The 72,089-nt window shown below is 40.1% G+C and overlaps 3 protein-coding genes and 3 long non-coding RNA genes across 7 annotated transcripts; 3 read left to right on the top strand and 3 right to left on the bottom strand.

Annotated features, from left to right (window-relative positions):
- Positions 1-10,067: 10,067 nt before the first annotated feature.
- On the bottom strand, positions 10,068-13,429 carry LOC131974264 (uncharacterized). The gene is made up of 3 exons (XR_009394651.1): positions 13,151-13,429; positions 12,841-12,921; positions 10,068-10,307 (listed from the first exon to the last, which is right to left on the bottom strand). It is a non-coding gene; the product is annotated as an uncharacterized LOC131974264 (long non-coding RNA).
- Positions 11,576-12,377, top strand: LOC131974271 (uncharacterized). Its single transcript, XR_009394652.1, has 3 exons — positions 11,576-11,811; positions 11,917-11,974; positions 12,084-12,377. It is a non-coding gene; the product is annotated as an uncharacterized LOC131974271 (long non-coding RNA).
- A 4,087-nt stretch (positions 13,430-17,516) lies between the features above and the next one.
- On the bottom strand, positions 17,517-18,945 carry LOC131971597 (uncharacterized). The gene is made up of 2 exons (XR_009394393.1): positions 18,833-18,945; positions 17,517-17,899 (listed from the first exon to the last, which is right to left on the bottom strand). It is a non-coding gene; the product is annotated as an uncharacterized LOC131971597 (long non-coding RNA).
- A 7,437-nt stretch (positions 18,946-26,382) lies between these two features.
- LOC131974332 (carcinoembryonic antigen-related cell adhesion molecule 21-like) lies at positions 26,383-27,997 on the top strand. The gene is made up of 2 exons (XM_059336596.1): positions 26,383-27,236; positions 27,645-27,997. The coding sequence occupies exons 1-2, from the start codon at positions 27,014-27,016 to the stop codon at positions 27,995-27,997; spliced, it is 576 nt and encodes a 191-aa protein (XP_059192579.1). The 5' UTR covers positions 26,383-27,013.
- Positions 27,998-31,679: 3,682 nt separating this feature from the next.
- On the bottom strand, positions 31,680-44,022 carry pla2g6 (phospholipase A2, group VI (cytosolic, calcium-independent)). 2 transcript variants are annotated; one of them, XM_059333084.1, is made up of 19 exons: positions 43,971-44,022; positions 43,120-43,340; positions 41,992-42,201; positions 40,911-41,091; positions 40,585-40,772; positions 39,606-39,702; positions 39,104-39,286; positions 38,497-38,605; positions 37,339-37,455; positions 36,947-37,037; positions 36,690-36,853; positions 36,332-36,482; positions 35,560-35,696; positions 35,150-35,227; positions 34,556-34,710; positions 34,385-34,436; positions 33,532-33,647; positions 33,340-33,413; positions 31,680-32,541 (listed from the first exon to the last, which is right to left on the bottom strand). In XM_059333084.1, exons 2-19 carry the CDS (start codon positions 43,332-43,334, stop codon positions 32,397-32,399), a joined length of 2,463 nt encoding a protein of 820 aa, XP_059189067.1. In that variant the 5' UTR covers positions 43,335-43,340; positions 43,971-44,022; the 3' UTR covers positions 31,680-32,396. The 2 variants fall into 2 exon arrangements, with proteins under 2 accessions (XP_059189067.1, XP_059189074.1); XM_059333091.1 differs by lacking the exons at positions 35,150-35,227; positions 43,971-44,022.
- Positions 44,023-45,924: 1,902 nt separating this feature from the next.
- LOC131974310 (uncharacterized) lies at positions 45,925-70,776 on the top strand. The gene is made up of 10 exons (XM_059336572.1): positions 45,925-46,109; positions 47,174-47,217; positions 47,399-47,464; positions 48,113-48,179; positions 49,078-50,344; positions 60,388-61,172; positions 63,887-64,301; positions 65,191-65,432; positions 66,548-66,727; positions 67,953-70,776. The coding sequence occupies exons 1-10, from the start codon at positions 46,041-46,043 to the stop codon at positions 68,196-68,198; spliced, it is 3,381 nt and encodes a 1,126-aa protein (XP_059192555.1). The 5' UTR covers positions 45,925-46,040; the 3' UTR covers positions 68,199-70,776.
- The last annotated feature ends 1,313 nt before the right edge of the window (positions 70,777-72,089 follow it).

The following is a 72,089-nucleotide window of genomic DNA, read 5'->3' as shown; positions in this document are numbered from 1 at the left end:
TTTTTGTTTTTCCTCTTCCTTCACTGTCCTCTGACAGCTAGTGGAACAGAACGAGCAACATGTTGTTATGTACAAACAAATCATGTGACTTCAGCACCAGAGATTATACTTCTGCGTCTCATCTACTATTGACAGTCAGCATTAGATTATTTTAACCCCTTTGCTTTAAAAAAATATATATCATCATTTTAAGTCGACCCTGATGTAGCCATGCGATGTAGCCATGCTCATATACTAGTTTTTCAGGAGTTTTAAGAGTGATATGGATAAAACTAAATGCAAACTATAATGTCGGCTGATATTGAAATATTGATATTGCTGTCGATGTAAAAGCTCAGCTTAACAACACTAGACAACAGCGTAAATTTCACCTGTGGTGCTGAATGGTTTATTATTAATCCCACCTGCAGCGCTCATTGGATTGTTCTTTAACCAAGTAACTGCTGTATGTAGTCTATAATTGTTGTCTTTTTATAATTAGTAACTAATGTAACACTTTCAGGTTTGAATGTGACGTTTACTCCGTCTGCAGTGGTGACAGAGGACCAGAGAGTGACCCTGACCTGCAGCACCAGCTGTCCTCTGACTGAAAACCCAACCTACATCTGGTACTTGAACCGACAACCTCTGACCCTGACAGAGAAGCAAAACAAACACCTGATACTAGTTAAAGTCAGCAGTGAGCATGCAGGAAACTATTCCTGTAAAGTCCAAACCGGCACTTACAACTTTACATCTAGAGAAGAAGGTCTGACTGTCCAAAGCATTAAAGGGAAACAAACACCAGCACCACCAGCAACACCACAAGAAGTAGCAATAGCAGCACCAGCAGCAGGAGTCTGTGCTGTTCTCCTGGTTATTATACTCATCATTGTCTGCTTTTGGATTAGGTGAGCATCACAGTTCCATATCAATTATATTCAGTTGCTAATTTGAAATTGCCTTTTCATGAATTTATATTTACTCCTTTCACTTAACAGAAAAAAAAGGAATTCCCGTCAGTCTCCTAAAATTGAAGCACCTGTCAACACAGAGCAGGTAATGTTCAAACGTTTTAACAAAGTTCTTGCAAAACATTGTTTTAATAACTCCTGCAAAGGAGCCAACACCTTCATCATATATTATTTAAAATAAATATTTTGGACGGAATCATTGTTCTTTCCAAGGCTGTATGGTACCTAAGAGTTACTCCTGCCAGTTATGCTGTAATTAAATACTGCTCAGCCCCCATAAGTCATCAGTCCAGTTTCCAGTGTAGAGGCAAGTCATAACACTATTCATCTCATACGTCATGTGTCCTCAACAGCTTAGCGCTGGTCCTGTGCATGAGGACATTTCAGCTCGTCCAGCAGAGCAGGAAGATCTTCACTACAGCAGAGTCCACTTCTCTAAGACCAAGGCAGATCCTCTCTACTCCAACGTCCAACCACATCAGCCCACAGACCAAGACAATGTGGCTTATGCTGTTGTCAACATTAGACCACACCCGACCCCCAAGTGAGCATCTCTTACTGTCACAACTGATTCAGGATCTCCTTAGTGGCCTTCCTCAGCTTGATCAGTTGCATTATTACAACTAAATATTCACTTTTCAAGGCTTCTCCGCCTCCACTTCACTTCACTCCAAGCCTAAAATTACTGAGCCTCCCAAGCTAAAGTTTTACACTTCAAAACACAGCAGCAGGCAAGCGTTTCTGACGAAGCAGAAACACTAGTATTAAGAACTATTGTAATATGAATGTGTTCAGCATACAAGACAAAGAACAATTAATTAAGAGAGTATGACATAAAAACTGTAAAAGGTCGCTCATGGCAATACAAATACATATCTGCCAGTTTTACACATAAATATAAATATAAAAAATAAAGTTCTTTACACTGTAAAAGATGCTGGAGTTTTGTCCCCTTTCAGTTTTTTTCTCTTCTCGGTGGACCTTGGAAGAAGGTAAAATTGTATAGGAAATACATATATATAGTACATTACCCTGCTCATACTTTTTTCATGTTGTGTTATGTTAAGTTTTATTTGCACATGTAACTGTAAAAAAGCTTTGTTAAACTGATTTTGCTTTCAGAAACATATTCTACTCTGCATTACTTGAAGCATATTAAAAAAATATATTACATTGCAGCCTGGTGACCATACTTCATTCTAGTTTTTTTCCAATTCAAACTAACCCCAGACCGCCTCACATTGCACCACAGCCACTTTCAAATTGTGTTGAAAACATAGAGCACTTTAACACTGCTGTGTGTTGTACTCAAAGGCCAAAACCTTTTGCAAAAACTGCAAACAACAAAATAATTGTGATAAATTACAAAGTGAGAGAAAAAGGTGACATCCTTAGGATAAAGTGAAAGTGTTCAATGATAAATTTGACATAATATAACAAGTGGAGTACAAAGAGTTTCTTCACTCAAGGTCTCTTTGTTGGTGAATATAATGAACAGGAAGGAAGAGGTGTATAGGTGGTAAAGCTGCAGGCAGCGTGTCTGACGGTGCTAGACACTCACACACTGACCAACAGTTCATGTTGTCTCCGTCAGCGGACTGCTGTTCATTTTGACCATTCATTTATATTATTTAATGTTTTTAAACACGGCAGTTGCATTAAGGTAATTTAATTATAAAATCAACTTTTTCATAAGAAGCTGAGGACTACAATATCCATGATGTTGGCAGAAGCTGGATGTGTGTTTATGGGTTTCATCCTGTATATCTCAGGTATGAATCATTTTCCTCATAAAAGAAATAAGTTTTATTCATTGTTTTTTGTCATGGGTATACTGCCCTACAAAGCAAAAAGGCAGTAACTGCATTTTTGGTCAAAAATTAGTTATTATCATTTTCATGACTTTCAATACATCCTTTGTTATGTGACAAAACATCTTATCTCAAATGTGTGTCGTTTTGGAGAAAAATGGTAGTCGTTTGTACAGTAACTAAACGGCTGGATTACAGGATAACTTTAAAGTAATTTTTCTCAGTTCTGCACTCTGCATAGTTACTGCCTTTTGCTTTGTAGGGCAGTATAGTCAAAGTGAAGATGAATTTCAGAAGAATGCAGGTTGTTAAATAAAAAAAACAGAAGGTTCAACTTTGCCTTCCAGTATTTTACCTTACCCTGCTGTTGATAAGCGTTTTAGATTTATTAGAGTTTGACAGTATGATCCTCTACAATATCTATTACCATTGACCGATTAGTATAGAAAAGAATGGTGTTACAAGAAGTATAAATCTTCAATGTTTGCTAATGAAATCTGCTGTAAAAGGGATTCGGGGGAGACAACACAGCATCTGTGCCTTAAAAGGTTCATCAGTGGATCTGAACTGCTCAGCTCAACATCACACTTCAAGCATGAAATGGTACACGGCACACTGGAATGATGACAAGTATGTCCTGAATGAGCTCTCTGCAGATGGAAATCATGTAACATACAACAAATCGGAAGAGAGTTACTTCACTCTAACAATCAATAATCTAACAGAGAGTGATGCAAATGATTACTGCTGCAAAGAATCTACTGACAACCCAGAAACCTGCAAGCAAAGTGTAATTCAGCTCCGTGTTACAGGTACAGTGTTGTCACTAATCCATTACTTTAACAATAATCCAGGCATGAATTCTTATTTATATACATCATGATGTCAGACCTGCAGGTGAAGGTGCTTCCCACCACAGAGGGACAGACAGTAACACTGATGTGTAGCACCAGCTGTCCTCTGACTGAAAACCCTGCAGTCTACATCTGGTACAAGAACGGAGAGTCTCTCTATCAGGACTGGTCTCCCTGGTACCAAGAGCTGGTCAGCAGTGAGGAAGCAGTCAGATACTCCTGTGCTATCAAAGGCTACGAGGACCTCAGAGCCCCTGAAGTCTCAGTGGGTGAGTGAAAACGATCAGCTTCTATTATATGATAAAATATCTCTGGATAAATGTATAATACCTCCATTAATCATTTTATTATTCATGTACTGAAGCCATTCGTTTTATAGCTTGTAAACTGCAATGACTGATATTTACCCACTGACATCTCTTTTTGTCCAGATTCTGTCACATTGACCTGCTATAGTGTGACCTATGCTAAAGGAGGTATGTGTACATTTAAGCAGACATCATCAGATGAGCCCTGCTCCATCACACATCCCAGAGGTTAGTTTCTCAAACATCCACAAAAAAACACCCCTTTTAAAGAGTTTACATTTCAAAATGAATGCATCATTTATTTATTTTTTAAATGACGAAAACTGTATTTGTCATCTCCCGACAGAAGTACAGGTACACAAGAGTCCTGCAGCCAGATCGGGCCATGTCAGACTGAGCTGTAACACCAGATGCCCTCTAACTGGCTTTGTATGGTATAAGAGCAGACTTTTACTGGGACAGTATGAGAAATCACACTTAGTAGTTTCCACCACCTCTACTGAAAGCTTCTCCTGTGCTGTAAAAGGCTTCGAGGATCTGCAATCTGACGAAGTTTGTGAGTATCAACCAACTAATGTAGAAAAAATATCAAATGTATTACAGAGTAATACTATAAAATAGTGCAGACCAGCTGTGAGAATTTAGATTTTTTTTTTTAGATGTGCTGATTCAGTGTTGTTTTCATTTTAAGACTGCAGTTTTAGTTGTTGGGAATTAAGGATGCCTCTTTTATGAATAAATGATACCTTGCACAGGTCTTCAAATATGTAAATAAAAGGGCATTATCATAAATGCTATCCCTTCCATAAGGATATCAAATATGTAAGGATGAACACTTGTCTGGATCCCACAGTACAAAGGTGTGGTTAGATGGCTATCAGAATTATTAATAATTATCATAAATAATGATTAATTATAATGAATGATATGACTTGATTTGCTCTAAGTCAGCTCATTGGGGGCACCACTCTACTAAACTATCAATTTGGAACACTGATTAATAATTATGAATATAATTATAATCAAAAACATGCATATAAACCAAATCATTAATTACAGGTCAAATCCTTTGTACTTAAGGTCCTTGCTGATTTCTTATCTAAGCCCAGTAAATTACTCATAGTCCAGTTGGGAAAGGGGGGGAATCCTTTCCAATGGCGGGCCTTGAAGGAAGTTTGATTTCAGTAGTTTCAATAATTTGCCGTCTTATAAATTAAGTTGCTGGTTCGTCCTTGTTGTTTAATTAGAAACTCTGGCAGTTGCAATGAACTTTGCTTTCATGAATGCAACCTTGGTGCGCAGGGAAGATCAGAGTTGCAGTTGTTTCAGGATTACTCCTGGAAAGGAGATTTTCCGAGGAGAAGGCCCCATCACAGCAGGGCTCCAGTCTAATGCAGGAGATGAGGGGGGGCTGGTGAATCCAGGCCTCTGGATTCCCTCCTGAAGAAGAGGTGTTGCTGCTCTGGGGAGCGGCGGAGAAAGAGACCACTGGTTAAACAGATCAGAGACCTCTGATCTGTTTAACCAGTGGACCACCTGCGGTGTCAAAGGTCCCTTGACCAATGAGGTGGCCTGTAAGTGTCGTCAATGCAAGGCACCCTGGGAAAGATGTTTCTTATCAGAGAACTCAAAATGGAGATGAAATGCCATTTTGTGAGTTAACTCAGAATGCTGTCGCATTTTAGTCCAAATGAACCCAAGATTTACCTGTGGTTCGATCACAACAGTTATTAGTTAGTAAAAGTTTTGCAATCTCCGCCCTACTGCGATTCATTTCAACAGACTATTTTGCTAATTGTGAAAGATGCTGATCAAATTTCTTGTTAAGTTTGACACTGAAAGGTCCTAATTTGCAACATTTTTGTCCAAAAACAATTGACATCTTATACTGCAGACACTTATTCTTTAACCTGTCTGTTAGGTACTGGGGGTAGCAACTGCTGGAGTGTGAACTATGTCAGCAGGAGGATCTGTGCACTGGAAGGCTCTTCAGTGGACATTTCAACTGAATACTCTTATTTCAACTATCAACCAAAGGCAAAATTATGGCAAAAAAATAAGAAAAATAGTAAAGGGGAAGATGCTAGAGAGCTGATTAAGCCTGAAGGCCGCATGGAGTATCATGAAAACATGAGGAATCACCACATCCTGAAAATCAATAACCTGAGGAAGGATGATTCGGCTGAATACAAATTCAAACTCCAGAAAGATGAAGAAAGATGGAAACCTGGAGTGACTTTGGTTGTCACTGGTAAATATTTTGATTGATTATATTATAAGAGTTTTTGTCTATGTGGGGTTTTTTAAGATGCTGAAAACTATTTACTGACTTTAATGACCACTCTCACCATGTTTCAGGGCTAAAGGTGAAGTTTACTCCTTCTGCAGTGGTGACAGAGGACCAGAGAGTCACACTGACCTGCAGCACCAGCTGTCCTCTGACCAACAACACAAACTACATTTGGTTCTTCAACAGTCGACCTCTGACCCTGACAGAGAACCAAAACAAACACCTGGTTCTAGACCCAGTCAGCAGTCAGCATGCAGGAAACTACTCCTGTGCTGTCAAAACCCAGACAGACATCAGATCCCCTGAAGAGACTCTCACGGTCCATGGTAAAACAGGAAAATGGACATTATTAGCAGCCACAGGAGCCTGTCCTCTCCTGGTTTTAATACCCCTCACCGTCTTCTTGTGGATTAGGTGAGTAAAACTGTTTCTGTTTCAGAGCATTTATGTTCAAACCCTGACCTGAAATAATTTATTTATTCAAATATTCATCCATTTTATAAATCAGAAAAAAGAGGTCTTCCAGTCAATCTCCAGGAAATGAAACCTCCACCAACATGAAGCAGGTAAAAAAAACATAAAACAAAGCAAATATTATGTTCTTGCATACTTTAAAAAAGCCCAAAAAAATGAATAGACTTCCTCTAAAATAATTTGTGATGTAACCTGTTTTTTCAAGACACCAAGCATCAGCAAACTATGCTTAAAAAGGCTTCCAAAAACTTTCATGAATTGAGTTGTCATATATTTTATAATGCTCTGATAAGAGAGTAAGCCATAGTTTTTAATGCAATAAAATGTCATTGTATGTCTCTTGTCTCCTCAGCTCAACCCTGGTCCCATGTATGAAAACATCTCAGCTCACTCAACAGAGCAAGAGGACCATTTGTATTGGGGACTAAACTTCTCTCAGGACCACACAGACAGTCTCTACTCCAGCTTCAACCCAGTGCATTGTAAATAAACAACACTTCCCATAATGCTTTGCAAAGGACTCTCCCCTGATGTGTGTGTGTGCACGTAACTGCCTTTTGTGTTGACGTAGCTCTCAGTGTCTCTAATTATCTAATTATCTAATCTTTTGCACAGATCACTTTGCCAGAAAAGCTGGTTGCACCACTTTATTGCAGTGTATATTTAGCATGTTGGCTTTCTGGATGATTTGGAGCTGTGACTAGAATGTTTATTTAAAAATAGTTTAAAAAAATACTGTGCTCTGTGTGATGCAATAAACCACGAGTTCACACCTTTGTGTTTGCAGCCTTCTCTTCATTCTTTCCACCACAACACAACCACATGCAGTTTCTCAGTTCTCTTCTTACACTCGCAGCTTTAAAAAAAGTCTATAATTATTTATTGATTTAATAATTTCAAATGTTTTCCCCTATTTTATTAATTTAACAAGCTGGTTATATTAACTTTGGAAATTAGCAAGCATTAAATTATCATGATAAAAACATACTATTAGAGAAAGGGATCAACAGAGGACTCATTTAACTATGAAAGACGAGTGAACACAAAAAATTAACTTTCCTCTTCCAACAAATTTTGACAACAGAAATGTTTCATTTGGGAGAAAAGCACATATATGCACTGTGACCGTAGCTGAATTAATATTATTATTATTTCTATTATTTTTGTTTACTATTTTATTCTTGTTTACTTACTTATTTTACTTTTACTATTGTTTTTTATGTATGTATGGTTATTTGTGTTGTTGTGTGTATGTTAAATGCTAAAAACAATAAAAAATATAATTGAAAAGCAAAGAAGAAATATTTCAATTAAAATATTTTACGATTTCTGGTTTATATCTATTGTGTGCAAATGAAACACCAGATTATGTTAAAACTTTTTGAGGAGTATATTTAAGAACAAGTATTATTCCTAACTTTGAAAACTAAATTTTAGATTAAGGATTTTTCAAACTACAGGACTTTGTATTAACCCTGTATAACGATTTATTGTGGCATTTCCCGATACTAATTTAATTTAATTTAATTGCAAATATTGGATCAAAGTAAATCCTCAACATACTCAGGTGGGTACACACAGACTTGGCTTACATCATACGTTTAATTGAATCCCACATAGGATTCTCGTATTTAAATCTAATTTCTTTGTGCAAAAATAACAAAAAATGTCAATGACATATAATGATATCAAATAACTACTGCACGACATAAATTCTTCACTAGAGGTCTCTTTTACTCAGAATAATAATGAGGAAGGAAGTGACTTTTTGGTGTCAGAGCTGCATGCAGCTTGTCTGCCACTGACCCTGTTGCTAACAGTTCATTCTGTGTCTGTAAGAAGACTGCTGTTGATTGTAACAAGGTAATTACATTATATACATTTATACAACCAACTTTCTGATAAGAAGCTGAAGACAACAACAGCCATGCTTTTGACAGAAGCTGTATGTGTGTTTATGGGAATCATTCTGCACATCTCAGGTATGAATTATTCTTTTTTCTCCTAAAAATAATTAACTTAAAATTGTAAATTTAAAGAAATGGGGGTGGGGTTCTTGTGGATATATGTTACAGTGAAGACAAACTGAAGAAAATTTCACAAGATTGCTACTGCATTTTACAAGGATTTTCACTTGTTCTGCTTTTAATGTGCTTTTTAAATTCATCACAGCATAACAGTGTGATCCTTTACAATATTTTTAGTATCATTGACAGATTAAAGAATGTTACAAGAAGTATAAACCTGTACGGATATTTAGTAATTCAATTTTCTGTTAAAGGGATTCTGGGGCAAGGATACAGCATCTGTGCCTTAAAAGGTTCATCAGTGGATCTGCCTTGCTCAGCTCAACATCCCACTCCAAGCATGAAATGGTACACGGCACACTGGACTGGCTCAGAGTTCAAACTAAAGGAGCTCTCTGCAGATGAAAGTCATGTGACATACAGAATGTCAGAAGAGAATAACTTTACTCTAAAAATCAATGATATAACAGAGAGTGATGCAAAGTTGTACTGCTGCAAAGAATCTTCTGACAACCCAGAAACCTGCAAGCAAAGTGTAATTCAGCTTCGTGTTACAGGTAAAATGGTTGTCACTAATCTATTACTTTAACAATAATCCAGGCATGAATTCCTGTTTATATACATCATGATGTCAGACCTGCAGGTGAAGGTGCTTCCCACCACAGAGGGACAGACAGTAACACTGATGTGTAGCACCAGCTGTCCTCTGACTGAAAACCCTGCAGTCTACATCTGGTACAAGAACGGAGAGTCTCTCTATCAGGACTGGTCTCCCTGGTACCAAGAGCTGGTCAGCAATGAGGAAGCAGTCAGATACTCCTGTGCTATCAAAGGCTACCAGGACCTCAGAGCTCCTGAAGTCTCAGTGGGTGAGTGACAACAATCTGCTTCTTGAAACATCTGGATAAATATGGGTTATGTGTTCTTATTATCAGACATCAGAGGATGAGCCCTGCTCCATCACATATCCCAGAGGTTAGTTTCTCAAAGATCCACAAACTCACACACACAAACCTCTCACATCCACAACATTATTACTTTTGAAGTCTCATTTTCAAAATTAAGATCTATTTCATAATAGATTATTTATTTTGTGTTTACACCACCATCTGTTTGCTTTCTGCTGTTTTAACTATTGTTTTTAAAAAAGTATTATATTTCATTGAAGGAATCATGACCACACCTTTACACCTCATCTCTTTCTGGATTAACCATGCTTTGAATTTATATATAATAACTTATGTAATGAATAAAATGTATCTAAAAACTGATGAAAAATGTATTTGTCATCTTTCTTTCTTTTTGTATATTTATTTTTATTGTTTTCATAACAGAAAAATATATACAAATTATATACAAGTATCGTCATCATCGTCATCTTTCAACAGAAGTACATGTTCAAAGGAGTCCTCACACCAGATCACACCATGTCACACTGAGCTGTGACACCAGTTGTCCTCTAACTGCCTTCATTTGGTATAAGAGCAGAGTTTTATTTGGACAGGACAAAAAGTTAGTAGTTCTCAAGTCTTCTCCTGAAAGCTTCTCCTGTGCTGTAAAAGGCTTTGAGGATCTGCGCTCTGCAGAAGTCTGTGAGTATGAACACAGGATGTGGACAGAATAACAGAAACGGACTGCACTATAATGCAGTTGATATGTGGTAGTTTCTAAGAATAGTAAACACCAGCTGAGAGAATTTCTGTTTCATTTGTCTGAGACAGACATTTTCCTTTTAAGGCTGCAGTTGTAGTGTTGTGATTTAAATGTCTTTTCAACAGTACTTAAAGCCCAACTCTAGTGTATTTTAGCATTTCTATGATATTTCATATTTTACTGAGTCAATTTAAAGAGGAGACGTTGAAAAGGAGAAAAGTGCGTGAGAGAGGGAGATACTTGGTATGTTGTGCTCATTCTTGTCTCATTTGTGATCTTATAATCTATAAATTAATCAAATTAAGTGACATATTGCTGTTTTCCAAACTACTGTAAGTTACAATCTGGTTATCACAGCAATGGATAACGTCTGACTATTAACCACAACCCCATTCTCTGTTTGAGAAAAATGTTAACTTTTAAATTGGAAGAAATACAGGCTGGAGGGGGCTTTAAAGTGAAACTGCCTCTTGTCTTTTATCTATATTCCAGGTGCTGAAGATGGAAACTGCTGGACTGTGAACTATGTCAGCAGGAGGATCTGTGCTTTGCAAGGCTCTTCAGTAAACATTTCAAGTAAATATGCTTATTTCAAATATCCACCAACATCTAAATTATGGTATAAAATAAAGAGAAGTGGAGAGAAAGAAGTTGAAGAGCCAATGAAGCCTGAAGGCCGTGTGAAGTATGACAACAAGAAGAATCAACACACCCTGAAAATCAATCAACTGAAGAAGGATGACTCAGCAGAATACATATTCAAACTCGAACAAGATGACAGAGGATGGAAACCTGGAGTGACTTTGGTTGTCACTGGTAATTCTTATTTAATCAAATCAATTATGAAATTCAATATACAAACTTCAATATTCCAACTAAGAAGAGCTGTATTCAGTTTTTTTCTGTCTTTTTGAGGCTGGCCTGATAGCTGGGTGAAATATAAAGATCACACATGAAAAACACTTAAATTAATATTTTCCCTATTGTTTTAGAAGACAATAACAAACAACCTATTTAGTTGTTTAGATATGTGGACATTTGAGATATTACAATATACTTTTACATTTACAGACTGTTCTAACCATGTTTCAGGGCTGAAGGTGAAGTTTACTCCTTCTGCAGTGGTGACAGAGGACCAGAGAGTCACACTGACCTGCAGCACCAGCTGTCCTCTGACCGACAACACGAACTACATTTGGTTCTTCAACAGTCGACCTCTGACCCTGACAGTGAACCAAAACAAACACCTGGTTCTAGACCCAGTCAGCAGTCAGCATGCAGGAAACTACTCCTGTGCTGTCAAAACCCAAAACAGCAACCGCTCTAATGAAAAGACTCTCACCGTCCACAATAAATCAGGAAAATGGATAACAGCAGCAGCTGCAGGACTCTGTAGTTTTCTCCTGGTTATAGTAGCCCTCGCTGTCTTCTTGTGGTTTAGGTGAGCAACACTGGGCTTTGACTCAGAGCAATGACATTCACACAGTCATTCACACACTAACCTGGCATCATATATTGATTTACATTCACTTATTTCATTAACCAGAAGAAAGAGGACTTCTAGTCAATCTGCTAGAGATGAAACCGCAGACAACTTGGAGCAGGTAAAGAGAATATTTTGTAAAACAAGTAACTTCATCAGTCTACTTAAGCCACCATTATGTTTTTTTCTCAACATTTCCAATTGTACCATTATTTCCTGTCTTTTATCAGCTAAACCCTGGCCCTGTGTATGAGGACATCTCTGCCCAACCAACAGAGCAGAATGATCTTCACTACAGCAGCATCCACTTCTCAAAGAACCACACGGATCCTCTTTACAGCACAGTCCAGCCACATCCGCCTCAAGAACAAGAGCAATCCCATTATGCTGTTGTCAACTTCAGACTTAGCACGACCCCTGAGTAAGTATCCCTTGGTATTACGTCTTCAGGCTCTATTTGAGGGATATATTGTTAGAATTACATTGCTTATTATAGGATTATCCACATATCCTAGTAATATCCCACAAGTGGCAAAATACCAGTTGGGTGACTGTTACTATATTTGATAAAAAACCTGTGGGCCATTACGTGTTTTTAACTGTGGGGTTTAAAGTTTACATTGATTTTCATGGTTGGATGATGATCGATGGTCAAAATTCAAGATTACTTACGTCCATTGTCACTTAACAGTTAACAAATCACTGATATGACTTCTATGAAACTCTAAGGAGTGACAAACTGGGTCACTTATTTGCTTTCCTTATATGTTTTTAAAATACTTTGACACATGTTTAACCTCAAGTACATTAATTATATTTTTCTGTACTTTCAGGCATGGTGGCCAGACAGTGGATCCTTAGAATTTGGACAATGAAAAGCAGACAAAAGCATAAAGAGACTGAACAATCCCACCTCTGTTATAAAACATGGATATTGTTCTATTTATGATCTCTGCATTACATTTACATTCAAGGAGATGATCTTACCATGAATGTGCAGGCAGACATCCACAGACATCCAGCATCTTACAGATACCACAGGAGCACACGAGAGCTCTGATGGACTGCCTGTTTTAGGAAATAAAACCAGGACCTCTTACTTACTGTGATTAACCATCCAGTTGAAGTCATGACTTCTTAAGCAGACTGTGTCAAAATACAAGGAGCAAGCACTATACTTTCCAATATGCACCAATAACCCTTCAACAAATACGACTTCTGTGAAACTTAATACAATTAAAATTAATCTGACATAAAGTTACAACAACATAACGTCCTACAGGAGCATTCACCATACCTGCATACCGTTATACCTTCAGAACTGGGACATATATTTGAGGGAGCTTTCATATATTTTAGGCCATACGCCTGGATTCCACTGGATGCGTAAGGACTCCGACAGGGGTCTGTCCGCAACGGCTGCGTATCTACGCAGTCCATCAACACCCACCGGATCCGTCTGTGTCGGAGCTGTTGCGGACAGCAGAGTCCCGAGGACGCACGAGATCTCGCGAAGTCACGCCTAATCAATTGATATAACTGGAAGATAATCAACATCTCCTCGTTAATGACTGGAGACAAATCCAGCGACTCCGTCTTAACGAGCGCTAACGAGGTCGGCCGGCTTGTTAACGAGCCGGCCGACCTCGTTAGCGAACCCCAGGTATTTTATTTTGAAAATATACCGGTGTTTTATTTTGAGTCTGTGCAAGACTTCCTGTCCCGAACGATCTGCTCTGTGCTGAATTTATGCGCAGTGCTCCGTCGTCCGACAAAAATAAAAGCTCTGCGCAAGTGTTGCGAGGGCTGTCGGATGGCCCTGCGTTGTCGGACTCATTACGCAGCGGATCTGCAGTCGGTGGAATCTCACACATTGATTATAATGGGTGCGTAACGGCTCCGACGACGGATCTGCAGCCGTTACGCATCCAGTGGAATATTTTACCTACTGACCATGTTTTAGACCATATTTAACCTATAGTCAGTGCAGTGCAAGCTAAAGTATATCATGGAAATTAGCCATAGACTGTATCTGAACACAAACACCTTTTCGACAAAGACACAACAAAAATACACACAAAAAAATGATTATGTGCTGTTCTCGGTGTTCAGGTATTCACAAATGAAAGATCTACTGCTGCTAGGTAGGCTAACATTAACTGAAAAGCTAAATTCTTGTTTGTTGCTAAGCAACCAAAGTACTTTATGGTTGGTTTGTGAAGCAATGCCGATGTGACCGGGTGAGCCATTTCCCTCCTGGTCACTGCATGACGCTGTGCCAGCTGTGTGCAGGTTAATTGGGGCGGGGCGCGGTGTGTGTGTGATTAAAACAGGTGTGTTGGTCACCACTCTCCCTTTTCTGATTCTACACTGCGGCGCGTCTGGTGTGTCTCCTCGGCGCAACATTAAGGTAGGCATCCCGTCCTAACTGCCGTCTTGTTACTTTTATTTGGCCCTGGGGCTTCATCCTCCGCTCCGTTGCAGAGGCATGGAGCGACGGTGAGCCGGAGGGGGCGAGCAGTTCGGTCGGAGCGCGTGCTTGGGTGCAGTAGAGCTCAGAGGTAGGCTGCTCTTAACTGTCTGCTGTTGCAGTTTGTCTCTCAGTGCGCTAGTTGTGACACTCTCTCTCTTTGTCGCTGTACAGCGGGGCGCTGTAGCCAGCGTCTCCCACTCTCAGTGGCGGTTCTAGACCAGTTTTACTGTGGGGGCCAAGCAGGGGCCAGTGTTTAATCAGAGGGGCACATTAAAAAACGCCAAAGATGATATTTAAGCATTCAAATCCTTTATTTTAGGCTATTTAAAAATCTAATTTAAGTATATTTGGAAGATACAAAGACATTGATTGAAACAATGAGACTTAACAACAATAATAACTATTTTTGTACGACAATGACATTTCTCATTTTTGTGCACAATTACTTTTTTTTATTTTAAAAGTGCAGTACAGTGGGAATGATATATTTTTTTTAATATATATACACAAGCTTTTATTGCACAATTCAAATATTATACAATATACACAATCTGGGTTAATTTTGTGTACAATGAGATATTGTTTGAACAAAAAATAGGTAAGAATTGTTCCGTCATTCATCGTTATAAATTGATCATTTTATTATTAATTTGACACAGGGGACACAGCAGGGGCCAAGGGCTTCTTCACAGGGGCAGTGGCCCCTGTAGGCCCCTGTGTAGAACCGCCACTGCCCACTCTCCTAGTTCTGCACTTATCCGTTTGGCGTCCTGGTGTGTATCCGGTCATCGGCCACCACGACGAGGTCTGCTGCTGTCCTGGCTCTGCTAAGTGTGGACTGAGAAGCTCCACTGTCTCGGGTCACGTGTCCACAGTTTCGGTCCTTTATGGACGAGATTCAGACAAATTAAAGCCAAGTTGGGTCGCCTGTCACCTGTCTTTTTAATTAGTTTTTATAAGTCAATATTTCGTTTGTTTAATTAAGCTTGTTTCTGTTTAGGGTTTGATTAATAATAGTTTGGGTTATTCTTATTATATTAGGTTGATAATCATATTCTTTTGTTTAATGTTTGATTTGTTTTAAATAAAATTGATGTACTGTGAAACCACGACCTCTGGCCCGCGTGTGTGATTCCGGACCTGTGTTGGCCTTTCTAGGGCAATTTCCTGGGTTAGAATCCCAGGTGGCGCATACACAGACACACTCACACCCGCTCCCGCCACACCAGCAACTGCGTTAGCAACGTCTTTCTAAAAATATAATTAACGTTACATTAAATAATTTATGTTACTATTATGTTAACATTAACTTAACGTTAGCATTATTGGGTAACATGTTTTACGTTACAGCAAGCTAACAAACGGCTAATTAAGAAATACTCACCCAACATAAAATTGTCACTGCTTTGATGTCAAAAACGTCAGTTAGTAAACTGCTCTCCATAACTAGTAGTCCTCTTTAAGACCATGTCAAGTTAAAGTCTTCACACATTTTGGCTTATCTTTCTTTACCGTTTGTTTCGGGTTTTTGCCTTCAACATGCCTCCACAGTTTCGTGACGTTGGTTGGGTTTTTTTTAAAATAGATTTAACTTCATTTTGATAAATGTGTAGAAAAGCCTTTTGATGAAAGTTTATTCATATATTTCCACATACTGCAATATATATATATATTTTTAAATTGCATTTCTTTGCTGACAACTGAAAACATAAGACAATGTCCCCTTTATTCAACAAGCACAACAATCAAACAAAACAAAATTGAAACAAAATTTAGTTATCTAACGTCTCCTTGTGTTGACTTATAGACATCTACCGCTTATGGAACTGTTTTCAATGTGTTTGGAGTTTGGTGGTGGGGTAAACTTTTTTTACAATGGATTTTATATTTAAATAAAATTGAGTTACTTGTCTTATTCTTGTGTTTTCATTTGTTTAGTGGCCACACTGATTAATTGATGAAATAATAAATAATAAAAAGCTAGATTAAACAACAGCGTGACTGCTATAACAGAGAAAATGTCACGGATACAAAAGTCCATACTAGTATATTACCATAGAACACACTTCTGTAATTAATCCCAAAACAAAACAACACAATTTGTAACCTCTAGTTTATGTTGTGCAAGAAGTTATCCGTTTATCTAACTTATCCTTGAGTTAAATTATATAGAGAGCTACAGCATAATAGAAATGTTTGGTGCATTGTTCTTTTATAAAGTTGACTCGGTTGTCTTATGGTTGTGCCCTGAATTGTTTAATGGCCACAATAAATATTTGGTTAAATATAGGGAAATAGTCAGGCCCAGCTTTACAGATTACAAACCAGATTTAAGCAACAAGGGTGTGACTCCCACACGAGAGACAAAATGTCACAGATACAAATCATATCCATATTAATATATTTTATTACCATACAAGTATACACTTCAGTTATTAATTGAAATACAAAAAACATAAGAAATAATTTGTAACCTCTAGTTTACGGTTGTGCAAGTAGCAGTAAGTCTTCTGTTTCTTTGTCTTTCAAGTAAATTAAAAATTCAAGTTGTGACAGTTCACATTAAATTTGCACTCAAAAGACACATTTACAGTAGACTGACAGGTTGTGACAATGTGTGCAAGCAAGTTATGAGCAGGTGTGAAGTTAATTGTTTAAATTGTTTAAATGTTTAAAGTCAAGATGAATGACTTGTGTGGTAAAGGCTTGAAAATGTGTTGTGGAGAGATGAAAGGAAACAGTATAAATGTGAGGCCCAGACACATAAGGCAGAACTGGTTCACGATCACCATTATCCAAGCTGGGCTACAGTATACTGCAGGTTTTGTAGTCATACTGCAGGGTCCCTTTAAATACATGAAACAATCTGCATAATGAGTGGCGGTACTAAAAAGAGGAAGAAGAGAAGGAGGAATGAGAAGAAGTGTTACAATTTTTTAAAGACATTTAGCTGACAGTGTCCCAGTTTCATTTGGTTGATACCACTTCCTCCCCTTTTATTCACATATCAAGAACAGGTAACACTACACTCTTCTTCACTTGTTTATGTACAAACATTAAACTTATTGTGGTTACATGATAAGTGATAAGGTCAGCAATAAGGTCACATGATGCTAAGTTGCCTTGCAATAGTCTACATTAAGTCAGTTGTTCTTCAACGGTTTTCTTTTCTGTCTTCACACATTCACACTTTTGCTACTGTGTACTGACATTTCGGAGAATATATACGAGTCATTGTGACCACGTTGAGGAGTTTGAAAGAAAGAGCAAACAAACACAGACATTACAGTCTTGTTTCAGACACAAGTTTTCACCAATCTTTGTGCCTACAATCACTTTTTGACTTTCCTTTCCTCATTATATTCTCCATCTCCTTTTGCTCTCATGGTTCCATGTTTGCAGCCTCTCCTTTGGATGTTCTTGTGCTTTCATTTGTCCAGTAGCACCTTTGCCAGGGACTGGAGGGTTTCCCTCTTCTCGTACAGGTACATCTGGGTTTCCCACAGCATGTCCACCAGGACCGCATCACTCACCTCATCCAGCATCACCTCCTGAGTCAGCTGGGGACTCAATCTGCACAAAAGACAAAAAACACAGTCATTGTCTTACAGCCTTTAAAGTAAAAAATAATAAAGCAATTTAGATGACTACAGATGTAAATAAAATAAATAATAGACAACATTGATCTGTGTTTGAATATAGTGCTATGTGGGGCTCTGTGGGCTATTTTCTTTTTCGTTTAATATAAACTTATTAGGATAGAAATTCCCTCATTAGTCCCACAATGTGGACTTTCAACTCTGCATTTAAGCCTTCCTTTCTTACACACAAGTGAACACACCATGCTTCGGAGCAGTGGGCAGCACATTTCTGTGCGTCAGGGCAGAAATGACTAAGTGATTGCTGTTAAAATGTGTTAGTGGTATGTGTGCTTTCCTGTTGACTGAAATCTGTCAAATGGAGAAGTAATATTTACACAACTAAGCCTGCTAGTAAATTATTATCAGGAAAAAATGGCAATAATACGATCAGGTCTCAATAGCTAACTTTGTTCTTCATATGCAGTTTAGCGTAGCGTATTTTGCTTCGCTGACAGATGCTCAAGCTCAAATTCCAACATGATTTTTTTACTAAGAGTCACTGAGACTTTGACCTCTCAAACTGACAAATGCCAGCCACCCAATTTTACCCTTTGTCAGCTATACATATCTGTCAATAAACACTACACATTGTAGCATGTGTCTAAATAAAGTTAACCTAATGGTTGTGTGAGAGGACATGAGAGACAGAGAGAAGTGGGCGAAAGAGGAAAGAGAGTAATGATGATCTTTAGACAGAAAAAAGGAAGAAGGCAGACAGAATTAGAGTTGTGACAGAGCAGAGATAGCGGTAAATGAGAACTAAAATGCAGCATGGTCAGCTGACCTGTGGTAGATGGTGTTAGAAAAATTGCATGAGTAAACCTTGAAAATTGAATAATCTGACACCAAAAGGAAAAAACCTCACCAATTATTTCTGCGCAGTCTTTGATGGGGAATGATGAGCTGGAGACGTCCAAGTTCTCAGTTTAACTCAGTTTTTTATTACGTCAAAAAATGTACATTTTACAGAGATTCTCCAGGTTCACTCTCCATGTCCCTGATACACACAGACGGGTGTCACTTCGTGAAGCCTGAACCCCGTCTCTCTCCCTACGAACCCATTAAAAACCTTACAATTGTTTACAAAACATGCTGGTCAATTTCTTCCAGGAAGTTCCGCCTTCTTCATCCGCTGATTCGCCAGTTTTAATCAATACAAGGCCACGTCATGTCACCTGGACAACAATCTTGCTGCTGGAACCAGACCTTGCCCTGACCTACTAACAAACTTGTTAGCACAAACATTTTACCTTGTTATGACTTACAGAGATCACTTCACACGGGACTCCCATTCCGCTTCCCATGATCACCGCTCTCTCCAGACACACATACCCACACACTCACAAATGCACACACACGCACAGTAAAAATTGTGCACCAATACATCTGGATGTCATTCTTTGTGATTATAGAATCTTAATCAGTTTAAGCCAATGAAATATATGTAATCAAAATAAATAAACTCAAACTCAAACCTCTCCAAGTTTTAGTGAATTATGCATACATAGTGACCTTTGGTAGTGACCTGCGTTACGCACAGAGACAGACAACAGAGACAGACAAAATATTCAAATTATTTTAACAATGGTGTCGATCATTTCACACCAGGCTGCAGCTCTGTCCACTGCACAGCCATCAGAGTCTGTACACTGTCCAGTCAGAGAGAGAGGGACATTTCTTTTTAATTAGAAATAAATAGACACTTGTTGTGATCACAGAGTGATTAAAGCAGGTGCCGTAGATCTACATGTCTTTGGCTGTACTCACGCAGTCCACCAGCATCTTGCCCAGCTCCTTGGCTCCTACGAAGCTCTTGGCCAGCTCCAGAGGGTTGGAGGGCCAGAAAACATACACAGAGCTCACCACCACCTGAGTAGGTTTACCTGGAGATACACAGCAGCACACAGAGGAGATGTAAAACACTTTTCCTGCATGGGCATTCACACTGCAGCCTCCTATCTTAAAAATAGTACTCAGGGCTGTATAGTGGACCTTGGATGAACAGAATTCATCACATATTATGGATGTTACAATTCATTATGCATAAAATACATTGGCAAAGCCCAAACACTATTATCCACTCTAACAGTGACTAAAAGCCTCATTAAAATTTGATTCCTGCTGAAAAGCAAAAGTGCAGTAAGACGCAACATGAGGAGTGATCTGAAGATACCAACAGATACTAATAATGCTAATAAATAATAATTAACAATAATATACCAGAGAGAGCATGTTCTCCCCGTGTCAGCGTGGATTCTCACCGGCTACTCCCGCTTCCTCCCACAGTCCAAAAACATGCACTTAGGTTGAATTGGTGACTCTAAATTGACCGTAGGTGTGAATGAGAGTGTGATTGTCTGTCTCTATGTGTCTGCCCTGAGATAGTCTGGTGACCTGTCCAGGGTGAACCCCGCCTCAACCCGAGTGCAGATAAGAGGTTAAGGATGATGAACGAATGAATACAACAGAGATCAGTCAGAAAGTGACTCTGAGGGGGCACGGTGGCGCAGTTGGTAGCGCTCTCGCCTCACAGCTAGAAGGTCCTGGGTTCCCCAGCTCCATGTCTCCGGTGTCCGTAGCGCTGGTCGGTGCATGTTCTCCCCGTGTCCCCCGAATCTCACATAAACATGCATTGATCCTGGTCGCTATAGAGCCTCCCTCTGGTCGGTCGGGGTGCCTGATGGGGGGAGAGGAACCGGTGGGAATCTCCCCCTGTCAGGTGTCAAGAAGGGCCTGCTAACTCCGCATGTATCGGAGGAAGCATGTGACCAGTTCAGGGCTCTCTGCACTGCTGTTTTTACTGTCTTCTTAAGAGCAACAACAGAGCAAGAAGACCATTTGCATTGGGGACTAAACTTCTCTCAGGACCACACAGATGCTCTCTACTCCACCATCAACCCAGTGCATTGTAAATAACCAACACTTCCCATAATGCTTTGCAAGGGACTCTCCCCTGACAGTCAGTGACTGGATAACCTCAATATCATAGCAAGGTAAGGCTAGAGAAAGGTGCAAACATCAGAGTGAGCACATATTTCTTCTCTTCATTTCAATTGAAATGAGTGTGCATGTATCTGTGTGTGTGCACGTAACTGCCTTTTGTGTTGACGTAGCCCTCAGTGTCTCTTATTGACATCTAATCTCTAGCACAGATCACTTTGCCAGAAAAGCTGGTTGCACCACTTTATTGCAGTGTATAATTAGCATGTTGGCTTTCTGGATGATTTGGAGCTGTGACTAAAATGTTTATTTAGAAAAAGTTTTTAAAAAATACTGTGCTCTGTGTCATGCAGTAAATCACAAGTTCACACCTTTGTGTTTGCAGCCGTCTCTTCATTCTTTCCACCACAACACATCCACATGCAGTTTCTCAGTTCTTTTCTCACAGACTCACAGCTTTAAAAAAAATTCTACAATTATTTGTTAATTTAATAATTTCAAATGTTTTCCCCTATTATCCTATCTCTGAAGAAGGGTCTTTTGTTGGTTATTAGGTGCCATTTCCTTCCCTTTTTCTTTTTTTCTTCTCTTGTCTGAGCTACCTGTCAATTGTCAGTGGCTTGATGGTTTGTGGGTTGGACAATGAACTTAAGTCTACTTTCTATATGTGCAGGGTTCACAGCTTTTTAAGGCTCAGATAAACTATAAAAGATGTCCAGACTCCTACAGCCTTTATGATTACATCTAAATTGGAACTATCAATGCTAAAATAAAGTTCACAAAATTAATTTATACTCAATGCTCAATTTGTATTATCATTTTGTTTATTTGACAAGCTGGTTATTAACTTTGGAAATTAGCAAGCATTAAATTATCATGATAAAAAAACATACTATCAGAGAAATGTATCAACAGAGGACTCATTAACTATGAAAGACAAACACAAGAAACACAAGAAATTAACTTTCCTCTTCCAACCAACTTTACAACAGAAATGTTTCATTTGGGAGAAAAGCAGATATATGCACTGTGACCATAGCTGAATAATATTATTATTATTTCTATTATTTTTGTTTACTTGTTTGTTTACTATTTTATTCTTGTTTAAATACTTATTTAAATTTAAATACTTTACTATCACTATTGTTTTGTTTATGTATGTATGTTTGGGTACGTTGTGTTTATGTTAAATGCTAAAAACAATTTAAAAAATATATAATATATATATATATAAAACTGAACCATTTTTAAGGAGTATATAAGTCAAGTATTATTCTTAACTTTGAAAACTAAATTTTAGATTAAGATTTTTTCTAACTACAGGACCTTGTATTAACCCTGTATAATGACCTATTGGGGCATTTCCTGATACTAATAACAAATTTCCTGGCACACAGTTCTAATATTCGATCAAAGCAAATCCTCAACATACTCAGGTGGGTACACACAGACTTGGCTTACATCATACGTTAAATTGAATCCCACATAGGATTCTCGTATTTTAATCTAATTTCTTTGTGCAAAAATAAGAAAAAGTTTTCAATGACAAATAATGATATCAAATAACTTCTGCATTACATAGATTCTTCACTAGAGGTCTCTTTTAGTCAGAATAATAATGAGGAAGGAAGTGACTTTTTGGTGTCAGAGCTGCATGCAGCTTGTCTGCCACTGACCCTTTGGCTAACAGTTCATTCTGTGTCTGTAAGAAGACTGCTGCTGATTGTAACAAGGTAATTACATTATATGAATTATACAATCAACTTTCTGATAGGAGCTGAAGACTACAACAGCCATGCTTTCGACAGAAGCTGTATGTGTGTTTATGGGAATCATCCTGCACATCTCAGGTATGAATTATTCTTTTTTTCTCTGTTATATAATTAACTGAAAACTGAAAATTAAAAGATCGGGGTGGGGTTCTTGGGAAAAGGTTTTACAGTGAAGACAAACTGAAAATTCCAACTGCATTTACCAGGATTTTCACTTATTCTGCTGTTCATGTGCTTTTAAGATATATCACAGTATGACAGTGTGATCCTTTACAATATTTTTAGTATCATTGATTGATTAAATAATGTTGCATGTGTGTAAACCTGTCCGGAAGTTTGGTAATTACATTTTCTGTTAAAGGGATTCTGGGGCAAGGATACAGCATCTGTGCCTTAAAAGGTTCATCAGTGGATCTGCCCTGCTCAGCTCAACATCCCACTTCAAGCATGAAATGGTACACGGGACGATGGATTGGCTTAAGGCTTGATCTAAAGGAGCTCTCTGCAGATGAAAGTCATGTGACATACAAAATGTCAGAAGAGAACAACTTTACTCTAAAAATCAATAATCTAACAGAGAGTGATGCAAAGTTGTACTGCTGCAAAGAATCTACTGACAACCCAAGAATCTGCGAGCAAAGTGTAATTCAGCTCCATGTTACAGGTAAAATGGTTGTCACTAATCCATTACTTTAACAATAATCCAGGCATGAATTCCTATTTATATACATCATGATGTCAGACCTGCAGGTGAAGGTGCTTCCCACCACAGAGGGACAGACAGTAACACTGATGTGTAGCACCAGCTGTCCTCTGACTGAAAACCCTGCAGTCTACATCTGGTACAAGAACGGAGAGTCTCTCTATCAGGACTGGTCTCCCTGGTACCAAGAGCTGGTCAGCAGTGAGGAAGCAGTCAGATACTCCTGTGCTATCAAAGGCTACGAGGACCTCAGAGCTCCTGAAGTCTCAGTGGGTGAGTGACAACAATCTGCTTCTTGAAACATTTGGATAAATATGGAATGCAATGTATGATTATGTGGAAGAGCACCTTCAAATATATTTGTGTTATTTGTGCCCATAAACCTTGAATTATAAAACCTATGAAATACAATGTCTAATTGACTTAATTCTCTCTTTTTTCCAGATTCTGTCACATCCACCTGCTTTAGTGTGACCTATGCTAAAGGAAGAATGTGTTCTTATTATCAGAGATCAGAGGATGAGCCCTGCTCCATCACATATCCCAGAGGTTAGTTTCTCAAAGATCCACAAAACTCACACACACAAACTGCTCACATCCACTATTATTACTTTTGAAGTCTCATTTTCAAAATTAAGATCTATTTCACAATAGATTTATTTTGTGTTCACACCACCATCTCTTTGCTTTTTGCTTTTTTAATTTGTATTTCATTGAAGGCATCATAACTGAACACAATATATTTCTATGCTGGCGTACACAGTCTGGCCTTAGTTTTCGGTAAGAAAAACTGCAGCTACTTGACAGAGTTTTTATCCTCTTTACTTACTTCACACGGGAACAAAGTACAGCAAGTACTGTCGTGAGGTTTTAAAAAACGAAACTGTGTGCTGGATCACCGACGAGGAATAGCAGTAGCAGCGGCGCACTTAACTTTTTTTCGGAACTGTTCGTGTTCATCCTTGTCTACTCCGGTGACATTCGGTGACGTCCTGAACAAGGCAGAGCAGGGAAGTTTGCACAGCTGCCCCCAAAATCACCTGGTGAATTTGCAGTACCACAAAGGTCCCTGCTGTTCTGTAAGAGCAGTCTCAATCCTCTGGCATTCCTGGCAGGGGGATGAGTTTCGCCACTGGCCGAGTGTACACTGTGTTCCAAATTATTATGCAACTGAGTTTTTTCTCCGATTTTCCTAAATAGTTGATGCAAATAACAGTCAGCATAATTTAAGTCATCAACCGTTAGTTTAATTAATTCCAATGTGATTGGACAAACCTCCCAATGATAACAGTATTTTTTCAAAAATAAAAAACTTAAAATGCACTGTTCCACATTATTACGCACGACAGGGTTTTATAACATTTTATAGGTTTTTAAGAACTGAAACTGCTCATTTTTGGATTTTCCAGCATTCGGAGGTCATATTTACTGAAATCAAAAGCTATTTCAATCAAAATCATCTTAACAGGTAAAGTTACATTTTAACATAGGAGCCCTTATTTGATAGCAGCTTCACAATTCTTGCATCCATTGACCTTGTGAGTGTTTGGAGAGTTTCTGCTTGAATTTCTTTGCAGGATGTCAGAATAGCCTCCCAGAGCTGCTGGGAGGCTATTGATGGTGAATTGATGGTGAACTGCCTCCCACCCTCATAGATCTTTTGCTTGAGGATGCTCCAAAGGTTCTCAATAGGGTTGAGGTCAGGGGAGGATGGGGGCCACACCATGCGTTTCTCTCATTTTAAGCCCATAGCAGCCAATGATGCAGAGGTATTCCTTGCAGCATGAGATGGTGCATTTTCATGCATGAAGATGATTTTGTTACTGAAAGCACGGTTAATCTTTTTGTACCATGGGAGAAAGTGGTCAGTCAGAAACTCCAAATACTTTTCAGAGGTCATTTTCACACCTTCAGGGACCCTAAAGGGGCCGACCAGCTCTCTCCCCATAATTCCAGCCCAAAACATGCCTCGCCACCTCCTTGCTGACGTCGCAGCCTTGTTGGGACATGGTGGCCGCCCACCAACCATCCACCACTCCATCCATCTGGACCATCCAGGGTTGCACGGCACTCATCAGTGAACAAGACTGTTTGACAATTCGTTTTCATGTATTTCTGGGCCCACTGCAGCCGTTTCTGCTTGTGAGCATTGGTTAGGGGAGGCCGAATAGAATAACTGATAGAATAACGCATAACTGCAAGCCTCTGGAGGATGCTACACCTTGATGTTCGTGGGACTCCAGAGGCACCAGCAGCTTCAAATATATTTTTGCTACTTTGTAATGGCATTTTAGCAGCTGTTCTCTTAATCCAATGTTTTTGTCTGGCAGAAACCTTCCTCATTGTGCCTTTATCTGCATGAACCCATGTCTGCTCTGAATCAGCCACAAATCTCTTAACAGTAGGATGATCACGATTAAGTTTTCGTGAAATATCTAAAGTTTTCATACCTTGTCCAAGGCATTGAACTATTTCACGCTTTTCGGCAGCAGAGAGATCCTTTTTCTTTCCCATATTACTTGGAAATGGTCATCTGCTTAATACTGTGGAACGCCCTTCTTAAGTAGCTTTTCCTTAATTGGGCTTACCTGGCAAACTAATTATCACAGGTGTCTGAGATTGATTTCAGTGATCCAAAGAGCCCTGAGACACAATACCATCCATGAGTTTAATTGAAAAACAAAACATGTAATCTTTATGACACTTAAATACAATTTGAGTAATAATTTGGAACGCGGTATGTAGACCCTTTAATGTTCACCTCAGCTGTGCGTATCCGGCCGTCATCACTGGGGATCCCTTTGAGTAGGAGATTTGGTGTTATGGGGTCGGGATCTGAGATGTCTGATGTAGCATAGCCAAGGGGCTTTGAGTTGAGAATCCCCTCAACTTCTATCAGGACCGTCATGAGGACTTCTTCTGGGAGCACTTGGTCTTTCAGGACTACTTGCAGGGAAGCTTTAACAGATTTGATCTTTGATCTGTTGTTTGATCTGTTCGTGTTCATCCTTGTCTACTCCGGACCACTCAGCTCCCTCCAGTGACGTTCGGCGACGTCCTGAACAAGGGAGAGCTGGGAAGTTTGCACAATAACCACACCTTTACACCTTGTCTCTTTCTGGATTAACCATGCTTTAAGTTTATACATAATAACTTATGTAATAAGTAAAATAATCTAAAACTGATGAAAAATGTATTCCTCATCTCTCAACAGAAGTACATGTTCAAAGGAGTCCTACTGCCAGATCAGACCATGTCACACTGAGCTGTAACACCAGCTGTCCTCTAACTGCCTTCATATGGCATAAGAGCAGAAAATTAGCTCAAGAGCCCAATAAACCACAGTTAGTAGTTCCTATCACTTCTGCTGAAAGCTTCTCCTGTGCTGTAAAAGGCTTTGAGGATCTGCGCTCTGCAGAAGTCTGTGAGTATGAACACAGGATGTGGACAGAATAACAGAAACGGACTACTATAATGCAGTTGCTACGTAGTAGTTGCTAAGAATAGTAAACATCAAATTTCAGGTACTGAAGATGGCAATTGCTGGACTGTGAACTATGTCAGCAGAAGGATCTGTGCTCTGGAACGCTCTTCAGTGAACATTTCAAGTAAATATTCTCATGTCAACTTCATGTCAACAAGGTCTAAATCATGGTATAAAATAAAGAGAAGTGGGAAGGAAGAAGCTGAAGAGCCAATGAAGCCGGCAGGTCGTGTGGAGTATGAAGACAACATGAATAATCACCACTTCCTGAAAATCAATAGACTGAAGAAGGCTGACTCAGCTGAATACCAATTCAGACTCCAGGAAAATGAAGAAGGAAGGAAACCTGGAGTGACTTTGGTTGTCACAGGTAATTCTTTAGATTCATTTTTGCATGTGAATTATTGACTTCAACACCATGTATTACCAGCAGTCAGCACACTGAAAAACCAAATTATGCTTCATGTATTCCATTTAGCATGAATTGGCCTTTAAGTCAACTTAATCAAACCAATTGTGAAATTCAATACACAAAAACTTCAACATACCAATGTTGAAGCATTGTATTCATTCTACTGTTTTTTTTACTTTTACTGTCTTCTTAAGGCAGGATGACAATTGAATATAACATAAAGGCAGCAGATAAGAAAACACTTTCTTATATATGGATTGTTTTAGAAGACAATAACAAACAACCTATTTTGTTGTTTAGGTATGAGGACCTGTGAGATATTACAATGTTCTTTTACATTTACTGACCACTCTCACCATGTTTCAGGGCTGAAGGTGAAGTTTACTCCTTCTGCAGTGGTGACAGAGGACCAGAGAGTCACACTGACCTGCAGCACCAGCTGTCCTCTGACCAACAACACAAACTACATTTGGTTCTTCAACAGTCGACCTCTGACCCTGACAGAGAACCAAAACAAACACCTGGTTCTAGACCCAGTCAGCAGTCAGCATGCAGGAAACTACTCCTGTGCTGTCAAAACCCAAAACAGCAACCGCTCTAATGAAAAGACTCTCACCGTCCACAGTAAAACAGGAAAATGGATAACAGCAGCAGCTGCAGGACTCTGTAGTTTTCTCCTGGTTATAGTAGCCCTCACTGTCTTCTTGTGGTTTAGGTGAGCAACACTGGGCTTTGACTCAGAGCAATGACATTCACACAGTCATTCACACACTAACCTGGCATCATATATTGATTTACATTCACTTATTTCATTAACCAGAAGGAAGAGGACTTCTAGACAATCTGCTAGAGATGAAACCGCAGACAACTTGGAGCAGGTAAAGAGAATATTTTGTAAAACTATTTTGTTCATCACACTCAGACTATATCTGTATATGTAAGCTGCCATATGTAACAATTCCAATTGTACCATTATTTCCTGCCTTTTATCAGCTAAACCCTGGCCCTGTGTATGAGGACATCTCGGCCCAACCAACAGAGCAGAATGATCTTCACTACAGCAGCATCCACTTCTCAAAGAACCACACGGATCCTCTTTACAGCACAGTCCAGCCACATCCGCCTCAAAAACAAGAGCATTCCCAATATGCTGTTGTCAACTTCAGACTTAACACGACCCCTGAGTAAGTATCCCTTGGTATTACCTCTTCAGGCTCTATTTGAGGGCTATATTGTAAGAATTACGTAGCTTATAGGATGATCTACATATCCTAGTAATATCCCACAAGTAGCAAAATACCAGTTGGGTGACTGTTACCATTTTGATAACAACCTGTTGGCCATTACATGTTTTTAACTGTGGGGTTTAAAGTTTACATTGATTTTTCATTTTCAAAATTCAAGATTATTTACGTCCATTGTCACATAACAGTTAACAAATCACTGATATGACTTCTATGAAACTCGAAGGAGTGACAAACTGGGTCACTTGTTTTCCTCATAAGTTTTCAAAATCACTTTGCCACATGTTTAACCTCAAGTACATTAATGCATTATTTCTGTACTTTCAGGCATGGTGGCCAGACAGTGGATCCTTAGAATTTGAACAATGAAAAGCAAACACAAGCCTAAAGAGACTGAACAATCCCAAATGTTATCAAATATGGGTATTGTTCTCTTTATTATCTCTGCATTACATTTACATTTGAGGACTTCAGTGTTTAGCTTACCGTGAATAAGGGGGCAGACATCCACAGGAGCCCACTTGAGAGCGCTGATGGACTGCCTGTATTAGGAAATAAAACCAGGACCTCTTACTTACTCTGATTAACCATCCAGTTGAAGTTATGACTTCTTAAGCAGACTGTGTCAAAATACAAGGAGCAGACACAAATACTTACCAATATGCACCAATAACCCTTCAACAAATATGACTTCTGTGAAACTTAATCAAAATCAAAATTAATCTGACTTAAAGTTACAACACAAAAAAGTCCTACAGGAGCATTCACCATACCTGCATGATACCTTCACAACTGGAACATATTCTTGAAGGAACTAATACCCACCTGTTTTAGGTGTTAAGGTATTTACAAAAGACAGATGTACTGATTTACTCAAGTACTAGTTATTACAGAGGTACTGTATTGCAAACACATAGTTGCTAGCTAGATTTAGCATATCTGCTAGGTAAGCTAACTGATCTAAGGGCTCTGAAAGTCTAAATTATTGTGCGTTGCTAAGCAGCCAAAGCACTTTATGGTTGGTATGTGAAGCAATGCAACCATATAGCAACCGCATTAGCTAATGCTAGCAACGTTGTTTTTAAAAATACAATAAATAAATAATTTACTTAATATATATATATTTTTTTTATATTATTATTTTCAAAATATAATTTATATATATAGCCTATATATATATATATATAGGCTACATATTATTATTATCTATTATGTTAACATTGACCTAGGATACTTGGGTAGCATGCCTTACCTTTCAGCAGGCTAACAAACGGCTAATTAAGAAATACTCATCCAACATAAAATTGTCACTGCTTTGATGTCAAAAACATCAATATAACGTTGATAAACTGCTTTCCATATTATCGTTAGCTAACTAATAGTCCTCTTTAAGACCATGTTAAGTTAAATTCTTTTCACATGTTGGCGTATGCTTTTGTTAAGTTGTTTTGCTTTCAACTTGCGTTCAAGAGCAGCTATACTAATTGTGGCATTTGCAGCCCGACGCGGCGGGGGCAAGCAGGCGGAAGGATGAAGACACAGTGGCGTTTAACCGGGTTTTATTAGCTCTTTTAACAGACTAAAAACGGGGTTGGAAGAGTGCCCAAAATAAGAAACGCTGATAGCCGAACACTAGCTGGTTTTCTAACTATGGCGTTGAGCAGCCTCTCTCCTCCGCTGTTTCTCCGAACTACCTCTCTTTTTCTCCTGCTTCCCGCCCTCTTCTCCCAAAACTGGCCTATCAGGCTGAACTAGGGCAACTCCCCCCCCCCACAAACTCCCCATCAGTCCCCCCCCCATAGTCTTGCAGGGTCACTACACTATATTATACAACAGCGACCACGCGGTTGTTAGAATTTAGTGACGTTGGTTATGATTTTTACTTTCCATATTTAAAAAAATAAATAAATTTAACTTAATTGTGATAAATGTGTAGAATAGGTCGGCGTGCATGTTGTTCATACAGGTAGTGACACAAAATGCAGTTCATATGCTTCAGGTGCCTTTTTATGAAGGTTTATTTTTTTTCATGTTTTTTCTTTGAGTGTCTACAAAAGCACCATATAAATTGAATGCATTCTTCTTATTATTATTATTATTATTATTCATATATTTTCCACATATTGCAATATTTAAAAAATAATTTTGTTTTTCTATGCTGACAAGTGAAAACATAAGACTATTCCCCCTTTATTCAGTCCTTGTGTTGACTTATCGACACCTACCGCTTAATGGCATTGTGTGCTTTGAATTTGGTGGTGGGGTGGAAAAATTCATAATGGATTTTACATTTTAATAAAGTTGAGTTACTTCTCTTATTCGTGTTTTCACTTGTTCAGTGGCCCCACTGATTAATGGATGAAATAAAGGTTAATAGTTGGACCCACTTTACCAATCAAATAAAAAACTAGAATAAACAATAGCGTGACTGCTACAACAGAGACAAAATGTCAGATACAAAATTTCATACTAAAATATTACTATAGAAGAACACACTTCTGTAATTAATCCAAAAACAACACAATTTGTAACCTCTAGTTTATGCTGTGCAATTAGTTTTCCGTTTATCTTACTTATCTTTAAATTAAATTATAGAGAGCTACAGCATGATAGAACTGTTTGGTGTGTAGAAAAAAACTGTTCTTTAAAAAAAGTTGACTCAGTTGTCTTATGGTTGTGCTCTGAATTGTTTAATGGCCACACTAAATATTTGGTTAAATATAGGGAAGTAGTCAGGCCCAGCTTTACAATCAGATTACAAACCAGATTTAAGCAACAAGGGTGACTGCCACATGAGAGACAAAATGTCACAGATACAAATCATATCCATATTAATATATTTTATTACCATACAAGTATACACTTCAGTTATTAATTGAAATACAAAAAACATAAGAAATAATTTGTAACCTCTAGTTTACGGTTGTGCAAGTAGCAATAAGTCTTCTGTTTCTGTCTTTCAAATAAATTAAAAATTCAAGTTGTGACAGTTCAAGTTAAATTTGCACTCAAAAGACACATTTACAGTAGACTGACAGGTTGTGACAATGTGTGCAAGCAAGTTATGAGCAGGTGTGAAGTTAATTGTGATGTTTAAAGTCAAGATGAATGACTTGTGTGGTAAAGGCTTGAAAATGTGTTGTGGAGAGATGAAAGGAAACAGTATAAATGTGAGGCCCAGACACATAAGGCAGAACTGGTTCACGATCACCATTATCCAAGCTGGGCTACAGTATACTGCAGGTTTTGTAGTCATACTGCAGGGTCCCTTTAAATACATGAAACAATCAGCATAATGAGTGACGGTACTAAAAAGAGGAAGAAGAGAAGGAGGAATGAGAAGAAGTGTTACAATTTTTTTAAAGACATTTAGCTGACAGTGTCCCAGTTTCATTTGGTTGATACCACTTCCTCCCCTTTTATTCACATATCAAGAACAGGTAACACTACACTCTTCTTCACTTGTTTATGTACAAACATTAAACTTATTGCGGTTACATGATAAGTGATAAGGTCAGCAATAATATATTAAATAAATAATAAACACATGATGCTACATAAGTTGCCTTGCAATAGTCTACATTAAGTCAGTCGCTCTTCAACCGTTTTCTTTTCTGTCTTCACACATTCACACTTTTGCTACTGTGTACTGACATTTCGGAGAATATATACGAGTCATTGTGACCATGTTGAGGAGTTTGAAAGAAAGAGCACACAAACACAGACATTACAGTCTTGTTTCAGACACAAGTTTTCACCAATCTTTGTGCCTACAATCACTCTTTGACTTTCCTTTCCTCTCATTATATTCTCCATCTCCTTTTGCTCTCATGGTTCCATGTTTGCAGCCTCTCCTTTGGATGTTCTTGTGCTTTCATTTGTCCAGTAGCACCTTTGCCAGGGACTGGAGGGTTTCCCTCTTCTCGTACAGGTACATCTGGGTTTCCCACAGCATGTCCACCAGGACCGCATCACTCACCTCATCCAGCATCACCTCCTGAGTCAGCTGGGGACTCAATCTGCACAAAAGACAAAAAACACAGTCATTGTCTTACAGCCTTTAAAGTACTCTTAAAAAAAATAATGGAGCAATTTAGATGACTACAGATGTAAATAAAATAAATAATAGACAACATTGATCTGTGTTTGAATATAGTGCTATGTGGGGCTCTATGGGCTATTTTCTTTTTCATTCAATATAAACTTATTAGGATAGAAATTCCCTCATTAGTCCCACAATGTGGACTTTCAACTCTGCATTTAAGCCTTCCTTTCTTACACACCAGTGAACACACCATGCTTCGGAGCAGTGGGCAGCACATTTCTGCACGCCCGGGCAGAAATGACTAAGTGATAGCTGAGGGTTAAAATGTGATAGTGGTATGTGTGCTTTCCTGTTGACGGAAATCTGTCAAATGGAGAAGTAATATGTCCATATCTACACAACTAAGCCTGCTAGTAAATTATTATCAGAGAAAATGGCAATAATACGAGCAGGTCTCAATAGCTAACTTTGTTCTTCATATGCAGTTTAGCATAGTGTATTTTGCTTTGCTGACAGATGCTCAAGCTCAGATTCTAATATGATTTTTCACTGAGAGTAAACAATAAACACTACACATTGTAGCATGTGTCTAAATAAAGTTAACCTAATGGTTGTGTGAGAGGACATGAGGGACAGAGAGAAGTGGGCGAAAGAGGAAAGAGAGTGATGATGATCTTTAGACATAAAAAAGGAAGAGGGCAGACAGAATAAGAGTTGTGACAGAGCAGAGACAGCGGTAAATGAGAACTAAAATGCAGCATGGTCAGCTGACCTGTGGTAGATGGTGTCAATCATTTCACACCAGGCTGCAGCTCTGTCCACTGCACAGCCATCAGAGTCTGTACACTGTCCAGTCAGAGAGAGAGGGACATTTCTTTTTAATTAGAAATAAATAGACACTTGTTGTGATCACAGAGTGATTAAAGCAGGTGCAGTAGCTCTACATGTCTTTGGCTGTACTCACGCAGTCCACCAGCATCTTGCCCAGCTCCTTGGCTCCTACGAAGCTCTTGGCCAGCTCCAGAGGGTTGGAGGGCCGGAAAACATCCACAGAGCTCACCACCACCTGAGGAGGTTTACCTGGAGATACACAGCAGCACACAGAGGAGATGTAAAACACTTTTCCTGCATGGTCATTCACACTGCAGTCTCCTATCTTAAAAATGTGGGCACTCAGGGCTGTATAGGGCACCTTGGATGAACAGAATTCATCACATGGAATATTGTAGCTTATGGATGTTACAATTAAGTATGCATAAAATACATTGGCAAAGCCCAAACACTATTTTCCAGGATTCTAACAGCGACTAAAAGCCTTATTAAAATTTGATTCCTGCTGAAAGCAAAAGTGCAGTAAGACGCAACATGAGGAGTGATCTGAAGATACCAACAGATACTAATAATGCTAATAAATAATAATGAACAATAATATACCAGAGAGAGCATGTTCTCCCCGTGTCAGCGTGGATTCTCACCGGCTACTCCCGCTTCCTCCCACAGTCCAAAAACATGCACTTAGGTTGAATTGGTGACTCTAAATTGTCCGTAGGAGTGAATGAGAGTGTGATTGTCTGTCTCTATGTGTCTGCCCTGAGATAGTCTGGTGACCTGTCCAGGGTGAACCCCGCCTCAACCCGAGTGCAGATAAGAGGTTAAGGATAATGGATGAATGAATGAATACCAGAGATATTATTAAAGTGACTCTGAGTTTCGAATTAGGTCACAAGAAGCATAAAATGCATTATTTACCATGTTGAGATCGTAGAATTAGAAAAGTATTAATAATTCCATGTTTCAGACATAATAAAGAGGCTCACCTGTACCAAGAGAGACCACGATACCCAACCTCTTCATCTGGTTCCCATGGCCCTGAGAGGGAGGAGGGTTAAAAACAAGTTTAAAAAAAGAGTAGACAGATAATGTGGTAAACATAAATGCTTTAGAAATCCATAGATGTCAAAACAGAATGCAGCCGTCAGGTTCCCTACCTCAGCTTTTAAAGCTTTATTGTACTGATGGATTTCTGACATGGCATCTAGCGTCGGGTTATTGGCCAGTAGCCCTCCATCCAGAAAGCGGCCCATTGGTCTGAAGTAGGTGGGGGCAGCGCCGCTGGAGCGGGCGGCTCGCCACACAAGTTGCTCTGGTGAAAAAAAAAGGGATTTAATGATTTAAAAAAAGCTTCAAAAAAAGAAAAGAATGCAAGACTTTTTATATTCCGGTGCAGGCTTTAGGACAACAATTTGCAGAAAAAAATGGTTAGCACTCAAAACATCTACATTTATGTTATTTGCTGCTGTGCTCTTAACAGTTAATATGCATTCTGTGTGGAATCACATTTAAAGGAAAAGTTTGACATTTTGTAAAATGTGATTTTTTTCCTTTTATATGTCTGAGAGAGGCATCAATCTTCTCATCAAACTGAAAAGAAATGAATACCTATTTCCCAAACTGTCAAATTATTTCTTTAAAACATGGAAAAACTGGAATTTGTAACACGTTGCCCAGAAATGTGACAAACTGTGAAGAAATCAAACGTTCCTTTCAAACGCTGGTAGTCTCCCACTCAGACAGACACACACCTTCATCAGTCACCTTCCTACGCTTTCTGGTTGGCTCCTCTGTGTATCCTACTATCAACAAATCCTCATCCTCCCATCCTGCAACAACAACATGGCTGGCACTCAAACAACACAGCAGAACCAGACTTGTACAGGGATATGATGGCATGCAAATTCAGAAGTAGGTTTTTTTAATTCACCCACTCCACGCTTTCCAGGTTTCATTTCCTGAATGATTTGAGAACATGCAGTATGACTCTTCTACTGTTGAGATGACCCAACCCCAGGATTTAAAGCCACCAAGTGCAGGTTTGCTTACTTTGACACCATCCAGTGGTAGTAGAAATGCACTGCACTGCCCGTTCAATAGAACACCAGTGAGCACCAGCACATTAGCCAACAAACACAGCTGTTTCCATTAGCTGAAGTACCTTGTGGGATGGTGAGGGGCTTGAACGTGGCAGTGGTGGCATATGGGGGCTCTCTGCGGACGGAGGGACGGTCATAGTTCCTGAAGATGTGCAGCTCGCCTGGATGTCTGTCTGCTAGAACACTGGTCACCATCACCCTGAAGAGAGACAAATAAATGAGTGGAATGAGAAAAGAGTAATTGATAGAGACAGGAGAGGTGAAATGTTGGCAGAAAAAAAGATTTTACTTGGCATTGTTCCATACTAAGGACTTTTAAGGAGTTTTCTCAAACCGACCACTCACAGTAAAGGAGTAGGGAATTAAAACAGGTTGATGTCATTTTTACCAACAGCAAAAGCACAGGGAACACACAGCTTACCACAAGAAAAAAGGAATAAAGACTATTTTAAAGAAACTCATTGACTGAACACAGAATCTTGCAGGAGTTTGGGTTTTATAGTTGCAGATTTTGATGTGGTTTGTCTGAGGGGATATTTTTTATTCCTAGCTCTACTTCTGTACACTTTACTGACTATTGCTTAGTGTAGGGATCCTCAAAGTGGGGTCAGTGAAAAGAATATTTTTTACAAAAGTCTTCATGATTCATTGAAAAGTAAATATAATATAATATACATACATATTATATATATATATATATATATAAAATAATATAATATATATATATTATATATAATCTGATCTGCAATTATGTATGTTGTTGTCATACCTTTCTAATACTTTAATTGTGTTGTTCTGTCACATAACTAAAAAAAATGAGTAGTGGACAGTTACCTGGGGTATCGGACATCCGTCATCTTGGTGTTTTCTCCAAACTCTTTCTTCAGGAAGTCCTCCAGTGGTGCTGATTCATAAGGTCGGGACCCCCTGAAGACCTGCTCCTTCATCCTGAAGTAGAGGCAGCGCAGGTACTCCATGGACTTACCTACAAATAGAAGAAACATCAATATTACAGACGACTGTTTCAGACAATAATCTCCTTCCACCTTCTGCTATGGATTTTGCAAGGGCACTGCTAAAGACGACTGTGATTGGTTTGAAGAGGTACAAATAAGCTGGAGAATTATGTCAGAATGACAACAGGTGCAGCCAGGCCTTTCCCTAGCACTGGAAGTAAAAGGGACACACACACCATGGATTATAGCGAGGGCCAGGATGCCCCCTGTGCTGGTGCCAGCCACCCAGTCGAAGAGCTCTCTGGTGGGCCGACCAGCCTCTTTCTCAAGAGCGATCAACATCTGGATCAACACCAGGCCTTTAATACCTCCGCCATCCAGACACAGCAGTCTGTCCATCCTGCACGATGAGGAGAGAAGAGGATTCAAATAAAAGATTTTATAGTGTTTTGTTGTTTCCAGACAAACAGCATAAATGAAGCTTCTTACTCACTTCCTTTGCTCCATTTTGAGACCGTCCACTTCAGACGTGCCTCTGCTCATTGCGCTGATTGCTGCCCCCGCATACATGATCTCCTCAAACCCTGTCAGCCAATTACAACAGCTATTAATATGGGACCAGCACGTGGCATCAAATGTTTGAATAAAGGAAGGGAAAGGAAAGGGGTGACTGGGTTTTCTACAAGCCACATGGGAGTTTAATAAGGAATGACTGAGTATGGTTTCACCGTCCGGAAAAATCATTTAGTTTGACTTTTTCTCAGAAAACGGATCTTCTTGGGTCATTTAAAGGGTTCAAGTTAATAAAAATGTTTTCAGAGGGACTTAAATACGACCAATAACAAAAGATAACATTGATGGGAAAATGTAAAACTGTGGTGTTACCTATGCCTGCAGGCTTGACCTTGTTGGAGAAGGGGGGAGGACTGTCAGGGGAGGGTGGGAGGCACCGCTGGACCCCTACGCTACACAGCATGTCCAGCAGTATCTTTCTATTAGGACCTTTTATGTTAACACAAACACACACAAGCAAGTCAACATGTTAGACATGCAACAAGCAGAGAGACAGAGGAGAGAGATTAAGTGATAGACAGATAGACAGAGAGAGAGAGAGAGAGAGAGAGAGAGAGGAGAGAGAGACAGCAAGAACATCAGCCAGTTGTTAGCAAATATCATGCATTTGTTTTAAAAATCAGTAAATGACAGCAAACTCCATTACAACCATTTCGGAGCATCTGAGAGTAAATTTGAAAAATTTCAGTACGTGGGGCCTTATTGTAGAATTCTTTATGAAAAATGCACAAGAAAAAAACACCTGTGCACCTTAATGCAATCCAATATGACACAAATAAGAGTAATTCATTTTATATTTGTGATTGTTAAATTAATTAGTTTAAACTTTAACACTGCGTCAGAGAGCCAAAGTCATTTGGTACTTTTTGAGATGAAAGGGCAATACAAAAACAAACAGCTTTGGTCACTGAAAATGTAAAATGTCACTCATTTGTAGCACTGCCCTCTACTGTTAGAAGGTGAACATGGGAGTAGTTGGGTGAAAGATTGCTGCTTCAACAATCCACAGACCATACGGGGAGTTTTATTTATGTTAACCTGTTATCTTCCTCTTTTGCCCGTTGTCTTCTTATCTTATCTTGCACTATATGGCAATTAAATGCTTATTGCACCTTTAAAAAGACATAAAAAGACACAGGGATGCATTCTAACCAAGCCGCCTCTAAACAGTCACAGAACAATGAATTAGATGCATGAGCTGAGGATTACTTAAGGTCTGTAATTCTATAAATCACTAATTAGACACCCAAACATTTTCATGCAGCAGCTTTTACTATCTACAGTGAAACACATGCATTTAAATGAGACTACAGTGTTGAGATAAAGTTCAAACGTGTTAGATCAAACATATTAAGTTCCATAAACTCATCACTATTCCTTATTTGCCTCCCTACTCTCCTCCATATACCCCCTCCCCCCATACCCCCTCACAGTTTAAACTCCCTTTTTCATCACTTCCCTTTTTCTCACCTTTGCTGGTGCGAGCAGCGATGAGTCCAGGTGTTTCTCCCAGGTCGTTGTGGATCTCCACATCAGCCCCAAACACAATAAGAGCTTTGATCAGCTCCATGTGGTCCATCTAATGAACAGAGGCACAAAAATGGTTTAGCAAAAAACAGAAAAAATTACAATAAAAAGGAAAAAAAAAAAACTTTGGATAACCTTTAAGATGTTATCATGAGTGATACACAACATGTTAAACAAGATTTGTAGTGTTCACATAAATAGCATTGTTGCAGCAAGAGAAGATTTTTCCAGTTGAGAAAAATCTTACTGGTGCACCTTTCATTAAAAACAACACATTTGCCTTACAGGAAATGTCAGCAAGAAGTCTCCAAGGGAGACACAGAGATAACATCTTGTAGTGTAAGCATGCTGATTGTTGCAGAAAGGCAGATCTGTCAAGTTAATATTATACAGTATCAGTAACGCAATCTTCTTTTCCACAAACTGTGTTGCAACCACTTAACAAAATCATTACTTGACCTTTTACCCTGACATTTTGATTATCAGTCAGAGACAACTGCCTTTTTCTGGAAACTTAGAGCACGGCAGAGATGATATCTTGTAGACGCACCTTCATAGCGAGGTGCAGGGCTGTGTTTCCATCCTGGCCCTTCAGGTTGGCGTTCGCTCCGTGGGTGAGCAGCACCATGGCCGCCTCAAAGCGGCCTTTCTTTGTCAGAATATGGAGGGCGCTCTCTCCGGTCTTACTGAGGTAGTTCACCGCAGCGCCGTGTTCCAGCAGAATACGACACATCTGGCAAAGAAAGAGGAATATCTATTAAAACATCTGCTTGATATTTCCCCTCAAATGTTAACTTAGGCTTTATAAAATCATGCTGACAAATCGCTATTGCTTCATTAAGTGAAAGGTGTCGTAACAGTTGCTTGAACTCCAACTGGTTGCTCAAAGAGGTTAACAGAGGTCATACTTCCATTGTTGTAACATCAAAGCAATAACACATAATACATTACTCTGGCTGTATACTTAGAGAGTGAAAACATGTTTTGTAATTCATCATCTTATTATAGATTATTATGGATTACCACAAGACACATGATGTGATATTTTTCACCTCAGCCGTTTTGGACCAGTGGAGAGGCGTCCCTCCATACATAGTGTCCTCAGCCTGGAGCTGTCCTGGGTCCGCTTTGAGAATCTCCTCCACACAGCTGACAGCCAGACACAAAATAAAAGAGGACTTTATACACTATCATATATGTTGACTGAAGTACATCTTTCAATATATCTTAAACAAACTGGGCTTAAACTAAGGCTTCATTTGTTAGTTTTGCATTTTCTCTGCCTTTAACAAAAAAGCCTATGCTTTTTTTGAACTTCTCTGCTCTGTTGAAATTTAGTTAAGTATCTTCAGCATATTTTTCTATCACAGAGGCCCAGTATTACTTGTGTGAATTTACTTAATGTTGTTTCATGGGTACTGGAGGTGTTATAATTTTGATTCTTAATTGAAAATGACTTGTTTCAAACATTACAATCAAAACCCCAGCAAGTGACAGCTAAAGGTCTCAGCTATAAATAAAAATGTTTAGATGAATGCGAATGTTTTCTAAAATTAGATGATTCATGATTAGAGTCATGTTTTGTATTAGTGCTAACCAGCCCAATCACAGAGTTGGAGAATCATGACACCCCTAGTAGATACCCATTTATTTTACTGTATGTACTGTCTTATCCCAAGGTAATAAAGCCAGTTCCAAGCAGTATATAGCAAAATATTTTCTGAGTACAGGCATATATTCAGGAAGAGGTCCATTTATAATGGAGTCCGGACAGCAAGGTAACCAGAGGAACCATTTCTTCAAAAACATACACACATTTAGTGTAACTGAGGAAAATACAGACATCTTTCTACTTCTGGGGATGCTGGTCTGTAAGAGTAGCCACTGCATAGGGGTAAAGAAACTTTGACTTCAGAATTTCCAATTAACCAGTTCTGGACTGATTACAATCTACAGAAACATTTTAAATTACAACCAGCAGTGAAAAACTACTTGTTGGAAATCATCATCCTCATCTTTATGCCTACTCACTCTTTCTCACTGTACTTCATGGCGCTGTGGATGGCGTAGCCTGCACCGCCGCCGACATCACACTTGGCCCCACCTCCCAACAGAGCTTTGACGGACTCCACGCGACCCAGACGGCAGGCCACGTGGAGCGGCGTCTCCCCATTGTTGTTCAGCTCATTCACCCCCGAGCACAACCGCGAGCACAAAACCTGAATGAGGAAAGGATGACGTGATGGATGACAATGGTGAAGGAAAAGTTATGTTACCGTGTAGTTTAGAGGAGTGTATCAGAGACTGTGTCAACTGAAACGCAGTGGTAAAATCATTCCACAAGTGCTGAGTGTAACCTGAATGATAGCAGGAGTATCCTGCTTGGCGGCACAGTGCATGGGCGTCTCTCCGTTACGGTCTTTGATGTCAGTGCGAGCCTGGCTTTCCTCCAACAGCTCCTTCACACACGGAGTGTCTCCACGCTCACACGCCAGGTGCAGCGGTGTCTGACCAGAGACATCCCGAGCATTGATCTGACTGAAGACAGGAAGATGAAATGACCACAGAGGTCATAATGCACCGTTTAGTTTAATCATCACTACAGCTTGAAGGAGACTTGGGACATGGGAAAACCTCTACACTGAACATTAAGCCCCCTTTATTTGCCAAGTTATGTATAATTATGTGGAAATGCAGATCAAGCAGGGAATAGATTTTCTTGTTTGTGAACTGAACTCAGACATCCCAGATCTGAGACTTGGCTGCAAACAGCAAGTTTTTCAATGCAAGATAAGATCAAATTTCATTTCAAATGCCCTTTTCATGTTGTTTCGGTTTCCTCATTGTGACTTTGAGATTAAATCTTTCAACGTTTGTGAATGCTTTTGCTGTCTTGTCCTTCAGACTCTTCAGCAACTAAATATTTTCATTGTGCTCTATTGGCAGATATGATTTACTGATGATCCCAAGTAGCTTTCAAGTGAATTCAAGTTGACTTTCAGACTGTACTGAAATGAACAAAAGCCAAATGCTGCATGGTAAATGAGCTGATGGCTAATAGCATTTGTTGAATTGAATGCTTTTGGCTGGGAGTCTTATACTGTCTGCCTCGCAATTAATGCCACTATAGAATAGGAGCTCACTATATAATCCTCTCTTCATTCGGCTTCATCCTGAAGCACTTATCTCTTGACAGGCTGCCCAGAGTTAGAAACAAGCGCTGTAATACGTTTCTTAGAAAACTGGTCAACAACAATTCTGATAACCATTTAACAAAACAACAGTTGAAGTGATCCATCAAGCAAAAATGCCAAACATTTGCTTATCTCCATTTTGGATCTTTGTTTAAAGAATATCTTTTAGATTGTTAGCACAGAACATAATTTTGGACTCAAGGAAACTTTCATAAGCATTTTTCTCAAGCGCTACCCGTCTCACCTTTGGACATAGTTATGCTTGAGACACTCTCTCAGGCCTGTCTCCACAGCGATGTGGGCGGAACTCCAGTCCGGATGGCTGCGGATACAGTCCACAATTGGCTGAGTGGTCTCAGCCTTCAGAGGAAGTGTCTCATAGAAGGGGCGAAGCTTGAGGGCATACTGGGGGAACCAGTTCATGGCGTCCTCCTCTGACGCCACCTGGAACAGCCTGGTGCACACAGTACAATGATTACACAGACACATATCACAAGATCCATGAGGAGAAACCTGAGTGAGTGCCCAAAACTCTGGGCGTGTGGCAAGACTGGTAAAAATGACAGATAAGATAAATAACGAACATTATAGGCAATGGCCCTTGACATTAGAGGGCATCTTTGTTCACTGAATGCTGCTTTGTCATATTATTTTTTACTTATTGTATATAAATAAAAGATTAACTCCACTTTTCTGTTTTGTTTTAATAACTAATGTTTTTATCCATCTTACAAATGTTTGCAGTTTCAGTTATATTGAGGCACTTATTAAAAGGGTTTTACCACTTCAACCATTCCCAGTCAACTAGCACAACACTGGTAAATTGTCTATGTCTGACTGTCTATGTAAACCTTTTGCTTTTGGATGGTGATGTTTGCCGGGATCATAATGTGTCATAAGTTCCAAACTTACATTGCACACAACACCCTAAAAGATTAAACTTTTAAAGTACTTGCCTTTATCCTTTATCTGTCCAACTATGTTAATTTTATGCACCAAAAAAGCATGGTAAATTCCTTGTATGTGTTAACTGACATGGCAATAAACCTGATTCTGAATGTTTGGTTGAAGTTCTGTCAAACTGTAAAACCTGCTCCAACACTGATGAATTCAAGATAATGGGCTTTGATTTGTTAAGCTTCTTTGTTGTGTATTGGCGTAAATCAATAAAATGTTATGGGCTGATTGAAGTAATCAAACTTAAAAGGGATAATGAAATCCCAAACTACCGAAAATATAAATCTTTGTAACTTTCTTGTGCTCATTTCAGCTGACATCTTCACATTTAAAACCAGTTCAGTGGCTGTATCATGCTACAAATGACATTTTACACCGCTCTCCTTGTCCAAGGTGAGATCTACAGTTTACTGACCTCAGAGTCACATTGGGCATCTCAGGGCACATAAGCAGGCAGTCCCATGACTGGTACTGGGTGTTTCTGTACAGAACCATGCGTCCCTCTTCCTTCAGCAGAACTTTGCCTCCTCCACCGTAGTCGGAGAGCTGCACATCCCTGACCCGGTAGGGGTTGGTGAAGAGGGTGGACACAGAGGACACTGTGTCCAACAGCCGGCCTAAGAACTGCATTGTCACCTGAGGACAAAGGACAAAGAGCTTTAGGGAGGACAATCAGACAATCGACAGCATAGTCTCTATGATATCTGACTGATATGAGACAGGGTAGATATGTTTAGCTCTGCCCTCTTTTGCAGCTCTGTCACAGCCTGTAGGATTGTTGTCAACATTTATGAATGATTTATTCCATCCCCAGGACAGGATGTTACCTCTCGTGGATAGCAACAGGTGTAATACCACACATATGACATATTATACCTGCTGGGAGTCTCTAATTTGTGATGAGATCCGTGGAACAACAAATTGCACTGTCACAAACAATATCCTGTGATGCAATTATATGATCGTTGTTGTCAGCTGAGATACAACATTATGTGACAACTCTCCACTTCGTATTCCCTCTAGTGACGATGCAAACTGAGGCTGGTCCTCATTTAAACCATGAACAAGTGGCTTCATTCATGCTGCTCACGAGTTCCGAGTTAAACAGAATCAATTTGACATGATACCAACGCTAAATAAGAACAAACACTGTCAACGAAACAAAAATAAACACCCCAAATATCCCCAGCACGTATACTAAGGTTAGCTACCTGTTATGTGTAGCTAACTAATCGCATTAACTTGCCGCTGACGGTCCAGTCTCACCTGCTAGCTGCTCTCTGCTTTGGCTGACTTCTGACAGCGACATCAACAACCGCCACACCGCAACCGAACTTGCTACAAGTCATGACTGACGCGAGTTGCTCCAATCACAGCTCAGGGAGTAGGTAACTGCTAGGTAAAACAGGCGGGACTTAATACATAAAGGACGCTCGAGTTTTCTTCACTCTGGAAAGTCCCAGAGAGGCCAGTTCAATGACCTTTAGCACCAGAGGTGGAAGGAGTACTAAAAATAAATTAGTTAACTAAAATAAACTATAAGAAAAATACTCCACTACAAGTAAAAGTCCAGCATTCAAAACTAACTTAAATAAAAGGAGAAAAGTCATCAAAAGTGAAAGTACTCAAATACTAGAATGATGCAATTATGTAAGCAGTATTTTGATTTTCTTAAGGTAGAGCTAATTTTAACTACTTAATATACTGTTATGCATTTTAATTTAAAAAATGTCTAATCACTTTAAATTTATCATGTTTTTCATGTTAAATCTTGACCTGGAAAGGAACTTAAGCAGGCAGCTAAATGCAGTGGAGTAAAAAGTACAATATTTAAGACAAGTACAAGTACCTCAAAATTGTACTTATGTACAGTACTTGAGTAAATGTACTTAGTTACCTTCCACCACTGGTACAAGTGCTATGGATTTTAAGCCTACATTATATAATCTTTTCTTTTAATTGATGTATAAATATGTAAATTGTACTTGTACTAATGCTATTTTGGTTAAGGCTGAGCTAATTATGTTGGTAGTTGAATCAGTAACAATGGGTAATATTTTCTAAACCGATCATGTGTTTTGTATGTTAAATGTAGTGAAAAGCAACTAGCAAACATGCAAAAGTATAACATATATCTATGTAGAGAAGTATAAGCAGCATACAAAGTATTATAAAATGATAATTTAAAAAACAAATAATACATCAAAGTACAAGTACCTCAAAATGGCCCTAAAGTACATAATTGAATTAATAATTAAAGTGTTCGTATTAGTACCTCAAATTTTACTTAAGTAAAGTACAGGAACCTTCAATCACTGGTGAGCACCATACAGTACATTTATTGAAGCCACCATGGTGTCTAAAAACCTAAATGTTATATGACAGTATAATTTAATAACATTGTATAGGCTACCTTACACTTTTAGAAATCTGTCAATTGAGCAATTTGAGAAGAGTTGACAACCCTTAACATATAACATATAAAAAATAATGGACAGTGGTCTTTGTTATACTATTATGTTATTGGATTATTATTATTATTGATGTATTAATATGTAGGTTGTACTTTAATTTTGTTTTCAGTGACAGTTGAGCTAATCCTAACTACTTCAAATACTTTTTGGTAGATAGTAGGCTAACAATGGATCATGTTTTAGCCTTTAATAAAATGTAGTGAAGTGTAAAGTGTGTAAAGTGTAAAAGTACAAAAAAAGTTATTTTTTAAATGTATGTTTTCTTGGGGGTGGGGGACTTATGCTTTCAGTGTTTTCACAATCCTGGCTATAGTTCAGACAGAGGAGCGTTTGGAATTAAAACTTTGTCTTGCTGGCTGCTGCTGCTAAGATTTGTGATGATATGATTTAATAATCAGTGATATTGTAAGTTTCCATGTGTTTCAGGGAGGAGTAGGCCTGGCGCCGCGTGTCATCAGATCAGACAGATGATGAGAGCTGAAGCGCGCGGTTCTTTACATCCTCGTGAGAGTCTTAATCGTTGCCAGGACGACCGAAGGGGCTGACCCTGGCCACGTGACAAACAGGCTGTGTGTGTGTGTGTGTGTGTGTGTGTGTGTGTGTGTGTGTGTGTGTGTGTGTGTGTGTGTGTGTGTGTGTGTGTGTGTGTGTGTGTGTGTGTGTGTGTGTGTGTGTGTGTGTGTGTGTGTGTGTGTGTGTGTGTGTGTGTGTGTGTGTGTGTGTGTGTGTGTGTGTGTGTGTGTGTGTGTCCCTGCCTCTCACACAGCCTGGCAGTGGTCGGCCCATAGAGCAGACAGACAGCAGAGCTTGCCGTGTGGAGAGAGGGAAACAGAGACAGGTATCTCAGTCCGGGCATGAGAAGATGGAGCTCTCGGCGACGGGAGATCGCGTTTTCGCCGCGGAAGCGATACTGAAGCGCCGCGTCCGCAAGGTGAGCTTACAACCGCCCGCTTGTCCCGCGTGTTTTTGACTTCCCGCAGATGTTGGCCGCGGTCAGCACGGCACGGCACGGCTCTGCTCCAGTCCATAGCCTCGGTGGCTGCCTTCTTGCGGCTATGCAACGCTATGGAGGCCTTGTGGGCTGGCGGATGCCTTTACTTTGCTAGCTAGAAGCTAACTAGCGAGGCTATCAGTCATGGCTCGTATATTCAGACATTAGCAGGGCAATAAAAACAGCGACACAAAGAAGGGGCTAGCTGCAGAACAAGGCAGCCCAGCCGATGGGATGAGGGCTGTGCTATGAAATGGAGGGGCCCGGTTTCTCTGCCAGCTAATGGCAGCTAAAGCTATACGGTCACAGTCTGCATTTTATAGCCTGTGCAAGAGGTGTGTGAAGCACACACATTAAAGGCTGTTTGGGACCACAGTTTTCTTCTGCAGCTTGTAGAAAAATGGTATCAAAACACTAGTTCTTACACTCATCCACTGTTGATTAGAGAGGAGTATATCAGCCACAGTTAATGAAGGATTTCTGGTAGTTTCTTAGTCTTTTTATCACGTCAGTATGGGTTGTATCCTAGGACAGAGCCAATAAATCATGGTAGGGTACCCTTTTTAGTTGCTGGTAGTCACAGTTAACCAGCAGGCCCACCAGGCCTCTAGTTACTTTAGATTTTTCTGCAAGAACCTCATAGTTTCGCCCTTTCCTGTGAGATGAAAGTAACCCAATCATTTCAGGAATACCATATTTAGGTTTAAGATTAGCTCCTTGCACAGATGTTGTTGAGTGACTCATCCTTTTTGAAACTGATACCATATCATTGTGTGATGTTACTTATATGCAAACAACTTATAGACATGTCTTACACCAGTGTTACATGTATTTGGTATCACTGATAATGCAAGATACCAGTGAAGTGCTTCTGGTCACATGAATAGAACACAATAACAACAAGAATATAATCTAATCTTGCATTTGCTGTAAATGTGTTCCAGATATATCAGATTAAAAAAAATACTAACATCTGTTTTGTTTTGTTTTTTGTTTTTTTGCAGGGAAGACTTGAATACTTGGTAAAATGGAAAGGATGGGCAATGAAGTAAGTGCTCCTCTTGACTTTGAGTTAAATTGGACATAAAAACCAGTAGTCTCTTTAAAGTGAGGCTGTTATAATGTTTTAAATGTCACATTAAACTTAAAAAAAAGTGAATTAAATCCACTTTGGTGCAGAAGTTGACTTCTGTTGTGTGTTTTCTTCATTTTGCTCCATCCTTGTTTAGGCACAGCACTTGGGAGCCAGAGGAGAATATTCTGGATGACAGGCTGATCCTGGGCTTTGAGCGAAAGTGAGTAAAGCTAGCGCATATGTAGAGCAAATTTGAGTCTTTCTTTGCTCGAGTGTCTGTCATAGTCTGCTGTGTTTAGGATTTTTGGCTCTTAACTTAAAATGCTTGTCAGTTTTGTTCATGTTAGGTCTTAATATTGATTTTACAAATTGATAAATGTCCTTACTTTAAGTTAACTTCTGTGTATCTTACTGCTTACTAAGTGTTTGGCCTTGCTTCTGCTTTTACTTCATCTGTTAGTGTCTTTGCATTCCTCCTCCTCTTCTCTTCCTGATTGTAAAACCTCCATCTTAGCTCAAGTCCTTCATGTCTGTTGCCAAACCACTTGAAAGCCTTGTGCTACTCAAAGAGAGTAGCTGTTTACAGTAAACTAAAATGGACACCATAAAACGGACAAAACTTAAAAGACGCAACAAAGGGGAACTAAAATGGACATGTGAAGAAGAAGAATCTGGCTGTGTTAAAAATGGCTTCAAACAGTTCTCTGTGGCTGATTGCTCTACTTTCACACACACACAGCTTTCTTCACCATCGTCTCTTTTGATTTGTTATATTTGCTCTTACTGTATTGTTCTTTTTTTAAGCCTGTTTAGACCTGTGTGATTTGTGTTCTCGTAACTGACGTTTCACCTTTTTTCTTTTTAATAGGGAACGGGAAAGGGAAATGCACGGGCCGAAGAAACGGGGGCCAAAACCCAAAAACTTTGTCATGAAGGTACAGTTCGAAGGCTTGTTCTAATGTTTAGGCATGAACATGAGCTTTTCAATCTCAAAACGTACTTTATGGATGCTGCAACACATCAGAAGTGGTTAAAACTCAAAATAAGCCTCCCAGTGTCCTACTTAAAAAAAAGTTTCTACTTAAAAAAGTTTATTTTTCAAGTAGGAAATTATTGCATATACTGTTAATTGTTATTGTTGCAATATTTTGTTGAGCAGTTTAATCAAGATTTTCTCAAATTGGTAGCATCAGAGCTGCACATTATAGGAAAGTTAAAAGTTCCTTTTGTGGTTTCTACTAGAAAAAAATCAACTCCAATTAAAACAAGCTGATGTTATGAATTATAATGTTGTTTTTAAGAGCACATTAAATGCACAAGTTTAATGTAGGATTACTTTAGATGGAAAGCCATTTTTTTGGTTCTATTACAATTTATAAAGCATGTGAATGGTTATATAAGACCATGAAGCAGTTCCAAACTACTCAATAAAATAGTAAAGTGGTTATTGTAGTGATTTTTAAAACCACTTTTACATGCTACCTGGATGCAGACCCATCCTTAGAAATTGTAGACGGGGAACCACATTTTCCAAATTTAGCCCATCAAACACCCACTCCAGCAACACAGACATTTCCATTTGCCCCCTTGGGCTAAGATCATATGTACCTTTTGATCCTCTTCGTGGCAGCCAACCATGTTCAACACCTCTACATCTTTTGACCTGCAAGACTCTAAATCCAAGCTTTTTTAGATTGATGTGGGAAACAATGTGGGCAGATTACATTTTGCAAATCATTAGTAGAAATAGTAATAATGGGGACAGGTTTCCTACAGAATAAAAGCCCAATCCCCTGCACAAGTGGCTTCTTAATTATTTTTCATGTCCCTCAGGCTCGTACTACAGGAGGGACCAGTAGCCGAGCCTCAAACGCCCGCCAGGCTACGTCGCGCTCCTCTTCCTCCACTTCCGGGCAAGCGACTCCTTCCTCCTCCGCCTCACCTCATTTGGCGTCTTCGTCGTCCTCTTCCTCAACTGTGGCACCTTCTCCCAAACTCAACTCCCTCGCAGCCACCCACAAGCTGAAGAAAGACATTCACCGTTGCCACAGGATGTCCAGGCGTCCTCTGCCCCGCTCCGACCCCATGGCAACCTCTTTCTCTAACCCCAGTGGCTTCCCCTCCCGCATGCAAGTCTCCCCCTTCTCCGAGACCGTCCGCATCCTCAACCGCAGAGTCAAACCCCGGGAGATCAAGAGAGGTCGCATCATCCTCAACCTGAAGGTCATCAACAAGCCAGGTAGGGGCGGCACAGGAGGCGGCAGGAATATCACAACAGGACGGCAAAACATCCCTTCCCGCAATCGCATCATAGGGAAGAAGGGAGAGGCACCCTATAGACCTTTCCAGCCCCCTCTGAAGATGCTGGGGTTCCCGATGTACGGGAAGCCATTTGGGCTGCAGTGTGGCGGCCCTTTGTCCTTTCACTCCCACCCAGGCTCCAGCACAGGGGCCAGGGATGCCCACTCTACTTCCTCCCAATACCAGTCACCTCCTTCTCCTTCCAGCCCCAGCGGCTCTGAAGGAAAATATCGCACCAATGCCTCAGCTGCTCAGTCCCAGCCTGCCAAAGGAGCCTCACCTTCCAGCAAGGGCCCCAAGTCCAGTAAACCTCACACAGAGACCCAGAAGGGCCAGAGTGCCAGGCTAGCTGCTACTGGCCCATCCTCAGATGCAGACCCAGCGGCGTCAGCATCTCCTTTCCTCCCCTCCTCACCATCATCTTCCCTGGGAGATGAGGACGAGGACGGCGGCCCGGACCATTCAACGACTCCAGAAGGAGGCAGGAAAAGTCCTCGCCAACGCAGGGCTAAACGCCTGCCGCCCGCCACCCCTGCTTCTGTCGCCCCTGAGGACCAGAGCTCTCCCCTCGCCGAACCCAAAAGGGTGCCTGCAGAGGGAGACCCTGACTGGCATCCCGAAATGGCACCAAGCTGCAAGGATGTGGTGGTCACTGACGTCACCACCAACCTCGTCACTGTCACCATAAAAGAGTTCCCATCCCCGGCCTCCTGCCCCGCTTCACCCTCCGCTAGCCCTGAAAATGCTTCCTCCCCACCCCCCAGCACCACCTCCGACGACCCCTCTCCACCCAAGCCATAGGAGATCAGACGCTATGAAGTCGATTGCCATTGATGATAGAAGAAAATATCATGCTAGTGTTGCCACTTCAGCCCCCTCCTACCTTTTCCTTAAAGGTGTGTCCATATTTGTGTAATGATTAATGAAATGCAATGTAACCGCCCAGCCATTGAATAGTAAAAAAAAGAGCATATTTTTTTTAATAAGAAGTGTATACATTTGAAAATGGGCAGCTAATACGCCCTTAAATTGCCATATTTTGTCCACTTGCACAGCACTGAGTCTTTGAGGCAGACTTGGATGGAAACGGTGTTTGTTTTTTTTCACTTTCTTCAGACGTGCTGACTTTAACTTGGTTCAGTGTATTAACAAATTGTGCAAAAAGTGAAAACACTCAACCATTTGTGAGCTTTCATCAAGCACAAGTAGTGCATGTGAAAGAAACAAATGCTATTTTGATCCAGACCCTGCTGCGAGGGCTGTTATTGACAGCCTTCAGGTGTTATTTCCTGGCCCCTAGTCTCATTGGAAGTCCAGCTTGTTAATGTTAAATGAGGTGATGTGTTTTTTGCACTTAACACAGTTGGACTCTCATATATTGCATCAATACAGCGAGGTAAATGCAATGCACTTGACTGCATCGAAAAACAACCTGTTTTATGCAGTTCATCAATTTTTCAAGGCCTTTTCCTCTAGCTCTCTTGAACGCACATGCATATACATACAGTATGAGTAAGTATTTATATGCACGCACAACCTAAAAAGCTGCAAAAGAATATACAAAAACAATAGTTTTTAAGTTATTGCTGTCCTTGCCGTCTTTCCCTGCTTGCCTGGTTTCCTCACAAATCCGCCGTCTCCTACAACTCAGTAATGTCCACCAAGACTTTAAACTGACCGGCAGTTGGTTGTAAAAGTTTCTCTTTATGCCAAATTTGCGCCATATAACTTCTCAACTTGTAAAGGTGTAGATAGAAGGTCCATGAGCTGAACACAGTTCAAGCTAAAGCCACCAACCAAATGCAGCTAAAAATAGTACTTAGATGACCCTTTGAGCTACTTGGCAGGTGTTTGAAGTCTGTGGAACGTGTATCCAGGCAGTTTTGGCTTGTAAAAAATCCATGTTAACTGGCGAGTTTGTCTCTTTACCTTCTACTTTTGCAGGAAGAGCAAGCAGCTTTACCCTGCTTTGGTCCTTTGGATGTTGCTGGTCAGTTTAGCTAACAGTGCTTTACTAGTGTGTTCTCAAGTTTCAATAGAAGTGGTTCATGTAGCATGTTTCAGTCTCCTCCTGCAACCCAGAGGGCAAGAGAAACTGAACCAGGCCAGGACTGTGCCAGGAATCTGAGGACAATTATTGTTGTCCTTTTTCTGTCAACGTATTCACTAACTGTCTGTTAGGTATGGTAATGGGTTACTGTGCCAGTTGTTTGTGGATATACCCAAATATAGACAGAAATGTGATTGCGATTTTGGTGTCTGTGAAACTACGAAGAGGCATTTTTGGAGAAATGTAACAGGGTTGGGGGATATATTTAAATTTTCCAACTCGTCAATGTAAACATTAAAAAAATAACTCACAAAATGACAAGCAAGTAAACATTCTTACACACATTTTCATATGAAACAAGTTTCTTTCACCTAAATAAGTCAAGCTTATTGTTTTAACTCAAACAGAATAAAACTCAACAAGCCTGTCTGAGTCGGTCTTTCCATCGTTCCAACAATCACCAACTTTGGTTTGGTCGAAATATATTCACTGACTTGTGAAAACATGTTGGCTCTAAGGCTGTTTATCACTGCTGTGTCTCTCTGCCGTCGCTGGCCTTTGTGCTACTGGGTTAGCTCGCTGAACAAGCATCTGTCGATGAGTTTTGCATAGCCAGACCTATCTTCACACTCCGGCTCGCCCTGAATTCCTCCCAGTGTTTCTGCTGGCTGTGATGTGGTTGCCGGAGCTGATCGCAGCTGCTTTTTGGAGGCATAGGACTAAATTTAAAAAACTTTAAAAAATGACCAAATGAGAAACAACCGGCGACGCACTCAGCCAATTGCCACAGGTCCATATTTGTCCAATTGCTTAACCCGAGAATGTAATCTTTACGCCTTTTGATTTAATCTTTTTTGAACTTCCATTAGAAATAAACATGCAGGTTTGCCTTTCAGCCACTGTCTGTAGCAATGCCATTTTCAGTGAGAAAACTGTGACTTATTTCTTTGGTGCATTGCTTGGGTTGCCACTAGCCAATCATGGTCCACCCTAAAACAAAATGGGGTTTTGTTTTTGAAATTCAGGTGAAATTCATCTAGCACTTTGCGTTATGTTTTGGCCACAATTGTCTGCATGAAGAGTAGTAGCACTGATTTTCTTCTGATAAAATCTCTCTGAGTAAAGCTTTCTGTCCTGGCTTTAGACCCTGACAGTTGTCCTGGTAATTTTCTTACTTTTGGTTGCCATGAGGTATTAGATCCAAAGATGCATTGAGGAACCAGGCTCACACGTGAAAAACATCCTCTCTTTCTGCTGTTTGTTCTATTGGAAAGCTGCTCACGACATATGATCTTTTTATCTGTGGCTGATGAGTGTATCTACTCTGTACTTCTTCAGCCACTATACCAGGTTACAATCGATTAGGCGCTTCATTTTTACTGTCAAAGATGATCAAGTGTTTTCTTTCCTGTCTATCAAAAAACAATGACTTAGGACCTGTGTTTTCTGACCACAGATTAAAGGATGTCGGCACGGTTGTTTTCTCAGAATACATCCAGTGCACAGTCCTGAAGTGGCATTGTGTTAGACTCAGAAAGCGTGTCAGGTGGATAGAAAAGAAGGTGTGATCCATCACCCACATGTTCTCGACAGCGAGCCTCTGCAGAGCTCACTCAGTCAGGTTGTTTCCAGCTAAATGCCTGAAAGTTTTTGACCTTCAAGTGCACCTGAAATACTTCAGAACACACCTGACTCTTTATACACAGTATCTTAAACCCTTTTCTGGTGCTGCCGGCTCTTTCTAGACCTTCCCAGACCTCGGCTCTTACTCTGGTGTACCTGTGTCTAACAATATTTAAATAAATCTTCCGCATGTGTTGCCTTATAGCTGCTCCGTTCAGTCCCAGCTGCACTCCAGGCGACCTTTACCTCGTCTTACTCAGCTCTTACATGCTTAAAAAAAAAAAGAAGAATACTTCCTTACTTGCTTGCCATGGTTTTGGTGGTAGAGATACAGATCAGGATATCGCAAAAAGTAATCTTGAAAGGCTTCTGATGTCTCATTTTTCCAAAGTTGTAAACGCAGCGTTCTCCGTGTCTTTGTTAACACACACAAGGAAATCACGTCTCCTGTCATGTACTGGATGGTTCTAGTTGTTGTCAGTACTGTTTCAATACTCTCATAGGTTACATATGGAAGGATTTATTCCAAATGACACATCCATTATATGAAGAAAAATGTGTGTTGCTCTTATGAAATGGTCTGTAGCTCAAATTCAAATTGAGGTGCTTTAAAAAAAAAAAGGACAATACTTAACTTAAAATCCTTATCTGACAAAGTGAAAAAGCAGACTTGGCTCCTTGAAACGGATGAACTAAAGGAATATTTTCTTCTCCAAATGGATATATCGTGATTTGGAATAGATTTTTCAATCTACTATATCTTTAATATCTTTAAGTGGTGGATAGAAGTGGCTCTTGCAGTTGGTAGATGTGTAAGGTATTAGGCTGCTAGCTGATGTTTCCAACAGTCGATAGCAATGTTTTTCTTCTTTTTCTTTATCATAAGGAGTAGCACAACTCAACTTAGTGGCCTATCTTTCAACCAAATAGGGCTCTTGATTTTATTATTTGACTTTTTTTAAATACTTTTTTTCCCTTTTTGAATTGTTTTACATTTATATGTGATGTCATTTTATGTGCTAGATTTATTTGGCACGAATTGGGAAAAAAGGAAGGATCCTTGTTTTAAATGTATGGATAAAGATGCTTAATGAATTGTGCTTTTTAAGCCGTTCCCCCCCCCCCCCCCCCCCCCCCCCCCTCCCCCCCCCCCCCCCCCCCCCCCCCCCCACCCCTTTGTACTGTACTTTAATACTTTTTTTTTTTTTAAATATGCATAATAATGTTAATGTGATGCTGTTTTTTTGAATGCCATTTTTTATTAGTCCAATATGGGTTTGATCAGAAGGCAAACTCCAACTGATTTTAATGTGTCAAGACTGCAGTTTTGTCTGGTATAATGCTAATATGAATTATGTACATTGTATTGATGGTAATGACGAGGAGGTAGAGGATAACGATGACATTGTAATGTATCTGAACTTCTGAAGCATGTTTTGCAAACCCTTATTGTACAGATTATGTATTCAGTGTCATGTTACCTGTTGTTGCTTTCTGTGTGTTTCTTGTACAAGGCTTTTAATTAAAAGCTCTTTAAAATAGCACTTTGCTTCATTGTATTTTTTCACCTTTCAGTAATTAATTTTCATTCAAATAGATTCAAATGATGAAGTAATTAGAGATATTACTCAAGAATTAATGCACTAATGATGACAAAATTTAACACAAACATCTTTTTTCATTCATTACCATTAACCGCTTATCCGCAATCGGGTCGCGGGGGCTGGAGCCGATCACAGCTGTCATTGGGCGAGAGGCGGGGTACACCCTGGACAGGACGCCAGACTATCGCAGGGCTGACACATAGAGACAGACAATCACACTCTCATTCACACCTACGGGCAATTTAGAGTCCCCAATTAACTTAAGGCACCAATTAAGTGCATGTTTTTGGAAACATCTAATAGGGTAAAATAGTGATGGGATGACATTTATATTCAAAAGGTCAACTTCACTGTTACATCATAATGGTGAAGAAACACTTTTCTTCAGTGACGGATTGTGACCATAATCTTAAATCTGGTTGGATACTGAATTGGTGACACTAATCTTGGGTGTCCACTTTAAAAGTGCTAATTGTATGGGTCTTCTGAGCTGCTGGGTTGAAGATGTGTGTGATGCATTCACGTTTAAGAATTAAGCTTCTTTGCATCAACATCTGTATTTGATGTCTGGACAGACATGGATGAAAACTGCAACTTGGCTGGCTGGCTTAGACATAGACTAGTGCTCAAAAAGTGTGGAGTCACCCAGAAAATGTCTGTGTTGTTTTCCATGAAGACAAACTGTTTTATTCATGAAATGAGTTGTAAAATGAATCAAAAATCAAGACATTGACAAGGGTAGAAATAATCATTTTGACCAGTCAAAATCTCCAAATTTACCTCTAGATACTCAACCAGCCTGAGGAAGGATCGTTTTACTGCTTCTCAAATCAGCACAAAACAGTCTTCAGCTGTGCTAACATAATGCTCAGCTGTTTTAATGATCAGAATGAAATTAAATGAGCCTTTCAACACTATAAACGTGGATTTACACAATTTGCCACTGGAACACATGACAATATGTAACAGATATTCCATAAGAAAATCAGCCATTTCCAGCTTTAATAGTCATTTGCCACATTAACAATTTCTAGACTGTAAGTCTTCTATTTTAATTTTAAATAAATTAATTTTTTATTTCTCTAAAAAATAACATTTCTAAGTGACCCCAAACTTTTGAGCGGTAGTGTATAAACACAGCCGCTTATTCTACTTCTAGTTTTTAATGTACAAATGTAAATGTGTCCAAAAATTAGCAGGAAGGGAAACCAAATTTAAAAACTGACTCATTATTAATCTACCTCTTATTTCTCCCCCTTACTAACAGTAACATTCCACCTGAAGTTCCCAAACGTCCCACACAGAGACGCTGTTGAGCCGCTTTGGCACGTTGATGATGAAGAGGCAGCAGAGCAACATCTGTCTGTTTTCAGAGGGATTGTGAAGCTGGGGTGATATTAAGGTCATCACGCCTGGGTATTCATCTCCGAGTGTTTTGATGTTGTGATGAAAACATACATCCAGTTCAGACTGCTTTCTTCTTTTCCGCAGCCAGTGTTTTATTTCATTTCTCCTCTGTTCAGACAGTTGTAACGGATGTAAAAAAGGAGACAGAGTTCGAGAGAGGTGACACATGGGTCCCTTGTCACTTTTTTTCTCTGCTCCCTCTATTCCTCTCTCTTGTATATTCCCTCCCTGGCAGGATAACGGCTGGATTTATGAGCCAGATGGAGCTAAAATAGTTGTTGTGGTTTGATGCGAGTGGCCCACATCTGTGTATGTCTGTGTGTGTGTGCATATATGAGTGTTTGTGTATTTGTGTGTGTGTGTGTGTGTGCAACATTAGCCACCTCTGGAGATAATCCACAATCTAGGCTACTGGTCTGTGCAGGAAGGCTGGACTGGTGTTAGAGCCTCTGACTGTGGTGGATATTTAAGCTGAATACTTTCATGTGCTATATTCTATATATTTGCATCGAGGGAATATAACTAATAGTATTTGCTCAAGTACTGTTTCGAGGTACTTGCACTTCATTTAATTATTACAAAATTATGCTGCTTTATACTTGAAAAGTTTATTTGCAAAAACAGATAAAAGCCATCCTCAATGAATAAAGCAACAACAATGTGACTGATTCCCTTGAGCCGACTATAACAAAAAACATAATTTATGAAAAAAACAAACATTTTTGAGATATTTTATTAAAACAAGCCAACAACAGTTTGAGTGAGTGTCCCTGTGGTGCATTAAAAGAAGACAATATTTTTCTCCACTAAATTTATTTGAAAAGATTCTATTTTGAAGATTCAGTTGATTAATCCAATGTATAAATTAACTCTTGAATTATGTTGTTTTGTTATGGGTCTATTTAGCTGGTAGTATGTGAAAATTAAAAAGAAATCTGCTGCACCTCTACCAGCCACAACATACTTACTTTTAATAAGATTTTGAGTGCAGAACCTTTAATTGTAACAGAGTATTCTTATGCTGTGGCATAACTACGAACTAAATAAAAGATCTGAGTACTCCTTCCACCACTGGCTGTTGGTTCCTGAAGGGTCTGACTGGAGGACGAAAACCAAAACTTTCTGAAGCTGTTGCAATCTTACAGTCTGTGGCTGCAACTCAGAAGTATATTCTGCCGTTAAATGTATGTCTTAATATTTTAAAATGAATTGTTTGACGTTTTGGGAAATACACTTATTCACTGTCTTGGCAAGAGTTATATTGAAAGATTGATACCATTAAAGAGAGAGGATAGCAATCTTCTCCTCTTGCTCTCTGCAAATAAATGTCAGAAAATGTCAAACTATTCCTTTCACTAGCTAAAATGTGATCTTCAAAATGTGAACAATGTGGTCCACAACAGATTAGACCTCTTGCAGGAGAAATAAAGTCAGAGTTAAGGAGTAATGGGATGGATAAGATGGACTTTTTCCTCTGCAGTTTTGCAAATATGTCAGCTATTTGACTCTAAAACCCCCATGTAGGCTAAAGTTTACTCGGATGTCTCTTACTGGAAAACAAAATTTACTTTCACAAGGTTAGGTTAGGTGATTTCAAGAGAGAAAAGCTTTCGAAAAAGCTTTCGAAAACATCAGTCCTTCAGAATCAAAGGGTGACAGCTTCCCGGTAGACTTGCATTGAAATTTAGCAATCAAAAGTCTGAGAAGTGACTCACAGAAGAGGCAGTGATGCTGATTTCTGCACCAGTAGTTGTCTCAATAGACTCAAATTCAATGCAGTCACAAAACATGCTGCAGTGCTTTACATTTACTTTTTATCCCCGCTGGCGGTTCAGCTCCAAGGATTGCAATGTCATTTGGATTGTTTGGTTCACGGCTTTGATACAAACTGAAATATCTCAACAGCTCTTGGATGGTTTGCCATGAAATTTGGTTCAGACATTAATTTCCCCCTCAGGATGAATTAGGTATATTAACTTTGGTGCACCACTGATGACATTCCCTTCAGAAGCAAATAACACAATTTTAGAACCCTAACATTAGGGTTAGGGTAACACTGATATAGTGTGATCATATTAACATGTTGATATGTTGATATTTGAAATTAGCTCAAATTGCTGCTAAGTGTATTCCAATACCCATAGGCCTACTGTTTAGTGTGCCAGAAAAAGATTTAGTGTGCCTCAACACAAGTTACGTCAAATGCAATGTGCCAAAAATACCAGGATGTCCTTCTGCATCAAGTTGCATTTTGCAGTATGCAAGCCAGCATACATTTTTGACTCATAATCATATAATAGGAATCGTGACTCCATAAGCCCCAAATGTATGCCTACTGCATGCAGCAGTACCCACTTTCTAAAGGCAGCTGCAGGACATATTAAAAGTTAGAAACAAAAAGTATGTGATTTAGAACATTGTATTATTCAATTGGAAAACTATGCAGTTGTTATTATTATTCTGGAAAATGTACAAAGTTGGGTAGCCTTGTGAAAGGGAATTTTGGCATTTCATCACAAAAGCAACTCATGCAATAATTAAATACATACATTCATATCTAATGTTGTGTGTCTGAGGTTGGATTTTTCCTCTTTTAATGTGGTGCTAATTAGCAGATTTACCTCCCTGATTGGCATTAGGCCTGTGAAGCACTGTTTCCCATTGGCAGGGTGAACATCCTGCACTGCATTGTCTCGATTAAATTTGCACTAACATCTAGATCAAACTTTTCTAAAAGTGGTTCATCTGCTCTGTGAAGAAAAAGCTTCAGAGTGAGAGTGTTTGTTGATCAAGGCCGCAGAGAGACTTGTGTGTCAGGGTCGGATCATTTCTGTTGGCGTCAGTGGTGAGTTTTAGTTAGCGCTGCCTCTTGGGGAAAAGCATGTTCTTCCTCCTACTCAGTCAAAAAGTGTTTAAGGTCCCAGCTCTATGTTTTTCCTTCTTCTCCTTCTGCTCGACAATATATCCTCTTCCATTTCCTACCTGTTACTGTGGCTTTGTTGGCTGTATTGTATTTTTTACCTGACAAAACAAGACTAATTTAATGCAAATATGTGTGTGCATTGTGCATTAAAAACAAAACAATTATTATATTTTTTTTTCTCTACTACATTTATTTGACAACATTATACGCTACTTTGCAGATTCAGATAATTCATGCAATGTATTAATTAACAAATTAATTATGTTGTTTTGTTATGGATTTAGCTCTGGGGTAGCATAATTAAAAGAAATTAAATGCCAAGATGTGCATAGAGAGGAAATGAAATGAAATATTTTTGTAGGCCAACCAAAATACCAAATGCCTATATTAATTTAGTTTTTTACAACAAAAATCAAATCAAACAACTCAATAAATGAATATTGTGTGCCAGTGGTGGAATGTAACAAAGTACATTTACCCAAGTACTGTTGTTAAATACAATTTTGAGGTACTTTATTCAGATATTTCCAATTATATACTTCAACATTAAAATGCTGCTTACATAAAAAAAAATCAATAATAATAATATATTTGGAATATATATAACAATCTAAGTAAGGCCATTCTGCATAAAAAGTACTTTTACTTCTGATATTTTAAGTACATTTTTAATACTTCTGCAGGTTTTGAAGGCAGGATTATTGAGTCATTTCAGTATGGTATCATTACTTTTATTGAAGTATCTGAATACTTTCTATATCACTGTTGTGTGCAATCACATAAACTGTCACACACACACACACACACACACACACTCTGCACACATCGATCCATCACCGCCTTGTTTGTTCACGCTGCTGCTGGAGCTTCACCTCTGCTCTGACTGACGCATGCCCACAGCCTCGCTCCTCCTCTCCACACAGTCCCTATGGAAACGCACGGAGGAGAGAGCAGCTTAGCAACACCGAGACGGAGGAGAGCATCTCCGGTCCAGACAGCGCGGTGCCATCAATAGCCCATTACACACACAAAGGGCGGCAGGAGGAGAAACAGCAGCGCCTGATAAACATCTTCTTAATGTAAGTGATGCTTTTCCCCCCCAGCAAGTAATCTGTTAAACTGAGTTGAATTAATCGGCTAAATAGATCGTCATAATACTCAGATGATGCGGTGTCCCCGCTACTTCTAGTACGAGGAGGTTTTTCTGTGTGTGCATGTCAGATCTTTTCTCTGAGCCCGGTCCTCTCCTGCATCTATCTCGGCAGTAATAATGAAGTTCGTGGTGGTGCTTGTGGGAGCGGGCACCCTGGCCTTCCTCGGCGCGGTCATCTGCATCATCGCCAGTGTTTATCCCCGGAAACGCGCCGCGCCTCTCAGCGACAACGGCACCCTGACATCGGAGGCTCTGCTGGAGCCGCTGGAGCCCGGATCCGTGGCACACGCCGGATCGCTGGGCGCTCTGCACGGCGCCGAGTCCTACGACGGAGAGAACGGGATCGGAGGCGGCGGCATCGGCCTGGAGATGCCCACTCTGAACGAGCTCAACCTCGGGGAGGAGACCGGCGGCGGGTCGGCGAAACAGTTCAGCTTCAGCCGGTTGATCTGTACACCTGTACCGGTCGGAGAGTGCAAGACCAAAGATCTGAGGCAGCGGCGGGGGGAGCAGCAGCAAGAGCAGCAGGCGGATGAGCCGGTCTACGGGACCGGGGATGAAGACTGGACTTATCTGCGGACCACCGCGGAGGAGCTCCGTCAGATGGTCCTGCAGCAGAACGACCAGATCCTCATGGACCAGAGGACCATCCGGGAGCTCACAGGGAAGCTGAGCGAGTGTGAGAGTGGCCTGGAGGACGAGAGGAACGTCCCGGAGCGGAGCATCGGGGTCTGGAGCGGCAACCGCCGCGTCATGGCCGGGGATGATGTGACCTCTTCGGCCGCGGCGCAGCTGCAGACGGCGCGGGCAGTGGAGGAGCTGGCCAGGGCCATCATGGACCTGAAGGACCGCATTGAGAAACTCGAGGTAAGAGTCTGAGACCATAGACACCAACTTTGGCAAAAACCTGTTGTTCTTGCTGTTTAGCCTCCTGCTTGAGTTTTGTTTGACAGCAGGACATTTGGGCTGGAACCAAAATCATGAATTAGGTGAGTCACTGTTCTCCAGTGACTAAATTAGGCCTGTGTGTGGTCCATTAAAAAGCCAGTTTCCCCAATGTCAGGTTGATATCCACTGTGAAGTGCAGTTAAAGACTTCTCCGGGGAAGTAATCCTTTCAGAACTCATTATTTGCTTTACGGAAATTGAACGATTCCCCAAGAAAGCCCCATAATCCATTGCCACAGGCAGAATAATTGAAGGTGAGATTCTTTAGAGGCCTGCGGCTGCATCTGTGTTCATCATCTTAGGTGCCCTGATCTCGCCTAAACTCCCTCCCTCCCCTTCTTTATCCTTCTCTGCCTCTTTTATCTTCACCTCACCTCTCCACTGACAAACCACACAAGACAGGCGTTCCTCATGTCTTGCGCACGCTCCCCACAGACCCATGGGAAATCTTTCCACCTGCTGGCCCTCACACCCCTCAGCTACCCCCCACTCTTTCCCATCGTGTCAGCCGCCTCTACCCTCTACCTCCGCATCCCACAGCAGGATAGGGACATAAATAAAAGATGAAGCTGGCTGGACAGGAAAGAGGGCGGCGGTGGTGGTGGTGGTGGTGGTGGAGGTGGTGTAGGGGAGTCAGGTTCTTAGAGTGTGTGTGTGCTGAGATTGAGACATATAGGCAGGCTTATAAACACACACACTGCTGCATCACTGCCAGCCCTCTCCAAGCACAGTCAGTTACAAGGTTGTCTCAGTCAGTGTGAATTTATATCCTGGGCGTCCGGGTCCAGCCCTGCCTCAGCAACTCTCTTGATATTATATATTGCCCTTGCAGGCATCTCATCGACAGCAGCATCTCTCTCTTTACTGCTGCTTCACCAACACCTTCTTTTTTTCCCAACTTCTGCTATGAATACTAACACGGCTACTGCTGGGCTACTATTATCATCAAGACAACACCTCTCACTGTGTTGCTGCATTGTCATTTTACTCCCCGTCTTGCAGTTTCATATCAGTTTAAAGCCACTATGACTAACATGAATAGCAAATTGCTTCTATTTATGCAACTACAAAGAAGACAGGAATGGGCTCTCCAACCAGCGGGAGACAAAGATCCACTCACTACATACTCACAGTTTTATTCCTGCATTTTCTCCTATTAAATCAATAACAATAGACCATATATAAACAAAGACATCAATGCTACTCCTCCTTCAGCATACAGTATGTGGACCAGATGTCCTATTTCAAAGATTATATAGATCTCCACCCATCTGTGGTCAATCAGGACAATCAAAATCTTTCCAACAGATAATAAGATTGATATCATCATTGGTTGTGGACATCTGGTCCACACACACTGAGGAGGCTAGAGCCCAAGATGTCCCTGTGATTAAATGGACCGTTGCTCGTCTTTTAATCTTTTGAAAGATAGGATCTGCGCACGCAAGTATTTAATTAAAAAGCCAAGCATTTGATCTATAGACCCTCATTAGGGCAAAATTATAAAGGGAGTCTCAGAGCTTGTAATGACATTTAAAGAGCGTGAATAGTCCCAAGTTGTAATTCCCAAGATTAAAGTACACAAGAAATCAATAAAATCAAAACAAAAGTAATAAAGGGGAGAGAACTATTGATTCTTATGTCGTTTTTAGGAGTGTCATGAGTGCAGTGATCTTCTAAAAATAGAGAATTTATGATTGCTTGAATACAAGTAGAACTACCCTGTATTACAACTACTTAACTATATCAACAGGGAGTTAAATACTAACACCAACATGGGCAAAATGACAACACTAACATGCTGATGTTTAGCAAGTCGTCAGGCTGTTCTCATGAATACTTTGTAGATATTCCTTAGAAAAGTAATGCATTGAATTTTGTAGGTATCCCATGAAATGTTTATCAGTTTATGTTGCAAATGCATCAAGGGCAAGGGGATGGCATTGAGAACTTCTGTAAGATGTTCGAGGTAACCAATGTAAAAGTGTCCAGTAGTTCAGTCTTTTTCCTAACCTCAAACAAGTGGTTTTGTTGACTAAACTTAAATGGTTCCTTATTTTTACCAACTTATTTAAAACAGCGACCTTCAGCTGTTCAAGAAAGACATCGTTATTTGTAGGAAATATTCACATTGCAAAAGTTTTCAGAAGGTTTTTCGTAAAGTTTGTGGTATTTTTCACAATCTTAGTTAAGTATGCCAAAATGTATCACAAAGCACAAACAACAACAACTTAGTCTGATATAAATGTTCTTAATTTGCAGATATTTGGTAGTAAATAAAGTATCAGACAAATTACATTTTGACCTGATGATGGCACTAGATCTAAATGAAGGGGATCACTATTATAATTCATTCATCAAGTACTCAATTTCATGGCAGCCCATCCAATATTTGTTGAGATATTTTTGGCACTATTGTATAAATCAGGGGATAACCAACATCAGTAGGATATATCCTCTGGGGATTATGAATCTGTTTAACTGTTGTTGAGATGTTTCGGTCTGGAACAAAAACAGTGGAGCAACCAAACAGCAGCCTTTTACAACCTGTCTGTCCATCTCTTTCTACACCAGTTTTAATCATTTAAACCTAAAACAACAACTTTACTTTTTCTCTCTCTCCCTGTGTTGCAGGCGGAGATAGGCCCTGCTGCCTTGAACCTCACCGACGCGTCTGTAGGTACAAGCAGCAGCGGCAGCAGCAGCAGCAGCAGCAGCAGCAGCAGTGGCAGCAGCAGACCTGCTGGTAACACTGGCAAGGCTCCCGCTACACCCACCGGCAGTGCTTCCTCCCCACCTGCGGCTGCTCCCCCAGGGGGTCGCCGTCCTGCCTCCCCCGCTTCCCCTGTCCCCAAACCTCCATCTAAGGGCTCCCCCGGGCGTGGAAAGGGCACCTGGAGGGTGGAGGATCTGGAGGGGGAGCTGGAGAGGAAGATAAAGCTGCTGGAGAAGGAGCGCCAGGCCATGAGGAAGGAGACGCAGGGCCAACACGAGAAGATCAACCAGGGGATCGACACCGCCAACCACCGTGTCACTGAGCTGGAACACAGTGAGTCTGAGGGAGGAAGTGAATAAATGAAGGGTGAACGGATGAACTGATGCACAGAGGGAAGCAAACAGTTGGATTGCTAAACTGACGTACATGAGAGCATGGCAAGAGAAGACTAAAATTAAATTTTAATGAGCTCTGTGGGTGAACTGGGTCATCACAGCAGTAGGGAACGAGCTGTAGATTGAAATAAGATGATTAATGAATGCTGGAGGGTGTGAAATGTCAAACACAGCTCACAGCTGAAAATTAAAATAATATATCAAAAAATAAGTGAAATGAAAGATCAGTTACCTTACTGCTTTTAACTGTAAATCTTCATAATCATAAGAATTTAAATTAAGCATACTGAATCATGGTTAGCAGTTATGTAGTTTGGTAATGTCACGTCAGTTTGAAGGTTCTCACCGGCTGTTTAATGATGAAAATGATTCTACCTCGAGCAGTCATGGTAACCTGAAGCTTTTTTTCTTCTTTGGAAGTTATACAGAGAGTGGAAAGAGACAGTAAAAAGGAGACAGGGATGTTTGATAACAGGAGGAGTGGAAGTCTCGAGGAGAGATTGAGAGTTCATGAGGTGCAAAGAGGAAGGTTAAAAAAGAAAGAAAAGCACTTCTCTATTCTCTTTTTCACTCTCTCATTTTCCCGATGCCTCTACATCTTCTCTGAGCTGCTGTGTGGCCTCGAGTTAGAGGGACTCATCATTAACTGTGATGCTGGAGCTCTTGTCAGGCACCGTGCGTGTTCACAAACCGGCAGAGAACGACCAGTGTCTTTCTATAAATTGGCCATTAACACATTGTCCCTCCCCAATTCTCTCTCGCCGTCTGCCCTATCTCTATCTCCGTCTGACTGTTTCTCTTTATCTCCTTCATCCTTGTCTCCACAGCGCTGACAGAGCCGTCGTTCCCTGATGGCTTTGTCCTCTCCTTCCCCATGCGAACCAACTACATGTACGGCCTGGTGAGGAAAGAGATCACAGAGATGTATGCCTTCACTGCCTGTGTGTGGCTGAAGGCTAAAGAAGGTGGCATCGGGACCCCCTTCTCCTACTCAGTCCCTGGACAGCCTAACGAGCTGGTGCTGCTACAGGGAGTCCACAACCCCGTGGAGCTGCTCATCAATGACAAGGTACATGGGAGTGTATTTGTCACATAATTTCTCCTAATGGCTTTAAAACACCTCATTTTTGTGCTTGGGGGAAATTAACTGGAACATTTTTTTTAAACTCGTATACTATTTGTGGAAATGAATGGCTGCTTCTGGCAAAAATAATAAATATTTTGCACTCTGTAGGTTTCCTTATTATCAGTCAAGCGAAATAGCCCGCCAAGGAAATCATTATTAACTTATTATGCTGCTCCGCAGAACACTGCAAGCTGGTTGGTGCCAAATCCATTGATTAAAACGAGCAATGAAAACATGTTCATTTTTGTGAGAGACCAACTTTTTCATGCCTTGTTACACGAGCCGCAAAGAGAAAAAACAGTCAAATTGAAAATGTCACAGCATCCAATTATAGTTTGATTCAATACGAAGTAGATTGGAGTTTATATTAGGTTTGGTTCTCTTGTTGCACTGCAGCCTAAGGTCTGCACGTGTATATCTATCCCCCTCCAAGCCTTACCATCCATTTAACTGAACACGGGTACTAACATTTATTCCCTTTGCTACCATAATGTAGAACTGAAGCAGAAGGTGCTCTTGAACAACATATTAAATTTTTAAAACCACAAAAAGAAATAACGTGGTTTAAAGCAGAACAAATGCAGCAGTTATAGCAATATAACTTTGCATCAAATCTTCTCATTCAAAAATAAACACTGAGTTGAAAGATGCCGAGTACACATGAAGCCCTTGCTCTTGGTTTATTTTCCACATTTTCAGTTCTGTGGCCGACAGCAAACATATGTTATTGAGGAGAGGCGGCACAGAGGCAAGCTTTTTGCAGCTGTTGTTTTCTATAAAGCATTAATGCTTACCTTTTATAGCGCTTAGACTTATAGTTCCCATGGCAGAGAAGAGTGGCTGTTTGCAGCTTCGGTGGAAGGACTGTCCACAGGGTGCAGTTCTGCTGGCATAAACCACCAGCGTGTCCACTTTCTGCCATGATTACTGCCCACACTAGTCCAGACAGAATCTCAAAATGCAAGCTTGATTTCTTGTCGCTCAGTGGACTTGAAGACAATCAGTGACTTTGTAAAGAAAGGTGTAATCACAGCCACTGTATTTTCTTTCATTCGTAGGTGGCGCAGCTGCCTCTGTCCCTACCACAGGATGAGTGGCAGCACATCTGTGTCAGCTGGACCCTGAGGGACGGGGTGTGGAAGGCCTACCAGGGGGGGAAGATGAAGGGGAGGGGAGAGGGACTGGCTGCCTGGCACCCCATCAAACCAGGAGGAGTCCTCATATTGGGACAGGAACAGGTGAGATATATGGATAAACAAGATTCTGACTGGATGGATGGATGGATGGATGGATGGATGGATGGATGGATGGATGGATGGATAGATAGATAGATAGATAGATAGATAGATAGATAGATAGATAGATAGATGGATGGATGGATGGATGGATGGATGGATGGATGGATGGATGGATGGATGGATGGATGGATGGATGGATGGATGGATGGATGGATGGATAGATAGATAGATAGATAGATAGATAGATAGATAGATAGATAGATAGATAGATAGATAGATAGATAGATAGATAGATAGATAGATAGATAGATAGATAGATAGATAGATAGATAGATAGATAGATAGATGGATGGATGGATGGATAGGTGGGTGGATTGAGGGATGATAGTTTTTAGACAGTTGGTTGGATCGATGCATGAATTATGGTCCAACTGATAAATGGATTGATGGAGGGATGACTGATGAGATGAGATGGATGCACGGCTGAATGGATGGCTGGACAATACATGGATAAATAAATAGGTAGATCTATTTGAAGGGAGCACCATTAGCTTTTCACACATGAACAGAGAGGATGGTGTTGATCCTCACACTGGGATGCCTTGGTCCTTCATTAGTGAGACGCCCACATTACATAACTATTATGAAATCTGACACTATCTTATCTCCCTGGTGTCAAAAGAACAACCCCAAGCTCATTCTGAAGCCCAGCAGCCTCTCATAAAGGATAAAAAAAGCTGAGAGCTGGAAGTCCAATCCTGCAACATGATGCAATGATGCAACAACTTGATTTAATGGATACTTTTTGAGAGAGAGAGAGAGAAAGAGAGAGAGAGAGAGAAAGAGAGCAAGTACTTTATTCATCTCATTTTTAGATGAATGATGAATTGCTGTCGTGCGGATGTGTTGACTGGATTTTATGGGGAAAATCCGAGGAAATCCCTCTTACAAGGGTGCTCTAAAGGGAGATAAACAATTTTAATCTGATCCATGGGGAAATCATCAAATCACAACATATCTGTGCATGGTCAGTGCTTGGTCTTGCTTTTCATTCTTATTTACCAGTAAAGATGACCACGGCAGCAGCTACTATGCTCACGATTGCCTGAGGAGTGTTCTAGTTTCACAGAATCAGAGATAGTAAATTCATCTCTGGTCTCTTGGCTATTCATGCTTGCATTCTGACATTCAACCCTTTGTTTTCTCCATACCCCCCCCCCCCCAGGATACATTGGGCGGGCATTTTGATGCCTCCCAGGCGCTGGTCGGGGAGCTTTCCCAGTTCAACCTTTGGGACCGGGTGTTGAAGCCAGCAGAGGTTGCCGCCTTGGCTGAATGCAGCTCCTCAGCGCTGGGCAACATCGCCCCTTGGACCGACCACGACGTAGACGTGTACGGCGGTGCCACCAAGGAGTCCCTGGACCCGTGCCACGCTGCCCAGAGAACCAGCCCCTCCAGCCCCAAACAGTGAGGGGTGACTGGGAGAGGTCAGCCAAGGGTGGCCGTGTTTGATAGGTCGATTTAGAAGACAACGATGTATAACAATGTATCACATTGGGGTTAACAGTATATTTGTTGGGGATGGGAAGCTTGCTGGTGGACAGTAATATGTGATGGACGGATTAAGAGTGGTGTATCTGTTTTGTTTTTAAGTGTTGGTGTCCACGCTCATGTGTTTACTTCTGCAGTGAGATACAGTTAGTTAAGTCACAGAATCACCTTAGTGAAGGCTGCATGGGTGGATCAACTTCTGGCATGAACCGGACTCTTATGGAGGTATTCCATAGTGGATTAATTATTGGCTCGGGTTGGATGCACCACCCTCTGTTGTTGGTAATAATCTGTTGGGCCAGTTAACCATGCATGGTTATTCAGGCAGAGGGCTTTGATGGGTGTGAATACACTTAATGATGCCATATTTAAGGTTTCTTAATTCTACAACAAAGTGACACTCATCTTGTGTCCAGTTGATTGTGTTTAATGCTTAAACTGAATTCTGAGATGCTATCATGCTTATATTGATTTCAACACTCAATGGGGAAGTTCAAAGATTAGTTCATTTTTAACTGTATATGATCCTGTTGAGTAAAGTCTGTGTACTGTTGAGTTTTCTACGTTGCATACCATCATTTTGGTAAAACAGTGGTCTTATAAATGTATATTGTGCAATGTATCTCTGCTAATGTTGCTCTGTGCCAGTCCTCTTCCCCCTGCTGTAGCTTCTCACACCTCACAGTGCTGCAGAGTTAGGTTGCAGCATTTTTGTTTGCAGCTTAGACAAAGCAGCGCTCTCGAGAAAGAAACACTTGATGTCTATCTCAGCACCGAACAGACACGTAAATTATGACAAACCTGAGTGAGTTTGTTAAAACTGTGTTGTACCCTTGAATGTAAACCAGATGGAATGTAAGTGTATTCGCATGAACAAAGTCACATTTTCTGTCACTAAAGTAACAAACTCAAAATGTGTAATTTACAGTGTTAGTGTCCCTGAACTGCCCCACACTCTGAAGCACATAATGTCTTTTTGGGTAAAGCAGATCCTCACAGAAAGGAGGGAGATGAAGTAGATTTATTCTATGGTGTTCATTTTGTATTTCTTTTCTTTTATTATCTGACTCTGGTGAGAAGATCATTATAAAAAGTAGTTTTACTCTCATTCTCTTAGCAAATTAAAGAACAAGTATGCTGAAATGAGAAAAAAAATGCATTTAAATTGCAGCATTAACTTCTGCAAGCTTGGTGCGTTTTTATACCCTGTTAAAAAAATGTGTGTGGACAAAACTGCCTACAGTTTTTAGTTACTTAGTTAAGTTACTACAAATACCTACTGCACAAGGGATTGGAGATAGTAAAAGGAAATATGTGACTTAGTTAGCACAAAAAGGAGTGCCATTTTGCGCTCTGAAGGAAGGAAGAATGTGGTGGTAAAGTAGTAAGTACTATCAATATAGCAGTCATTTAGGATTATTGGCCGTTACCTTGAACGATAGACTTTCCTCTGATCTCCATGTTATTTTGATTTTCAGGTACATATTATCTACAGCAAAGTCGGTTATATTGGACATTTCAAAGTTATAATCTTGAAACTATTAATTCAAGTAAACGTAGAACAAACTGGGTGTCTGTGGTGATATTCCCAGGGTAAAATCACACGCAGCACAAAATCAGTGACCGTTTTCCTGTCACCCAGTCAGAGCTAACGTAACAGACTCTTCAGTTCACTTGTGTGTAAAGTGGTGCAACTTATCGCCATAGGTGCCGCCAAAGAGAACAAAATTGTTTTTACAAGATCGTATTTGCAGTCATATGAGCACCAGGTGCTATCTTAGAAAACATTTCAAAGTGAAGCGTCTCATAAAGACAAGACACCCATTGAAACGAATTACAAAAGATGTCTAGACGCCTGATGAAAGCCAAAGTAAAAAGGGTCAAATCAAAGACAACGGTCTACTGACTCTACTTTCAACCACAAGCCAGAGCACTATGTACTAGTTAGCTACTGAATAAAAAATATATTAAATTGAATTGTGATGTTCTGTCCGTCAGAATCTTAGATGAGTTTGCGTCTTTGATTTTAAATAACAAGAACATTTGGATGAGTTTCATCTCTTGATCTGAGTTCAATTCAAGTTCAAAATGGACATCATAGGAATAATATTTGGAGAAATATGTATGAGGGTTTGATTTCTAACCACATGTAACCAGTCAACACTGTGCAGTAAAGTGAACTGTAGTCCAAATACAAATTCACTTATTACCTCAAGACATCAGCCCCACATGCAATTTGTCACCCAGTTGTAAAGTGCCTGCCTGGGCTCTCATGCCCGAAATAATGTGATGTTTTTATGTTTTCTTCTTCTTTGTCTCTTTCTTCCTCTCCCTCTCTCTCTGTCACTCTCTCACTCTCTCTCTCTCTGTCTTGCTTTTGGTTGTTGAAGGCTGTGACAGTGTTGCGCTTGTCCTTATTTGCATCTTCATGGATCTTCTATAATATTGTGAAATAGGTGGATTAAAAAAAATCTAAAAATAAAATGGTTATGACAACATGTGTTGGCTGTGAGTTCAGTTTATTGTCACAGATCCCTTTACACCTGTCAGCTTATATGGATTACACCTCAGCTGAAACACACACACACACACACACACACACACACAAACACACACACACACACACACACACACACACACACACACACGCACACACACACAGGTAATGTAGCCTAATCTCATTTAGTTACAGTCAGATTAGATTAGCTGCATCTTCTCTGTCAGATTAATTTGCCTCTGACACGTGTATGCTAATATGCAGATGGAGAGGTGAGAATTAAGTAGAGAGACCACAGAAAGTCTGATCTTTGATGTAGACATAATAGATTACTCATATTTTCAACGAAGACACTTGATTCGTGACTGCTGATCTGCCCACACACACGTTTCTTGGCTCTGGGCTCAGCTGAACTGTGATCTGATGTGTAACCTCCCACTGCCGGCATTTCACTCGTGCCTGATTTTTTTCTCTCTCTTTTTTTTAACTTAAGGGACATAATCTCTATTTTACAGCCAAAGAACTATGATTAAACTTCAAAAATCACGCTTCCATTACTAATGCTGTCGCTAAAAAGTAACACTAAAAAATAATGCTGTGACTAACTCCATTATTATACTTACTCTCTTTTTTTCTGCACTAATTTCTAAATAAGGAAAATTACTCATTACCCACACTTCTTTAGAGACATACCCACATTATGATAATACCATGAAGTATTATCGATCCCAGCTGACATTGGATGAGAGGCGGCATACACCCTGGACTGGTCCATATAGAGTTACATGCAAACTTCACACAGAAGAGCCGCAGGCCAGAGTGGAACTGCTGTGAGGCAAGAGTGCACCGTGTAGCCCAATATCTTGTGTTGCCTATTGTATTTGCCTGTTTCTGCATACTAGTGTGCTTAAACAGTCTGTGAATTCCGTAAATTAGATCAATGGAAAGCTGAGACTCTTGTTGGTTCAATGAGCCAAAGTAAGACCATTGCTTACTTAACTATGGTATGGCAGGCCTGGAAAGCATTAGCGTTAGAAAATATTTGCAACTTTTCCACGCAACATGCAGAGTTGCACCATTGATCAATGTCACACATGGCCCGGGCAGCCAATCGAATCAAAATCAAGAGGCGGGTATTACTATTTTACCACCTATTTTGGTGCAGATAAAAGATGCATTTATTAAAATGACTTGCATAAAGTTGCATGAGCATCAGTTGAATCTCTTTTGTGAGTGATTAATTGTGTTTACTGAAGCCAATTAATAGGTTAACTAGCTAGTTAGCTGCTGGACACAGAAGAACCACTCTGTGTG

This window comes from Centropristis striata, chromosome 1 (genome assembly GCF_030273125.1).
Source record: "Centropristis striata isolate RG_2023a ecotype Rhode Island chromosome 1, C.striata_1.0, whole genome shotgun sequence".
NCBI classification, from domain to species: Eukaryota; Metazoa; Chordata; class Actinopteri; order Perciformes; family Serranidae; genus Centropristis; species Centropristis striata.
Note: the sequence above shows the minus strand (reverse complement) of the source record. Positions and strands in the feature narration are given on the sequence as shown.

Bases quoted from the DNA above. Each gene is read 5' to 3' on its own strand.
- pla2g6 (XM_059333084.1), bottom strand. From the start codon at position 43,334: ATGCAGTTCTTAGGCCGGCTGTTGGACACAGTGTCCTCTGTGTCCACC. The intron at 39,703-40,584 runs GTGAGTAGGCAT...TCTGGCTGTCAG, and splicing joins ATGAAGTACAGTGAGAAAGA to CTGTGTGGAGGAGATTCTCA. The intron at 36,854-36,946 runs GTGAGTAAGAAG...CTCATCGTGCAG, and splicing joins CTCAAAATGGAGCAAAGGAA to GATGGACAGACTGCTGTGTC.
- LOC131974310 (XM_059336572.1), top strand. From the start codon at position 46,041: ATGGAGCTCTCGGCGACGGGAGATCGCGTTTTCGCCGCGGAAGCGATA. The intron at 50,345-60,387 runs AGGAGATCAGAC...CTTTTCTCTGAG, and splicing joins CCCCTCTCCACCCAAGCCAT to CCCGGTCCTCTCCTGCATCT. The intron at 66,728-67,952 runs GTGAGATATATG...CCCCCCCCCCAG, and splicing joins TCATATTGGGACAGGAACAG to GATACATTGGGCGGGCATTT.
- LOC131974332 (XM_059336596.1), top strand. From the start codon at position 27,014: ATGTCAACAAGGTCTAAATCATGGTATAAAATAAAGAGAAGTGGGAAG. The intron at 27,237-27,644 runs GTAATTCTTTAG...ACCATGTTTCAG, and splicing joins AGTGACTTTGGTTGTCACAG to GGCTGAAGGTGAAGTTTACT.